The sequence below is a fragment of the Gossypium hirsutum genome, chromosome D11 (genome assembly GCF_007990345.1).
Source record: "Gossypium hirsutum isolate 1008001.06 chromosome D11, Gossypium_hirsutum_v2.1, whole genome shotgun sequence".
In the NCBI taxonomy this organism is placed as follows: Eukaryota; Viridiplantae; Streptophyta; class Magnoliopsida; order Malvales; family Malvaceae; genus Gossypium; species Gossypium hirsutum.
The window spans coordinates 33,567,385-33,639,473 of record NC_053447.1 but is presented as its reverse complement, the minus strand read 5'-3'; the positions used below and the strand labels follow the sequence as shown (position 1 = coordinate 33,639,473).

Sequence of the window (72,089 nt, the reverse complement as noted above, 5' to 3'; positions counted from 1 at the left end):
ATGTTTCGGATTCGTGGTTGATATCAATTTAATCTTAAATATGTATGATGCGTTCAGGATTTTTCCTTGCGGCGTTGGTGTCTTGTTTTGGTAGTATGAGTGTGTGAAACTAACCCTAAACCTCGACTAAAACTCAAAAAAAATTGTAAAATTAGGGTTATTTTCGAAACTACCCAACGTCACACAGCTGTGTGGTAGGTTGTGTGACAAACCGTGTGCACCACATGGCTGTATGGTTAGCCGTGTGGAGCACACAACCGTGTACAATTATATGACCTGGATAGGTAGGCCATGTGGATGACACGAGCTGCCTTATTTGACGGTATAGGCCCTTTTTGGCCAATTTGAATTCCTGATTAGGGGCCGATTATGAGACTCAAAAATTGGGTTCATGGACATTTTATAGGCACAGGAAAACGTAAGATTTAGTATATTTCACTTGGAAAAGCTTAAGAAGCATGATAAATTATTTTTGTTTTGTATAAGTATGTGATACGTTATGATCTAAAAAATGTGTATGCTTAGGTATGCATACCATACAATTTATAATATATATATGTATGTTATTATGATATTGCATATGCATTAGGGTAGGTTTTGGTATGATTGGAGGAAGTGTATATGGCAGTTTTACTGTAATTCCGGTGGTTAAACCGTAAATTCTGTCTGGCAGCTCAGCTGCACATTTATGAATGGCATATCGCCACATATTGGTGTGATTGGATGGATGGACTCTTGTAGTCCTATATGGTGTGATTGGTGGGACAGAGATGGTGTGTAGTGGATAGGGGTAGGATATGCTCTGATATGTTATATGATCTGAAATTGTGAATAATAATATATATTTAGGAAATATGAAAATTTCGATCTGATTATTTGTATACGGGAACTCTGTAAGTGAATTCTGTTTGTGGGTCAATTCACACATTAGCCTTTTATCTCACTCGTTTGTTTTATTTTGTTTCAAGTGATCCTCAAGCTTAGGATTGGATGGCGATTCTAAGGCTCAGTTTGCATAACTTGATTTAAGTATGTTTTGGACTGATTTATGGACTCTATGGATTTTGGGACTGTTAATTTTTGTTTGGGACTTTAACATTGATTTTGGTATTTATTTTGCAAAATTTTTATTTATAATTGGTAGTCTAATCGAGACGATGTAATTAACAATATACTATGATTTTATAAAACCAAATCGTTGAATGTTTTTCTGTTGCAAAGTTTTGAAATCTGATACTATGTTTTTACTACGCAAGTGATTAAGTGAGTTGAGTTTGTGTTAATAAAGTTAATATTTCGCGATTTTCATCAAAGTACTCACATGATTTTCAAAAATTCTAAGTGTTTTTCCTCTAATTTAAAATTGAGTTTTGTTTAGAAACTAAGCAATAGTGTTTTCACGTGTGATATAACCTTTAAAATTCGATAGTAACATCTAAGCTGGGTTTAGGGTGTTACATTTAGTGGAATCAATGCTAGGTTTCAAAACTCAAGTTCTTTATTTTGGGTCCAAAATATTTTAGAAAAATAAAATTTTGCATTAATTGAGAATTTCATTAAAATTGACTTTTTGATTTTCGAAAAGTGAAATCAAGACTCCAACGCCGATCCAAGTAAGAAATCTAAACTTTAGTTCTACTTTAGATATTTTTACATGTGATACTTTAGTACAAGTATTTGTCTTTAGAGACTGTAGTGCAAAAACACATTCTCTAAACTCTGATACGAACTTTTGAAAAAATTTAGATTTAGGGTTTTAAAAACCTAAACTAATGCATAAAAATTTGAAATTGTAGATAATATAATGAGTATACATGGATCCCGTGGACCTGGTACTTGTGGGAGTAGTGGGCGCCGTCAGGGGGCTCGAGTTAAGTCATATTCGATGGGCAGTATGCCCTAATTAGATACAAGTGAAACTATTGTCACGTGTGAATAAGGTATAGGAAATGTGAAAGTATGCACGTTGAATCAAGTAATATATTGATAAGTAAGATCGTCTCCATAGGGATCAGATAGGTTTAACTTGGTTAAATTGTTGTTATGAAATACGTGAATTATGTTAAGGCAAAACAATGACAGAAATGCAATGGTAATCAAAATAATGATAATGTATGCAATATACAAACAAACAAATATTTAAAAATATGTTATGGCAAAGATACCAAGACAAAAGTGAGAAGGTCTACGTTGTTGAATGGGAAGGCTGAGATTACTAAGAATCTACCCTTATAAACCAATAATGCCTTGGTAAATTCTTAATCAACTTATTGCTCAGAATGGATTTGAAATGGTCTGTTTCTTTTGAGAGCAAGACCTTAGGATACCTCACCTAAGGAAATATATGCCTATAAACCTCAAATGTGATTCCCAGTACTGATTACTATTCACTCTGTACAAATGTTGCTCTATGTCTAGAGACTATTATGGACATTCTATCGAACTTCCACTCATATCAATCAATTGTGGTCCAACTAACCTAACCTTTTCAAAATTAGATTATATTTATAAGCATATTGTGCATTCATCCATGTCTAAAGATTGCATGCATGCAATTCAAAAGAAAAAATTGAATGAAACAGTAAAATAGATCAGATCTAAGCTTCAACATTAATGGAAAATTCAAGTATCATCCAGTAGTCGCAACCCAATGAGATTTAACTCATGGGTTGGTTAATCAAATCAGAATTCAAAATATCATTCAACATCTTCAACAATTAATTTCGCAAAGAATCAATCTAAGAAAATAAAGGAAGAAGTTTAGGAAGCTTTCATCGATCCAACCCTCAACTCAGGTGGTGCAATGTCTTGCAAAGACCAGGTTGATTGCCTTCTTCTTCTCCTTCGTGTCCTGTTCTGCTGCTCTGTCACTACTGCTACCTTCTAATTCCGCCTCCAAATCTTCCTTTTTGGGAAAAGCTTCTCCTCCCTTTTTATATGGTAGATCCCCCTCTCAGCATACAATTTTTCCTCTCTCTTTTTCAGGTAGATTTTTCTAGTACAAGTACAGCTCACTGAGAGTGGCACAAATTGAGTGTTGACTCAGTGTCTTCCTAGAATTTCCATGGCATTAATGTTGGCAATCCATCCAACATTTTGCCATGACAAAACTTCACTCCTTCATTTCTTTTCCTCAATCTACACCTGTCATTCAAACACAAACAAATCCTTTCCACACATAAGTAAAAGTAAAATAATAATATTTAAGCATAATCCAAGCTTCATGATGCAATGTTCTCAAAATACTAATATAATATCCTAAAATGCAAATACATCTACTTAAGTAAAAATAATTAACCAAGTCTAGAGGCCTGAAATATAACTCAATTTGAGTGTTTTGGTCCAAATTGGCCTCATTGTCCGTGGCCTCGACAAAGTATCCCATAGGAGTTATCATATGGTCTTTAACCGGAGTGTTGAGTTTTTGCTAGGCATTTATTAAGCTAGTTATGACATATTATTGAGCCAAGGCAGCTTGGCCTCAGAACATGTCTTCTAGCTTATCCAGAATCACTTTGGTAGTCTTATAACTCTCCAGTTGCTTATATAGAGTGTTGGTCATGCTTTCCAGCACATAGCAACAACCTATGTCATCATACTCCTCCCAACGTTTTCTAGCCTTAGCTTGAGTGGTCGAAAGGCACTTATTATCAAGATATACATGATAAGTACATGTGGAATTCTTCCCTAATATATATGGCATGCTAATCTCATATATGCATGAACATACATTCGCAGTCATATAAATATCATCATGTTCATCTCATGAATATAAAAGCATAAAAATTTAAATGACTCTGACCAGTCAAAGTTTTCATGATTCCATCCTAGAAAATTAGAATTGTAAAATTACAAAAATTCACCCCAAAGCATACTTTGGGTCTTCAATTTTGCTAGCACGGACTTTTGTTGTGGTACTGATTCACATTTCTGTCGTCGTTTCTTTCCACCGATATTTTCGTGTCGTTACTGTCGCCAAACCGCCATCAGCCATCGTCAAGCACTGTTGGTCACTTGCCAATTTGGCTGGGTCGGGTTTGCATCATCTCGATCGATCTAGATGCATCTCAGTTCTCTTGATTCCATTAGAAAAAAATATTACAAAATTCTTATGTTTGTTTTCAGGTCACATATTTTATTTTAAAAAATAATAAAATTAATCCTGCGTGGAGATGATAGTCCACGATCTAAAATATACATGCCCAAAATAATAAATTGTATTTATTTTTTAGGAATCACAATTTTGGTAAAATTATTTTACCATCCATAACAATAAAATAATTACATACATTCATTTGATCACATTCCCCTAAACATACATATAATTACAAGAATATCATATATTATCAAATATAATCATACATGAAGAAGAGAGAGAATTTTAATCTTAGTTTACACTATAAACATAGCACAACCTAGTGTCATGGGTTGCGCATGGGAGCATGCAACCATGATAAACTTGTGTGATCCATCGTATTTGAGGGAGGTCATTTGGCCCAACCAAACTGGCCCGGTGCCTGGAGAGATTAAAAGCCCATCTCAAGAGCCTGGTAAATATGGAAAGTGATCCAAGAAGGTATGATTATGTAATCTTAGAGTTCTAATTGTATACAGCTTCTAATTGTGTCTTAGAGTTCTAATTGTATACAACTTTTAATTGTAGCCCTTGATGTACTTTGAGGCTCAACTATAATTAGAGACCTCTTTGCTCATTGTAATTTATTCAGTTGTAAATAAGAATTTTGAGAGTATTCACTCAAACTTTTCTCTCAAGCTTTCTTGCTTTTGTTCATCTTTCAAGGTTCGTTCTTCTGCTGTTCTTCGTGGAAGCAGTGAGGGAATTACGTTGAATCCTTTATCGTTGCAAGTTAGGCTGACTTAGGCGTTTTTCAGCAAAGAAGCTGCCTAAGGCCGCACAGATCGCGTGGGAAAAAAATAGCACAACCTAGCACTTTGATACCAATTGTTGGAAAAATATTCAATTTGAAAACGATTTTCTTGCAAGCGAAAAATTAAAATTTTGAAAATCGACCCAATTTATGATATTTATAGAAATAAACCCTAGACCGAATTCGTACATGTGTTTTTGAATAGACGGATCCTTATCGTCCTGGCTTTCAGCTAAACGTTCTTCTCCGTTATTCTCATACCACGAACGGATTTGAGTGTCAACCCGAACAAATTGAATCAAAAACAAAACCAGAAATATTTTCTTTACTTACTGGGAAAGTGAATCTCTCTTAAATAGAAACCGGTAGAATTGTAATTCTCAAAAAATAGAATTTATTCTTAAAATAATTTTCCACTACTTTCTACCAGAATAACAATATTGAAAACTTTAGAGAAACTTGTGTTTTGTTTTCTCTTTTTGTTATTGTGATTTGAAGTTTATCAGTGCTATCTATTTATAGGGAGAGTTTGTAGAATCCTATTTGAAGTGGTGGAATACAAATAATATTATTTTGATAGAAAAAACCTCCAACTCCCTATTATTTAGGGAGAGGGGCGGCAAGCCAAGATAGGAATACTAGAGTTTTCCATCCCATGTATTTCATATAAGGGGAGTTCGGCCTCTCCTGTACTAGGTTCAACTATATGTGCTTTCCAGACTTTAACCCAGCACTTTATAATTTGTTCCAACCTAGTAAATGTTTTTTTCTATTTCTCAAATTAAATATTATTTGCTGAATTAATTTAAATAAATTAATGTCTCAATCAAATAATTTTATCAACCCAATTCTAATTATGTTAAAATCATGACGACTTTACCGTAAAAGAATTTATGAGAAAATATATTTAATTTTTCTACATTCAATTGGATTCACAATAACCAATTAATTTCAATCTATTTTTGAACTTCAATTAATTAATTAATTAATTAACTAATAATTCAAAAAACCATAAATTAATTCTCAAGTCATTTTCATACTGAGAAAACAACATTCATTTCTGAATGTAACCCATTTCTTTACCTTTATCATTTTTAACCATTTATGTTCATTTGATTCACCCTACAATTCATTTCTAGTTTCAACGAGTTAGCGGAGGGACCGATTGCTCATATGCAATAAAGGCTCAAATGATTTATAATTAAGTTTCAGCTTTTCACCTATTAATTATAAACTCATTTAGTCACGAAATCATTCCACTATAGTATCATGACTGAGCTCTCCCCAACAACATACCATTACGAAAGCAACTTGATATGTGCTCGTCCAATGACCTTGTCATAAATGTTTTACCCTCATAGGATATCCTTAATCTCTTTGGAATAATATTTGTTCTCCCAATATGATCCTATTTGATGCAATTTCTCGAGACTCAAAAAGTTCAGAAAATAGCTTGTAGGAAGGGTCGCCTTGAATAGGTTCAAAGGATGGTGGAAACCATGACTTGAAGCACTTGAATGTTTTATGGAACCAGAGTTATAATCAAAATAAACCCTCGTAAATTTGCAAAACACTCAAACATTGGTATAACAAAGACGCCACACTTTAGGGTGGTAAACGAAGTGATATGTCAAGGGTGAACACCATAGACTTGAAGGAAGTTTGATAAGTTCAAATAAGTTCGGTTAAGAACCTTGGAGAGAAATTAATCTCACAAATATAAAATTGATTCATAAAAGTCTTCAACCTCAATACGTGTTACAAACTATTTATAGAGCCTAAAATGCCTATTTAAATTCGGCATCTAGATGTGTTCACACTAACAATTAAATTGTTCACACTTAACATTAAATTTGGTTCATGTTTCTTGGTGGATGCATGCATAGCCAAATAGAAACTTTCTTCCCCCTTGGTGCGTGCATGCATGCTTAACCATGAAGTAATCTTTAAGTCCATGAATGAAAAACCTTTGATTCACCTTCAATCCCCCTTGACCGAATTGATAATGCATGGCTCATGCACATATTAATTTGACGCATTAAATGAACTTTGAGCAAATAAATGGGCAACATGCATCTTAAAGGTACATCTCCCAATTCGGTTCATGTATGTGCTAATACATTGGCCAAATTAATTGTGATTTTTTCTCTCTTGAATGTCATTCATGAATTCTCCCATGCATGAATAAAATGAACAGCCAAATTCTTTCCACCTTTGCCACCGTCCATGCATATTCATCAATTGTTAGGAATACTACCTCCTTAAGCAAAGCTTGTGACATGAATTTAGGCACCATACGAATTGTCACAATGAACCAACATTTAATAGCTTGAATCTTGAACATTCTAGATGGTTCTTTGATGCATGTATTCGACAATGAATGGTCTTCCTAAGCCCATACGAATAGACACCTGCACCACATATAAATAATTATCAAATGCTTGCATCTCTCACAAGCATATTTGACAGAGACAAATAACTAAAGGTTAGACAGTTGACTCATACGCATATAGTATATGAACACAAAACACACACACGCACATCACCAGACATATGCTAAGAATGACAAAAATGTGACTAATAACCCAATGAACATGTGGACACGACATAAACACTTACACACAACCAAAACATTTCATTTGAAACAAAATGAACATCACGAGGTAATGAACATACACACACATGCTAAAGATAATTTATCAACTTGACAACTTAAATACAAAAACATATAATAATATACATGATAAAATCTGTGGAATAAAATAAAAATGAAACTTATTAAAATAAGAAAATTCCTTGACATAGTTGGCCCAAAGATCAATCACTCCCGTGAGGTGTTTCATTTTGCACTTGGGCCCCTAGTGTTTGGGTCAATCTTGATATCTTCGAATGCTTTCATAACATGATGTGACTGGAATCACATCACTATTTTATCTCATGGTAACCATTACATCTTCCTTCATGAAAAGTCAATTACTATCAAATGGTAATCAAGTTATTCATCATAAAGACAAACAACCCATGGTCACGTTTAAATTTTATCAACCAGGTAATGGCGAAAAGAGGATATCATGGCCATGAATTCCACTGTTGTGAATGATGCTACACATTGTAGAAGTCGTACACCCAACGCACCAATTTTCATTTCCTTATCTATTTAAACTGAGGCTTTTACTTATAGCAAAGTGTACGAGTCACGCATACATAGTCCGTCATCTACTTAGGATTTAGGTATGTCACACTATGAATGTTCAAGTAAATAAACCCATAAATGAATTCATGATCTATTTTTCTTGGGTTCAATCTAATGTATTGTTAGTCCAGTCAGTCATGTTTATGTCTCTATCTTCTGGGAGTCATCTACTCCAATGCCTAAGACAACATTTCCCCAGTTAGATTTGATAGACGAAATATTAGTCTTTCAATCGGTTTGCTCATTTCTGATTAGACTAAGGACATAATTAGGTTTATCTACTAATATAAGTTGTCTTTTCATATTATGATCTGACCACGTATACCACTTAATATCAGTTAAACATTAGACAACCAATGAGCAATATTTGCTTCCATTTTACTTTGCGTGCAAAACCTATATGAGGACAATTATATAAAGTATATCAATGAATTTGTTTTATTAACCAATCTATTTGAAAAAATTATAAGCTTACAAACGAATATACTACACTCAGGGCACCAAATCCAACAATCTTGTCAACAACATACCTCTACAAGTTTGTCAAGAAAAATTGCCATGATTCCATGTTCTCAAACTCCACAATAGGAAAGATTATCAGTAGTATGTTTCAATTATCATCTTGTGCAACCGTAATAAGGAGAATCTACGTATATTTCTCATATAGCCAAGCCCCATCAACCTGCATAAAAAGCTTGCAGTGGTGAAAAGCCCTAATGCATGGATCGAATGTCTAGAACAACCGGTAGAAAATCTTTTCCCGGTTTGTAATTGGTCATCTGGGCCATAAAAAGGCAACATCTGTAACTCAACCACAATCCCTAGCATGTAGTCCTGCATCACGACTAACCACCCCTAAAGTTCATTCTACGACGCATCCTAATATTTGTACAACTGCTCTATCACTATTTATTTAAGCCACCATGCTTTCCTATATGACACTTTGTACTGAAACTGAGATTGCATGTCGGTAATTAAGACTGATATAGGAATGGTGGGCATGCCTTTCACCAATGGCATAATGCAGTTTCAGATTATTTTCGCATCAAGTTTTTTACGGTCTTGCATCATCCGTGTAATAGTGCATTTATGAGGCCCAAAAAATTTTCGAATCTTCTACAGTTACAACCTTCTACAGACCTCCAACACTCCCCAATATATAATGTAAGTTTAAATACAATGACTTTGTATTCCCCCGAAGCTTTCATGCTATACTGCTTGATGGCAAATACACATTCCTCTTTGTTTGCAAATTGTTGACCTACAAACAACTCTTCTTATTTGGAATATGCCACCAACCTATGAGAAGGTGTTATATTTGGGTATTCAGTGAACTTAGATACATGAGTATACGCTCAAAATATGGGCCCCAGGGTTATTGTATATGACAATTCCACGAGTCGAGTTCCCGAGCGAAGGGACATATACATTATCATCATTGTCTACGCCTTCGTCATCGATATCATCCAAGACCTGATTGAGGACGGGGTCACTAAAATATTCACCCTAGTGATTAGAACCACCTTAATTGTCAGGTCTTTCTTCACCATCTGCATCAATATCAACCACCAATAGAACCTGCCCGGATTAGGGTTTTTGTACACAACCACAGTATTGTGTGGATTCCCGACCCATGTCGATGTCACTCCATAATCGCACGATTCTACACAGCCAACATTCATATCAAAGTCAAACCTATGTATAGAAGATTTCCTATCGATAGACACTCTCGAAAGCTCCTTATATGGGTCTTGAACTCTATATTGTTGATTTAATGGAGTGATATTTTGAACGGGCTCAACATTTGCTAACTCAAAGAACAATTTATCTGGTTCAACATTCCTAAGCAAACAATACAGTGCGATCATAGTCTCTGCAACATCAGTCTCTACAAGTTCCAGCTCCTTATATTTGCACGGATTTGATGAAACTAGAAATTCGTAGAACAATCTGGACATCCTCCTCCCACAACATTGAGCAATTTTCACACTAATCTTTTTTTTCATTTCATCGACTTGTACATTCTTGTTAAATCTCATTCCTATTTGATGGTCGATTCAAATAGACAACTAATTGTTATTTGTAAAATTACCCTATCGAAATGAACGTATACGAAAAATTAGTTATTCATCTTCGATACTAAATCTGTAAAATAAATTAAAAATAAAAAAAACATTAGTTCCTATTTAAACAATTCATATAATTTTAAAGCATAAAAAAATACTTTTATCAAATAATATAACTTGCATATCATATTACTAATGATCAAAATAAAATAAAACAAAACAAAGTTATATAAAAATAATTACAAACAAACTTTATAAACTCAAACTTGATTTTTGAAATATATTCAATTTTAATTTCTAAGAGCTCTTTTTCTCTTTCCCATTTTGTTAAACCATTTTTTTCTCTACCGTATTGCTAAACAATTTTTTTCTCTCACTATTTTTCAAGTATCTCCTATTTTGCTGAACACAATCTTTTTTCTCTTCAACAGATGGAAACAATATTTTGGTCGGGGGATGGGGCATTATATAAGGGTTGGTGTAGCATAACAGCGTAACGGGATCCAAATTTTCAAACCAGTGTTGCCTGACACATTGGCGACACCATCTGATTTAACCGCATTTTTCAATTTTTTTATTAATAGACCATTTAAAAAAATAAAGTGATGCCGCCTGACACACTCGCGACACCAATAAAAAAATATTTTTTAAAAAACATCATATGATTACAGCATGATTGGGGGAAAAGTTGGGTGGTGTCGCTAATGTGTCAAGCAGCACCAAGAAACACTATAGCAAATACCCTATTTCCGTAATTAATTTGTTCCCTATCCCATTTTTGTATTTAATTATTTTTTAGTATTATTTTTATAAAAAAGCCTATAATATTGTAACACCCTAAACCCGACCTAAACGTCCAGACCAAGTCTAGAGAGTTACATTGTCGTTATTAAGAAAATCACATTTATAAATGCAGTCAAAATGAAACCATTCAATACATTATAACTATCATAGCAATTAACTATCTATTTAATCTTCCCAAACAACACAATATTGTAGAAAGCTAAAATTACTAATAGTAAAATTAAAAGGAAAGATAAATGGATTAATCGAGCTCCCGCAATGCCGACCCGTTCAAGTCTGAAAGCTACCTGAGATCCAAACAACAACGAAATGAGTTGTGAACCCGGTGCATAAAAGACATCCATTCAATTAAAGAACATTTATAAGATAATTCTCAAATCCCAAGATTCAAATAGATGACAGAAGTCATTCCAGTTTCAGATACAAAATAGATCAGAGACATATGCAGTTGTTCCTACCCCCATCTGCTATACATCATCTCCGTCCACCCCAACACATCGTTAAGGGCATTTAATACCCAACCATCCCTACACACCATATAGTTTCTGTTCGACACGTTTACTGAAACGTAGACTAGCTGCTAGATCGAATTGCAACAAAGCGCCAGATTCACCTATATATATATACCATGGCTTAGCGACTAATTCAAAGTATATTACTTCCTCCTTTACAAATATCTCAACCCATGCAAATGCATATTACAGCTACATTTATATAATTCATATCTCCATTTCAAAGCATCAGATAGTCCTCATACAATCAATTGTCCCACTTTAGTACTTAAATTATCCTCCTTTACCCACCTCATCCCAATTTTTTTGTAACAAAGTTAAAAAAATCAATTAACATGTGACACAAATTAGAATATGCCACACGGCAGATTTAGCCAATTAGAATGTGCCACGTGGCAATAGATTTATTAAAATTTAAAAAGTTAAATTTAAATTTAAAAATAGAAAAAAAATTTAAAAATACATTGACTTTGATCGGTACTAATCACTGTTGATCGACGTTGACGAATGTTGACCATTGTTGATTAGCGTTGACCAACAATTAAAATTATATTATTAAATTCAAGTTCATTATATCATTTTTGTACTTACATGGATACCAAATGAGTGTTTTGTCATTTTCAAATTTTACGTCAACAAATTTAACAAAAAGACAAAAATATTAACAATTGAATTTGAAGTTTGAAATATAAAAAGTAGATGAACTAAATTCTTGAAAATAAAAATATAAGGACTAAAATTTAAATTTAACAAAAATACAGGAACTTATGGTATATTTTAACCTAAAATATATATAATTATCAAATATTTAGTAAAAATAATTATATTTTGAAAAGTAAAAATAATAAAGAAAAAAAATAAAGGTCCAACTACATAGATAATCACTCAACTATAGAAAAATTTTCATTTTAAGTACTCAAAATAAAAGGTTTGCAATTTAAGCACACACATTACATAGTTCGGTTATTTTGGTCACTCTTGTTAAAGACACAAACGACAAGCTAACGTGTCAATTAAAAATTTGGTATAATAACAAATTTAGCCCTTAAATTTTATATATTATATCAATTTAGTTATAATATTTAAAAATAACTCAAAATTTTCAAATGGTCTCAATTTCATCCTAATCCTAAAAAAATCAAAGAAATACATAAATATATTTTTTAAAGATAACACTAAATTTAATTTTTATATTAATATTTATAATTTTTATCAATTTAAGATAAAGAAATAATTTTTTCCTATTTTCTTTTTCCCTGAAGAGATACAAACCATTGATGATGAAGCGTGTATATTCCATTCCATGTTGCTGATCAATTTAAGGGTTGATGATCGTAAGACAAACGGAAGGGGAGGGAGAGGGACGGTGCTGGGGTGGGGGAACGGGGAGTGGGACGCAGGGATTTTTATTTAATATCAATATAAAATTTAAATTTATTATTATATTTTTTAAAAATATTTATTTTTATATATTTTATAAATTTATTATTATATTTTTTGAAAACATTTATATATTTTGTATATATTTTTAAAAATTTTTAAAATTAGAATCAAAATAAGATCATTTATAAATTTTGATAATATAATAAGTAGAAATTGAAGGTTAAAATTACTATTATACTAAAATTTTTAATTGTCAAGTCAAATTGTGTTTTTAATAAAAGTAATCAAAATAATCGAATTATGTAACAATACTTAAATTATAATTTTTTTTATTTTGAGTGTCTAAAATAAATATTTTTATATAAAATGACTATATGTATAATTTTCCCAAAAATTAATTAACCTAAACAAGTTTAAATATGCATACATAAAATTTCTATTTGGAGTGCAATTTTGTTTAAATAGATAATGCTACTATTTTATATTTCAGTTTTGCAAAAGAGGAAAAAAAGGTCCAACTTGATAAAAAATGAAAAAGTACCACACGTATTGAAACGACTCCTCAATTGCCAATCATATATTCGTTTTACCTACTATCTCTTCATGAACCTTTTTTTTCCAAGAATACATGTAAATCAAACCGATCAAAAAGGGGAGAACAAGAAGAAAGAATTAATCCCACTAGCCTACCTCGCTTTTTCTTTTTACAAAAGAAAAGATCCCATCAAGCACCCATCACAACAATTACCTCATACATACATCACCAGAGTCCTAAAGGCTTTACCCAACTATCTTCATACGCACCGTGCAAGTTATCAAGCACCCATCTCAACTTAGTAGCAAACCAGGTTATAGTTTCAGCAGACAGATCGATAGACAAGTGATGTTGTGCGTAGGCAATTAGAAGCTAAAGCAAGCATGGTCGATCAAATAGCCTTGACAATGCCTGTCTTAAGCCTCACTCAGCAATCATATACCTTTGACTACCCAGAAAGTCCAACTTGTGTTGAAACTCCAGGAGCTACACTACCAAAAGATCTGATTCAATGCAACAATGTTATTTTACAGATTTCATCAAATTATATGGTCCACCTTATGAATCCCCAAAGTGAAAGTAGTTGGAAACTTTCAGGTGATCTGCAAGCTGGCTGACACAAGACTGCACGACATCAGACTTCGGAGAGAGAGAATTAGGAAGTTGTGGTAGGCAAAGAGGCAGATATTGATCGCTCCCTTCTGGAGGCCAGATGGCAGAGAGCACGGCCCGACAGAAAATGAATCTGGAGAAAAGTCCCAAGATACATTCATTTTATTTGTTCTTATCCAAATTGTAAAGACCAAGTTCAAAATGATGACACCAATATATTCATTCTAACACCTATGCCTAGCAGCATCTCCCCATCACCTTCATTTGACAACGATGAGTAACAATGACCCAAACCAGGGCCAACAAGTGCAATAGGTTGTAATAACAAAAGGCGAAAAGCCTTTACTCTGTCCTATGATATCACACAGTACACTTTTGTCTCGGCATGTTTCCATTAAACCAAGAAAAAATTATTTAATTATATTTACACAAACATAAGCTATTGAGTATAAAGATTAAAGATAAAATACCTAACAATAAGCCGCCTTAAAAATGGATCAGATAAAACCTGCGCCCAAACCAGATCAAGGCTAGGTGATTTGCAAAGAATTACTTCCCACTTGGAGAAAGCGGTAGATAGTATGCTTTCAGCACTATTAAGGACCTCCTAAGAGCAGAAAAGTCAAAGCAAGCGAAAGTAAGACCCACAGGAGCAGAGAGCATGTAGTGTTAACAAACTCAAAAACCTTTGGCAGTTTACCGTATCACTATCAGTCAAGGAGAACCCAACCATTTGGCAAAATGCTAGCAGAGGAGCAGTCAAGAAAAGGGTAAACTGACTTCCATTCTGAGTCATATCAGCACTAGATGGGCCCTTAAAAGTTGGTCTCAATGGTGAAAGCAGAAGAGCAGCTTTCTCTCCCCTTTCTGCACCATGTAAGACCTGCAATTCGGAGTAATTTATAGTGTAACCAACCACTTAGACAAGAATTCAGATGAAAGCAAGACGAGATACTGCAAAGTCTCCTATCACAAACACAGTTAACAACACGTTTAAAGAAGTTATTAGCAATTTAGCAGACCCCACACCTCTTCCAAAAATAGTAAAAGAACCTAACACCAGCAGTACACAAAATTGTTCCAAGCAGTTAACTTCTCAGACAAGACTCTCATAATTACTTTTCATCTCAGTTTAATATTGAAAGAACATTTTAGATGGGAGGTTCACCTCTGGGGAAAGATACATGAAACCTTGGAAGTGGAAAACAAAGCCTAGACATTTCATGCAAAGGTTATGTTTATCCCTTCTGTTTAGTTATGTCCATTAATTTCATCTCGAAAAGGCATTGCAATAGGAAGTACTTTACTTGCACATTGCAGCAAGAACAATCTAGGTCATGGCCACAGACCACTCCATAAGACTTTCAAACCTTCAAATTGTTTTTTTTTTTCCTCTTTTCATCTTAACCAGAGTAAAATTCATTTTCCCTTTTTTAAGTTGATTATCCATCGCCAAAAAGCATTGTGATAAATTTAACTTGATCTGCAAGTTGCAACAAGAGCAATCTACTTCATTACTATCACAAACCAGTCTGGAGGTTTTGGATATCTTCTCAAAATATTCACATTTCTGTTTTCATCTTCTCATCCAACTCTTTATTGTGAATGCCATCATAATCACATAGAAGATATAAGAAAAATAAGAGGAATATAAGTTATTTTAACTTATAAACTTCCTAAATTTTAAAAAAAAAACAAAGACATTTCTTTCAAATACACCACGGCAGGTATAACATGTCATCTTTTGAATACTGCAGAAAAATCAGGCACAAACTACAATTATAAACAGCAAACTAGATCTATCCTGACAAGCATACACAAGTTATGACAAACCTGCCTTGAATGCATGGCTGCTGTCACTATCAATGATCAAGAAAAGAGGTCTTCGGGTGAAAGGAATTATATCACCAGGATAGAGGTTACTTGAACCTGCAAATCCCAGAGAATCATACCTAAGATAAATTGGAACAAACTAAATAAAATTCATATTGCACAAATTTAGGAGTCTTGGTCCACGAACACTCAGAATAAAAGCTAAAGGTAGCATATGGTATTAGATATGGCTGCAGCTACCTACCACCATTTCCTTTAGGACCTAACCACAAGTAATCATTATAGTAGTCACTAGGCCCTTTCACACCATTGATGTGGGATTCAGTTGCAGAGCAATTCTGTTCAAGAGAACTGTGAGAAGTGAGCATGCTTTTTCTTGTTCGCCTAGATCCTCCTGAAGTTTCTACATGAGAAGTATTAATTTGACCAGGCTTCCCTGCATATTTATCTCTGTGTCAACAATTGATGAGGAAGAAACACATTCAAATTATTCAGAAATATATATATATATTTTCCTCAGATAGCAATGGCATGGAAGCAAAATTTACCTGATGCTGATAAATAAACAAGCATAATACTCTCTGGAGGGAGCTCCTCACAAATTGTTGCCATAACCTGCCCATCATTATTCATTAAACATCCTCTCTGATTACTCTATCCATACAAAAGTTAATGAAAAGTAAATAGAAAGCACAGGAGAGCAGATATAATATTTTTTAGCAGGCTAGTAGCCAACTAATAATGACCAGATTAATCTAAATTTGTATGAAGCTTTTATAGAATTATATATTATTAGTTATTGGTTTATTAGATAATATGCGGAATGCCCTACAATATAACAGTCTTTATCCAGCATTTTAAATTGGTTACTTAAAAAGAACTGGTTACTTAAAGACAAACTCACTCAGAAAGGAATTGAACTTTTTAGATAAGCCATGAGAACCAAGGCGCATAGGAGTAAATTAACATTAGGTATCAAATTGTTAAAGAAAACACATGCTTTCTTTTTTTCTTTTCGTTTCTGGTTATAAACAATATTATATCCATGATAAGAGTATGTTGTTGCTAGACTAAACATGTAATCAAACAAGCCATAAGAAGAGTATGCCATTGATAGACAAAAAAACGCAGTGTCTCCCATCACAAATAGAACACACAGTTAACAAGTTTAATGAAGCCATTTGCAGCATATCAGACTTCAACCTCTTCCAAAAATAGTTAAAGAACCTAACACCTAGCTGTGAACAACAACCATGTTCCGAGGGGTTCAATTCTCAGAGGAGACAATCAAAATTTTTTATTTTTTATTTTCTTTTTCAACTCAGTTTGATTACTGAAAGAGTATATTAGATGTCGGTTCACCTTCCTTGGGAAGATACAAGAAACCTTGGAACAGAGTTGTGTAAGAAAATGTCTAAAAGCCACCTAAAACAATCTTAAAAGAAGCGCAATAGCCTAATTATCTCCTGCTAACAGAAAAAATTTTACAGTCACAAGTTCAGTTAACAGGATTTATAACTCACTGCTATCAAATGTGTCAGAGATGGTCGATACAGGATAGCCTTCCTGGGATTTGGAGGTAGAGCGGGGTCAGTCATGTCTGCAGCCAAATTCATATCAATTAGTCCAGAAGCTCCAGAATAATCAACTGCAACACCATTCTCCTTTGGTTCAGCAGGATGCTTCTGGTAAAATGATCCACTAGGCTCCCATTCTAAACACTGCAGCATTCTGTATACATCCAGAGTAAGTTCTGCGAACTTTACCTGAAAATGACAAGAATAAAAGATTTAGAAAATCTCAATTTGAAGGTTTCAGTACAACTTAAAAATCAAAATGATCAGACCAAAAATAAGTCTTTCACCTCATTCCGGTGATAACTCATCAGGATAGCACCCCGAAACTTTAGAACCTTCTTTGCATGGAATCGAGCTACATATGGAACAGAATTTGGATGACAGTTGAGCATAGCACAGTACCGAAATGGCCTCGAACTTGGAATGGTAAAAGTAGTATCAATGTTTATAAAGCGGAGAATTTCTTGCTCTACTAGCTTCCACTCTTTAAAGTTTGTTTCCTGGAAAATAATAAATAAGTAATCATATGCACTGATCAGTATCTACCACATGCTGTCTGAAGTTAATAAGCTTCCCTCTAAAACTATAACTTCCTTATAAATTACTCAAGCATCCTCTAATATACTGCACAGCACTCAATAATGTGTTCACATTCACCAATTTAAACAAATATACTGAAAATCTTCCATTTCAAATACTATGGTTACCTACTCGGTGGGAAAGAATAACTTTTTTTTTCTTGGAACAGTGAAAGTGCAAAGAAAGAATCTAAGTCGGCCTAAGAAATGCAAAAATCTTTCAATTCTTGCACAATTCTTTTTTCTAAAAAAAAATGTAACAGAATAAACTTAGACATAAGCATAAACAACATCGGAATTAGCTCAGTCATCACTGCCAAACAACTGTATTTCCTTTTTATTTTTATTGCAACACAGTGAAGAAGATATTACAAAAATAAGGAAAAAAAATGAGGCAGAGGAAATAAAGCTGAGTAATGCATTAATTTTCCCAGATTTAGATTATTTATGAAAATGTAGATTATACTTCTTAACGAAAGTTTCCTGAACCCGATTCTTACTATTCATTTGGGAAAAAGGAAAAGATTGAGTTCTATTTTGAAATTAATTTATTGGTAATTAAATGGTAATCGATAACACTCAATGAACTCCCTTTCATGTTCTTAAAATTATTTTAAAAAAAAACAATTTATGTCTTCTTAGGTAAACCTAAATTCTATTCTTACTATTTATTCATAATTTCCGTTAGCAGCCAAAAAGCGCAGAAGAGAACTGAAAAAAGCACCATAGCCAACAATAGCAAATAAAAATTCAGCTTGAAATTCTAGAAATTAAAAAAAAAATCGTTTTTACCCGGAAATTAGCCTTGCAATCATAAATAAGAGCTCTAAGCTTTTCGACGACAACTTTCACCATCTCGGTCCGGTTCAAAATCAACGAAACCAGCAAAAACCGGGCATAAAATCTCAACTCCTTAAACCGAACTCGAAGATCCTTCACTCCACACCCTTCGAAATACCTTCTCTTCAAAATCGCTTCATAGAAAATGTAGGCTTCGACCAGAAACCTAGCCTCGCTCGTCCTCATGTACTGGCCGAAATACAGCTGGCCGATCCGACCGGCGATTTCGCCAATCTCCCAACGGTTCAAACCGGCTTTGACAAGCTCGGGTCGGTGCTCTTGCTGGTACTTCCATAACCGCATATAGGCTTTGAAGACTTTCTGGAAATAGTGTTGGCCTTGTGCTCGTCCGTACGACGGTAAGTCCCGGACTCGTGCGAATTTACGGTCCGCGCTCTCGACGAGAGCTCGGAAGGTTTTGGGAACGACGTCTTCCTCCGCCATGTACGGAACAAAAATCTAACACTGATTTCAATAAAAAAAAACAGTCAAGAGACTCAGCGGCTCGTTAGGGGGATCTGACGACTGTTACGGTGGACATCGGGAAATGTTTTAGAGAAGTCTAGAGAGAGAAAGAGAGATACTGTGTAGACTTTGTTGAGCTGAGCTGTAGTTTTTATGGGTGTCAGCGTAATATTCCCTTTCTCTTTTCTTTTTCTTTTTTTTCTTTTTTTTTCCTATAACTGATTTTTGGATTTGTAAGGTTTTATAAATTCAGTAATTTACAGTGATAGCGTTGGTAATTAAAGCACTGATTTCAGTGATTTGGCGATGTGTCATCATTACTTCCTGTGGGGACAAGTGTTTTGTATGAGTAAAATAGTCTAAAACAAATAGACTGTCCGATTATAATTGGGAAAAGAAATGAGAAATCAACGGCTCCTATTAATTATGCCACCAATATTCTTTAATATTATTAACTGGTACACCTACCATTTGTATAAAAACAATAATATTTAAGTCATATTTTTTAAAATAATAATTATTTATAAAGTAATAAAAATTAAATAATTTTATTAATTAGAATTTGATTTGTATTAAACACTTAAAAATAAAATAAATCATTTATATAATTCCTCTTTGTTTTAAAAGTTTGGTGTTGTAATATTTTTTTCAATCATTTAATTAGAATAATTGAATTAAGGATGGGTTGAATTATTGTTTTGAAAAAAAAATCAAATTGATTACATTACCTTTTGTTTTTCAATATATTTAATTTTTAATGATTTTGTTAATTAAAGAAAATTTATATAAAAAGTGGAAATGAGTTAATAATCTGTGTGGCAGATGATTTATTAAATTCTTAATTATGATACAGTATTAAATAAATTAAGAGTTCTTTTTTTTTGGTTAAATCCGCGTCATGGGAATTGTTCTTTCGTTGGCATTCTTACCAGTTTGATTATAAGATACAGCGTACGATTACATTAAAAATACGATTCCAGCATTATACGAAATTTTTTATGTACATATACATGAATATACGAATTCTGAGCACATGAATGCCTGTCTGGCATTTCTAGATGGAAACAAGGACAGCATATTTTGGCAGAAAAAAACAGTTAATTTCTTTTTCATATTAGAAGTCTCTTTATACATGTGCAATTTGATATCAAAATTTAAACCCACAAGTTTCAAACTAGAATTCTTAACTCCAAACATCAATTAGATAATGTGAGTGAAAAATATAAAGTTTGACAAAGGATATGTTTTGGATTTTCTGTTTTCGAGGTCTCTAAACTTCGGTTAATGGTAAATATTCCATATAATTTTGTATAATTTTTATTCTTTTTAGACTTATAAATTAACGTCTTTTATTATTGTAGCAACAATGGATCAATTGGTTGGCGTAAGCCATAATGGTAACTTAGGAAGCACATTAGAAAGCTTGATCAAATTTATTTGAGATGTTCATAAATTACATCAGATCTCAATTTATAATTTTATTTTAATTTTTATTTATTTTAAAATTAAAAATATTTTATGTTAATATTTATATATTTGTAAATAAATTTGGTTTTGATGGGTGATGATTGATACTAAAATTCTAGTTAGGAGTGTAAATAAAATATTAGTGCTCACAAGTTACTCGAGTTCAATTCCAAAAATATTGAACTCGGTTCGGTCATTATCGAGCCAAGCTTGAACTCAAGTAGCTTAAGTTATCGATCGAGCCAAATTCGAACTTAGTAATACTTGACTCAAAAAGCTCGAGAGTCTTATCAAGCTTTTCATATTTTTATATTATTAAATTACATCATTGCCCTTAATATATATTATTAATCCTAAGGCTAATTATTGAACCAAGTTAGAGTTTGAGTACAAAAACTGATAAACGAACTTAATTGAACTAGACTTAAGTAGCTTGATTATATCTCAAACGAGTTCAAACTTAAAAACAGATGTTTTTATCGAGTTCGAGCTTGACATTATTCGAGCTCGGCTCGACTTGATTATACCCCTATAAAAAAATTTCTTAATTTTTACTTTTTCACAAAACATGAAAAAAAAACACAAAAAATGATCTTATTGTGGTCCAAAAATATATCTATTATATTGTTGTTAATTGTGTGCAGGTTATTTGCAGGGAATAGAGAGACAAAGAGCTGTTGTTTTCCCAATTCTACATATTCCCTTGATCAAAGAAAGAAAAAACAAAACCAAAATACCTTAAAACAAATTTTATGACAGTGGATTGATGCTTGTGGCTATGCAATTTTTGGTTTTCAATAATTAAAAAGAAAAAAAAAAGAGAGAGAATATTTTATGAGTTAGGACAAATTCTGCATTTTTCTTAGAATGTCAAAAATGTATCACAATCATGGATTAATCATACATGCTCTTCAACTGCAAATGCATCATATTCATTTCTATCATTTGTAGCTCCTTCTGTGTCATGTAGGATCATGATTAACACCTTTTGATTAATTTAATTGTTTTGTAATTTCCATGTAAATAAATCATTGCATCTACTAAAATTTTTAGTTTTCTTTATATTTGACCTGACCACCTTCAAAACATGGAAAATTTAATTTATCTAATTGATTATTTTACTTTTTTTAAGCCACGTGTTGGGCAGTTTTTCCCAGTAACTAATTTTATTTTTAAGTTAGGTTACCAAAGGGAACAATGTGATGATAGTAATAATTTCAAAACCAGATTGATTTCCTTATGTTTGAGAAGAGGAATACCAATTTGCAACATAAATTAGCTACCATCACAATGTTTTAACGCTTCGCAATACTGAAATAAGTAACAACTTCTTTAAAATTTTATAAATATTATGGATGGATTGTTAGTTTAAGTTTGAGTATATATATAGTTCCTGTTTAAACTTTAAACTCATTTTGATCTAGGGTCTAAATATATGCCAATAATATATTTGTAATGATTGATGTATTAATTACAATTATAATTTTATTTACTAAATTGATTTGTTTGTACATTGTAATAATTAATTATGATCGTAATTATATATTAATTTTAATTGTAATTTCATTTGGATAGCGTTGTATTGATTCTTCATGTATCATCTCCTAGCATAAGCTCCTATTCACATATAAATGAAAATTAATTTTATTTCATAAACAAATTTGTATTCTTTAATTTTTAACAGGGTTATGATCATGTGCTATAATCACTATCGTAATATCTTATACTCAAAATTTCATCTCCCAAATTATAGTACAAATATAAATAAAAAAATTGTATAATAAATATATTTATATAAAAAAAAATTATACTAAACATTAAAATTTTGGTAGAATTGGTAAAATTAATGCTATGAACATTGTGGGTACAATGTTTAAGTTCAAATCCCACCATATTTTAAATTTTTTTTATAATAATAGACAAAAACATTATAAAAGTTCATGCTTTTGACATTTGACCATTGGTTAATGCTTAAGACGTGATTCCTAAAGGCGTAAATGGTTGGTCATTAAATGTGGTACTCCATTCCCATGAGCGGGGATTGAACCCTTGACCTTATGGGGAAAGTAGGGATGATATAAGCAACCAACACACCACACCTCATTATTAATAATTATTTCAATTATATCTATAATTCTATAAAAAGCATGAGTTTGTAAAAACTTTTACACGACAAGAATATTTTTTTTTTGTTTTTCATCATATTACTAAATTCACATTTAAAATAATTATAGTATGTAGTTTAGAATTATTAGTTAAAAATTAATTAAAATAGAAGTTGTAATAATTATACATTTAAAAATAACTAGCTTCTAATGTCACGTGCATTGTATGTGATTTTACATATTTAATATCTAATTAATTTTTTAAATATTATATTTTTAATTGTAGTAGTTAACATAAAATAATATTTCTTATTTGAATTATTGAATATAATTAAAATATATTAACTTATCAATTTAAATATTATAATATAAAACTTTCAAATAATAATTAAAGCATTTTTAACATATTCAACATATAATATAGTTTTATAGTTTTACTTTATGTAATTGAGGCAAAGTAACATTATTCAAAATAATAACTAATTAACATAATTAGCTTTAATATTAATATTAATTAAGTGATAATTAATATGTTTTGAATTTTATTCAAGTAATAACTATATTTTACATCAGTGAAATTAGCACAATTTTTGTTTAAATTTAAATGTAAATTATAATTACAATTATCACAATTTTTGTTTTAATTTAAATGTAAATTATAGTTCTATTCAAGTAATAATTCTAATTTAAAATTAGCAAATTAACTCTTTTTAACTAATAATTGTAATTTAAATTCTAATTATTTTTAAATGTGTAATTATCACAACTGATATTAAATTATAATTATTTTTAAATGTATAGTTATCGCAACTTTTATTTTATTTCAAATTTTCAAACTAATAATTCTAAATTAAATATTATAATTATTTTTAAATATGAATTTAATAATATAATAGAAAATAAAGGGTATTCTAATCAATTTAAAAGTTTTTTCAAACTCGTACTTTTATATATATGATATACTATTATTTAATAAAAGCTGTGATAATTAGACATTTAAGAACAATTAGAATTTAAGTTACAATTTTAAAAAATTGTGCTAATTTTAAAATAGAGTTATTACTTCAATAGAACTCCAAGCATAAAATATAAGAAAAAAGTAGTGATAATTATAATCATAATCTACAATTATTAGTTAAAAATTTTGATGTAAACAAAAGTTGTACAACTTTATTTATTTATTTTTTAAATTGTGCAAATTTTATTAATGTAAAATAGAATTATTATTACTTGAATAGAATTCTAAACATCTTAATTTACACATAATTAATATTAGAGTTAATTACATTAATTAGTTATCTTTTTATATAATGTTACTTCGCATTAATCTCATAAAGTAAAACTATGTTGTATGGTAAATATGTTAAAATACTTTAATTGTTATTTGTAAATTTTCTATTAAAATATTCAAATAAAAAATGTTATTTTATGTTAATTATTATAATTAAAATATAATAATTAGAAAATCAATTAATATTAAATGCGTAAAAGCATATGAAATACATATGAAATTAGAAATTAGTTCATTAATAAAACTTTTATTATATATCAGTATTTTAATGCTACAATAATTAGGAAAAATTATATGGAAAAAAAACCAAATTTGCTAATCTTTTGCAATGTATACAAAATCATACAAACTTTTAGGTTAAAAGTTTCATTGATTAAGTGACCCATTATTAGAATCATGGAAGTAAGAGCTTGGAAAATTGTGCAATATTATAATTTAAGTGAATCCAATGTGATAAAAGTCTTTCTAAAACATGAACCACTCTCGTGCCATTATTGGATGTGCATAGCTGTTTTTCTAAGGGTTGACTTGATAATAAAATGCAAAAGGAGACAAAGACAATGATATGTGTCCCTTAAGCTAGGTCACTCTTGCAAAATAAAATTTTCTACTTTACTTTTCTTTGTCACAATTGATGGGAAATTGGGAATGATGGTTTTCAAACATTCAAAGATTTAACATTTTTTTTCCCAATTTTTGGAAGCTTATTGATGTTAAGATATTGACAAAAATCTTGGGTGATTTGATTTATGTTTTTTTGATTAATGAGAAAGGGCCCTTTTTTTGTCACTATTTATTCAACTCCTTTCAGAACTGTCTGATTTGATGTATTAATATTTTCTCAAAAAATAATTGGATGTGTATAGTTGCAATAAACTTCCTTAATTTATTTTGAAGTTGGTGAAAATTTTGGTTTCTAACTTGTTTTTTTACTCAACATTTTTCCCTCATTAAAAAACCGCACCCAAATTAATTATTCAACAACTTTAATGGTAACTTAATTAAAGATTTGTCAAAGTTGAAAAAGCCAATTATGTAAGTTGATATAATGTTCAACTGGTAAATGGAATATAGAATATAGATATTAAGGTTGCATTTGTATACTGAAAATATAATTACATTTTTATAAAAAGATATAATTTTTTAGATATGTTTGATTGATAAGATGTATTTACATTATAATTATATGCATCATGTTTGGTAGTATAAAATTGTAATTACATAATTTATTAATTACTATAAAAACTATTAATTTACATAATTTTAAAAATATAAATTATTATAAAAAAATTATCAGTACAATTAATTTTTTTTCTAAACAAGTAATAAATATTAAAATTAAATCATCATATGCAATATATTAATCTAATAAAATAATCAATAATACGGCAACTAATAAAAATAATAAGAAAAATAAAATTTAGGGTTTTTATTAAAATATATTATTTCATGCAAAAGAAAATCATAATATATAACTAGTATAAGAGGAGTTTTATAAAGTCTACAATAATTTTTATAAAAATTATAATATAATCATAACTTATAAGATATACATATTTATTTTTTGGCCATATAGTTACGACTCTTGATACTCATTAATAGAGTCGGCAAAGCATATATTTTTTTCTATTAGAATCCACTAAACATAGTAAGGCACTAAAATTTCTTGCAACAGTAATTTGGATAGTTTGCATATGTGTTTAGTTTCTACTACTATCAGATTATAAGAGGCGAGGATAGAAATTTTTTTTTGACCGAAATTAAATTATCATTTTTTATGATAGTAACTTTTATAATTTTTAAGATATTAAATCAAATTTTTATCATTTTTAAGGAGAGTTAACATGTAATTTTACTTTTATTAATTTTTTTTTTTGAAATAAAGACTGGGATTTTATTAAATTGAAAAAATAGAATAAAAATAAACAAAAATCAGACCCAATAAAGCCCAATCCAAATGAAATCGCAAAGACAAGACCTGAAAAAACAAAACAAAAAAATAGAGAAACAACCTAAAGGCCAATCCAGCAACAAAACTCTCCAGAAAATGGAAAGACTTAAACAAACAATAAAATAAGATAAATAAAATAAGATAAATAAAAACCATCCCAGTCAAATCAAGAAACGTCTGGAAGCCATAAATTTGATGACTAGTCATTTCCAATGCTCCAGAACATCTTGTCGATAGCTATCCCCAAAATCTTTTAACTTTCATTTTGCTATCTACTTTCATTACTCATCTGCACATTTCTCCTTCAATCTGGTTCTTTAAGCCAAGTTTCTGCCGAGGCAAAGGCGTGACCTTCCAGATCTTCTCCCATCAGATAAGTATCTTCTTCTTTCTCGAGCGCGGTCTTTGCTAATCTATGGGCATATGTGTTCTCCGATTTGTGAATAAACTAAAAAATAACTTCTTGAAAATCTGCTTTCTTCTTCTGAATATCGCTGATAATGGCACCGATAACTGACTCGTCTGTAGAAGTTGCTTGACATTTTTTTATAACTGATTTTGAATCCCCCATGAGTCTGACTGATTTGATTCTAATTGAACTCCCTAATTTTGCACCTTCCAGGCACGCATAAGCCTCTGCTGCAAAAGGTGAGGGGACATCTCTGTGGATAACCGTCTTTAACGCCATTAAGTTTCCCCTCAAATCCCACCCTACCAAACCTGTCGCTGAACTGAAAGTTCTACTGTCGAACGCTGCATCAAAATAGATTCTCGTACTTGGTATGCCTTCTTGTGTTTTATGACTTCTGTTTATACTTTCACTATTTTTCAAGTTTTTTAAACCTTCAAATTCTGCCAGATGTCTTTGAATATTATGTGCTAAATCTCTACCTGTTGTATTTCTTCTCTGGTGTACTAATTGATTTCTGGAGTACCATAACATCCATAGAGCATGGCAGAAAAGTAGACACTGACCGTTGTCGCTTCCCTTGAAGACCCAGGTAAGCCATTCCCATATTTTGATTCGCATAATTCATAACCCGTGAAAGATTTAACTGTTGCCAAACTTCAATTGTCAGAGGGCATTCGCGAAAAACATGGACACTTTCTTCAACCGCCGAACAACATCGAGGACATCTATCATTGACAGTAACCCTCCTGTATCTAAGATTAGCAAAATTAGGAATAAAATCCCATGAAATTCGCCAGATTGTAAATGTAATTTTTGAGGGCAACTGTAAGCTCCAAAGTTTCTTGTAAAATTCTTTTAATTCGGTCTGTAATAAATAATCATTGGGGATCTGATTAGCATCTTGTAATAGTTTATAGGCACTGCGGACCGAAAACTCGCCAGAAAGTTCCCCTTTCCACACCTGAAAGTCCTCATGTTCAAACTCTGCTAGGGGAGTCTGAAGAATTTTCCTAGCAATTTCCTCTTGAAACGTACTATTAATCACATCCCTTCTCCATTTCCTGCTAGTTAAATTGATAAGATCTGAAACTAACTTTAATTCACCTCTGTCTGTTCTATTTTGTGCACCAATTTTGTCGACCCCCTGAATCCAGCAATCTTCCCAAATGGAGAATTCTATCCCCTCTGCCCACCCTCCAGCTCAACCCTTTTTAGGGGAGACCTTTCGCTACCCATATACTCTTCCAGGTATAAGAAGGTAAAGTTCCCAATTCTGCAGATAAGAAACTAGAAAACGGAAAATATTTTGCTTTAAGAACTCTGGCTAATAATGAATTTGGAAAATTAATGAGACGCCATCATTGTTTAGCTAGTAACGCAATATTGAATTGGCTAAAATCTCGATAACCTAAACCTCCACATTCCTTTAAAGAACATAGATTATTCCACGCACACCAATGAATCCCTCTATTGCCTTTTCCTTTTTGCCACCAAAATTTAGCGACAATACTCTCCAATTCTTTACATAAAGCTCTAGGTAATAAAAAACATGCCATTGAATAGGTAGGAGTAGCCTGAAGTATGGCCTTAATGAAAACTTCTTTGCCTCCTTGAGATAAAAACTTGATACTCCATATATCAATACTTTTCTTGAAACGATCATTCAGATTCTGAAAAGCTTCTTTCTTTTTTCGTCCCACCATATTTGGCAACCCCAAGTATCTTTTTGGATCATTCGACCTACGAACCCTCAATAAATTGACAACTTGACTTCTGTCCTCTTTCAGTGTGTTTTTGTTAAAAAATACTGATGATTTTTCAAAATTTACGCTTTGCCCCGAGCAGGATTTATATTCTTCTAGAATTTCCTTAAAAATGATAGCACCTTTCCTTGTTGCCTCCCCAAATAATATGCAATCATTAGCAGATAGTATATGGGAGACCTGTGGTCTTCCTGCTAATCTTGATACCTTTTGAAATACCTCTCTTCATTGCCAATCTTAATAGACTCGACAAGCCCTCTCCACACAAAAGAAATAAAAACGGACTTAGCGGGTCTCCTTGTCTAAGACCTCTGGTTGGTGAAAAATTCACTCCTCTAAACCCATTAATGATTACTGAGTAGGAAACTGAGGATACGCATTTCATAATGGCCTTTACCTAGTTAAGGTCAAACCCCATCTTGACCATGATTTCTTCAATAAAACACCATTCAACCCTATCATAAGCTTTACTCATATCAAGTTTCACAGCCATAAAATCTTTTTTCCCCAGTTTTTTCTGTTTTAACTTGTGCAGTACCTCATAGGCTAACAATACATTGTCTGATATCAATCTCCTTGGCACAAAAGCGCTTTGGGCTTCATCAATACATTTCTCAATAACTAACCGGAGCCTATTAGCAATTACTTTTGCTAAAATTTTGTAAAGAACATTGCACAAACTGATAGGCCTAAACTGCGACATATTTAATGGGCTCTCAACTTTGGGGATAAGCACTATATTTGTATAATTAATTTGACTAATCTCTATTTCACCGTTCAGCATCCGAAGACAATAAGAAATTAAATCCTCTCCCACTATCTGCCAACATTTCTAGTAAAAAGCTGCTGGAAAGCCATCCTCCCCTGGTGCCTTTGTTGGGCCCATGTCAAAGACTACTTCTGTAACTTCTTCCCTGGAATATGGAGCTGTAAGTCTTTGATTCTCCTCCTCATGAATACACTGCTCAATCCCTGATAATATATGATCAAAATTCCCCCTTCTATCTGCTGAAAATAGATTTTGAAAGTAAGCCCGTGCCGTAACCTCAATATCCTGCAAAGACACCATCTCGTCCCCTTCTTCATTCTTTAATTTGCGAATAAAATTCCTCTTCTTCCGTTGTGAAGCTTGACTGTGGAAGAATTTTTTATTTTTATCTCCAAACTTCAGCCAATTTGTTCTAGCCCTCTGTTCCCAATAACATTCGTCTTTTTCAATCTCAAAATTTAAACTAATTTTTGTATCAATCAGTTCAGCTAGAGTCTTATCATCCCTTTCCGCCACAAACAACTCTTCAAGCTTTTCTGTCAGAACTCTTTTAGATCTTTTCCTGTAGAATTGAATTCTCCTAGCCCATTCCTTCAGACCTTCTTTAAGTCTCTCCAGTCTCTGTGGCAATTCCCCTGAAGAATTCTCCCACAAAAACTTAACCTCACAAATAAAAGACTCTTCCAATAGCCACCAGGCTTCAAATCTGAAATTACTATTCCAAACTCGATCTTCATCTTTCCTTGTGTCTAAAAGAAGTGGGCAGTGATATGAAAATGTATGAGTAAGATGTTGGACTACCACCTCGGGAAAAAACCTGAACCACTCTGTGTTAGCAACTCCTCTATCAAGTCGTTCTTGGATATTTGTCTCCGGTAAATTACCTCTCTCCCAAGTGAACCAGTTACCTTCATATCCCACGTCGAATAAATGACAATCTTCAAGCGTTTTCTGAAATAACTCCATCCTTCTTTCATCTCCAGGTAGCCCTCCTTTCTTCTCGAATCCATACATGATTTCGTTAAAGTCACCACACACCAGCCATGGCAATACGTCACCCCCTACCAATCTCTTCAAAACATCCCATGAATCGTATCTTTCTTGTACATAAGGGGAACCGTAAAATCCTGTAAATCTCCAATTAACTCCTTTCTCTTTATCATCTATTAACACATTAATATGTCTTTTCGAATAACTACGTAGCATTATGTCCATGTCGGTTCTCCATGTTAAACACAATCCTCCTCTTGTACCTTCAGCTTCAACTTCAATTCCATATAGGAAACCACATCTTCTACGAACAATTTCCATCTGTATTTTTACAAAGTTTTGTCTCCATGAAGAAGATGATTTGGGGATTATTTTTCTTTAGAAAATATTGAAGTCTTCTAACCGTCCGTTGTCTCCCCAAACCACGGACGTTCCAACTTAAAATTTTTATTGCTCCCGGTCGGCTAGCCTCTTAGCAGCCGCCGATGTTAAAAAGGTAGTATCTTCCATCTCAACCCTATTACGCTTTTTCCCTTCCTCCCCTACTAAAGTTACGTCTTCCACATCATACTCCATAGCCACTTTTCCTTAAAGGAATTCAAGTTTTTCCTTCCCTTGGTCAAAAGATAGGCTTCCCTTTTCTAGACTAAACCCCAATATTGAATCAATAGAGTTCGTCTTACTCCTATTCAAATTCTCATCCCTTGAACTCATCCCCAACGATTTGTGCCCCATCCAATTACCTTCACTTTTACCTTCTCCCTCTTCTCGTAACCAAATACTACTCGTTGCAAGAGCTCTACGAGATGGGGCTCTCAAAGATAAATCCCAACCCATCTCAATGATTTCTGCTCCCATCATCATTCTTGCCTCACAATAGGAATCATTATGCCCCAAACGACCACAGAAGAAACAAAACAATGACAAACGTTCATATTTAAATTTAACATACGAACACAACCCATCACTCATAACTTGCTTTTTCCTTCTCAATGCCTTCCTAACATCAATCTGCACTCTAATCCTCATGTAATTGCTATTTTCCTTACCCAGAATTGAAGCATCATACTCTAGGAGAACTCCAATAAAATTACCCAATTGTATCGCTAAATTCTCAGAAAATAAACCAGCTGGAACATCATGAACTTGTACCCAAAAGGGAACAAAAACAAGGGGTATATTCAATGGATCTTCAGCCCTCTTCAATTTGCATAGAATTAATAAGTGGTTATTAAAAGTCCACGGTAGACCTTTTAAAACTCTCTCCATATCCATATGATGAAAAAACTTGAAAAGATACCTTTTCTCCCCTAGATCTCTAATTTGCACCCCACAGACAGGATGCCATAAGTTAGCCAGAATGCTCTTCATGGCCAGAAAATTAATTATACTCGCTGTTAAAAAGCAACCTACAAGTTGATAATCTGTTACTTCTGTTTGCGTAGATGGATCTACCTGGACTATCAAGACTTCTTCTTCTTCTTCATTGATCGAAATGTTTGCTAATTCAGTCTCCATACTTGCACCGCCTCCAAGATTAAACAGGAAGAGTATCTGGAAGCCGACAAACACCAAGACTTGAGAATAAATTATAAAGTGTTGGGTTAAAAGTCCAAGAAGCACATATAATTAAACTCAATACAAGAGAGACCCAATTTCCCTTATATTACATGTGAGGGGCGACAACCCTAATATATTTAACTAGTGTGCCGCCCCCTCTTCTAGTTAGACTAGAATATTATTTTTCTATTAGATAAAAATAGATTGCATGTTTTTCTATCCATAGTAAATTCATTTTCTCGAAAGAAACAAAAGATGTTTTAAAATTTAATTTAATTTTTAATTATCATTTAATTGATTGTAATTGAATAATTGAGTTCAAAATAAAAATTAAATTAATTAGTCATCACAATTTTAATGAACAAAAAAATTAAATTTATTTATTCATGGATTCTAGCGCGATAAAATTATCATGATTTTGAAGGAATTAAAATTGGATTGTGAAAATAATTTATTTGAATTAATTAGATAAATAATATTTTAGAAATAGAAAATTGTTTATTGAATTGGATAATTATATAAGTTTGCTTTAAAATTGAACTGAACATATAATTGTACCTAATATATGAAAGACTCAATAAGGCCAATAACACTAGGGGTGGGCAACAATCTGTGCCCGGGAAATATGGTATGTGTTGTCTAGTGCATTAAGTCCTAGTAGGACTCTTGTTATTTATTTATTTATTAAAACATTATTTTTTCTCTCTTGTTCAAGTAAAAATCTTGTGATTTTTCTCTACATGAAGGAAATATGAGATAGCTGAATACACACATTTGAGGCAATGTTATTCCACTGAAAATTAGGAAAATTTATTTAGTTACAAAATAAAATCTATTTTTCATGAATACTTGAGATATTACTTTCAATTTTGATTTCCCATAGAGAAAGTGAGCTTTCCCCATTAGAATGATTTAGTTTTCATTCTACGTTTGGTTTGCAATAAAAGCCCACTCTATTAATAACCGATGGTTCGAGGATCGCTTGGTTGAAATTCAAGAATTAACAAGTCTTGTTAGTCTAGAAACACATGTATTATATTTGATAAATTTTATAACCATATACATCATAACAAAGATTCAAGCTTTATGAAATTTTTTGAAATGCAACAAAACCATTTTCATAAATAAATTTTCTTTAAGGAAATAGATAAAGATGCAAATGATGATGATGATAATAACCAACTTCAACCCTCTCACGTGTAACTGATACTCATCGGGTTGCCCAAAGCAATTGATGATTGTTTAGGTTTTTACATTTTGAATTTTAAGAAAAACTTTATGTAATTACTTTCAATTAGTTTTCGTATTGACCTATTGGTTGTTTAATTCAAGAATATTTGTAATTTAATTAGCTATGTCATGTTATGTTTAATTCACTGGACATTGTTTAATTTATTATTTCATGTTATATATATTCATTTCATTCACCATAGTGTAATTGATTATATTATGTTATGTTGGATTTGTTAACATTATGATTAATGGCAGACAATTTTAATGGAAAACAATCCAAGTGGTGTAAGTTTAGCACCCTAAAGTTCACTTTGAAAAAGTGGCATGGGATAATTTTCTTTTGGTTCTTGAGATAATGGGCTATTTATTGTTTGGTCCTTAAACCTCAACTATAAATAGGCCTTCTCATTTCTCATTTCTCATTTCAATTCATCCCAACCAATCTTTCTCTCTTAGTTTTCTCTCTTCTCTCATTTGAGAATTCTTAAGGAATTCTATTTGTTTGTAATATCTTGGAGATAGTAAAGTTATCATCTGGTGTTAGTGCTCGAGGACGTAGGTATAATTTACCGAACCTCGTTAAAACTCTTGTGTTCTTTCTTGTCCTATTTTTCTTTCAATATTTGAGGGTATAATAGTAGTATTTAATTGTGCTATTAAATTACTATAAAATGGATATTCTGACTAAGGAAAGACTTGGTATTTAAGAGATCCTTGTGATCCACCTCTCTTCCCTGGAAATTGAACTTTGTGTGATTTTTTAGTACAATAATTTACACGCTTCCGACCCTATTGGAACAATAGGATTCATTATAGATACGATAGAAATCACTTTTTATTGTAAACTTCAAAATACTAGTTGTAGGGCGTATTACAAGCTCTTGACAAAAAATTATAAGCTATTTGAAAATTTACATGTTAAAAACAATCAACCCACTAAGATCTTGTGAAGTTTTTAAACTGTTGGTTGCTCTTGCTAAATCGTCGTGAAATGCACGACACATAATCTCAGGTGGTTTACAAAGAAATGGAAAACACCCGAGTGGCTTTTGCTGCTCCAACTAGCAAATATAAAGCACCAACGTCTTTTTTACATCGTCCATGCCATCGCTATATTGGCTTATGTAAAACTAAGTAGTTTTCGGTGATCCCCGTAGCAAACAAAACCACCAAAAGTCTTACATGTGTCATTCAAAAACCTATCTCATTTCCCTAAACACTGATATTAAATAATCGGGAAATTCTGTCATAGTGTTGAGAAACTTTTTCATGTCGTCCATAAACCTTAATCCATTTTTCTAAACCCCTAAAGAGTAAGATTAAATCCAAAATCATAATTTGTAACCCTTAATCTTAAATTCTAAATTAAAATATTTGATAAACATCTTACAAATTGAAGTTTAACTTAAACTAAAAGTGACCTGACTCTTTTGACTAAAATGCTTCTCATGAGAATGAGCTTATCCTAAATATGATAATCTATGGTTGGTTTTGGTGATGTTTTCGTAGTTAGACAATGCTTTAACGCTAGTGGAAGAACATTGTGGTGAAAAAACATTGGAATCAGGTGAACAAAGTTTCCTTTAGTTGAGGTTATAGTCTACCGTTTATTAAATGTTTAGGGTTGATGGGTTTATGTTTAAGGTTAGTGGATTGTAGAAAAGGGTTGGCTAACTTTTTTTTTGTTTTTTACACTGCATTAAATCTGGGAAATATGAAAATAATACAAAATTAATACGATAAAATTCTGCTATAAAACTAATAGAATCTTAACATCAAATCTGCTAAAACAACTAGGAGTGAGCAAAATTCGATTCGACTGGAAAAAATCGAAAAAAATTCGAATTTTGAGTTAAACGAATCGAGTTATTCGAGTTAATCGAGTTATTCGAATCAACTCGAATATTTTTTTCGAATTTCGAGTTCAAATCGAGTTGAGTTTTCGAATTCGAATATCAAACTATAATATTTTACATTTTTATCCTAAACTCCCAAACCTTTTTACTTTTCCTTCAAAACTTTTACTCCTTCCCACTTCCCCCCCAAAACTTTTACTCCCCTCCCCTCCCAACCCCCCAATCTACCCAAAATCTATTTCCCACCAAAATTTTACTCTCCCATTTATTTTTTCTCAAAATTTTACTCCCCAAAACCTTCAAAACCTTTTATTTTCCCCCAAAATTTTTACTCCCTCCCACTTTTCCCCTAAAACTTTTATTCCCTTCCCATCCCACCTCCCATCTATCCCAAACCCTCCCCCCTCCAATTTTTTTAATATTTTCCCTCCAAAATTTTACTCCCCCCTATTTACTTTCCCTCAAACTTTTATTCCCCAAAACTTTTTATTTTTCCCCTAAAATTTTACTTCTCACCCTTTACTCTCAAATAAAAAATCAAAATTATCCAAAAAAAATCACTAAACATAAATAGTAATAATTTTATTTATATATACTATTTATATTATTAAATTAAATTTCACATTTTATATTATTTATATTATTGAATTGTTTAGTCATATTGAATATTTATATTAAAATTGAATTATTAATTATGCCATAAAATATTCGTGTTAAAATTTTATATTGGTATCAATTTCACATTTTATTTTTAAAATAACTTTTATTAAAAAATCATATTTTTACATTTAATATATTTTTTAATTCTAAAATACATAGTGACAAGAATCTGAAGATAATTGAAACAACTAAGCAAGCAAAGAAGCTAACCAATATATAAAAAATTAATAAATAAATTATGAAGTGATGAAAGTTAATAAAAAATTTGATTAAGGTGGACAAATTTTATTACGATGGGTGACAATGGTTACAAGGACCCAAAATTATTTTTTAAAATTTAACTCGAACAAATATATTCGATTCGATTCGATTCGAATTCCATCTCACTCGACTCGATTCGAGAAAACTTCAAATAAAGTTAGGATGATAAAATGAGATTTGAAAACTCGATTAACTCGAAAATTTTCGATTCGATTCGATTCGATTCGATCGAATACTCACCCCTAAAAACAACACACATCAATTACAAAACAACCAAGCAAATACGAAAATAGTATAATGTACCTACACCACTAATTATATAAAAACTAAATAGTATAATGGACAATAAAATAATATATTATCAGATATATTATTCCAAGATAATATTAGAATTAATATCAAATTTTTAGGCGAAATAATATGATCAAACTAATAATAACAACCAACTAATTAATTAATTCAATCTATTAATTTTCGAACTCAGCTATGCAATTTACGCTCCAACATATGACAATTTCAGACTGCAAAAAGAGAAAAAAAAAAAAAACTCGAAAGCTTTTTCACTCCCAAATGCGTATGAGATGGAGCGTTGAGAGTTTGTTTCATATTGGGCCTACACGATTTTTGGGAATTTTGACAAGCGTTCCTATGTAGAGACATTTTTCATTCAAGAGTTCCGATTCCTTGCAGTAGACGGAATATATATATATATATTTATAAAAAAATACATAAATACGTCTAACAAGATGTGTTTTTAACTAATGTTTAGGGTTAGTACAATTTGATTTAAAAAAATAAAAAAAAATTATCAAATTTTAAATTAATTGAATCAAGTTATTCGAAATTAGTTTTATAAGTTAATTAAGCAATTCGATTTTTTGAGTTCAAGTCGAGTTTTATTTTACAATTCAAATAATTCGAATAATAGATTAGTTGTAAATTTCGAAAAAGAAAAAAGTTGATATTTTTCAACAAAAATATAAATAATTTTAAAAAATTCAAAATATATATAAAAAATTCCAAATTTTCATATTTTTTAAAATATAAAAATTAAAAAAATCTAAAAAGTATATAAAAATGTTTAAAAATTAAAAGAAATTCAAAATAATAATTTTGAAAACCTAAATACATAAATGACCTTATACTGAAATTTCTTGTCACTACTCGTTTTTATAATCAACAACTTCAATCTTTTAGAGAGTCAAATAATTTGATGAGAAGTGAGAAATTTTGGCCAATAGGTGAAGAAATTGATAAGTGAAAAGGAAAAGGAAATTTCCTAATGACAAGTGTTTTATAGCAAAATGCTCAAGATTATTTTAATGTGCTTAGATAAAGAAGGAAGGACATTATAAAGTTTGTAGTTTTCACACTTGTGACCAACTTTTATCTTGCATATAAAGTTCAATAAAGTTAATCTAGAAAAAAAAAAGTTGTTCTACTTATTTAAAATATAAAAAATATATAAACTACAGATTTATTTTTCAAAACTAATAATTTTTTATTTTTAAATGTAATTTTGTAAAAACTCATTTTACTTTAGCATGGGATAGAAAAGTGCTATGTTTGGAATTGAATTTCAAATTTGCTGAATTCAAATATTGGACAATTCTTTTTTGCTACTACTCAAAAGCTGGTCAAATTAAAAAAAAAAAAGAGAGTATAAATAGGATTAAATTCCAAATTTCTAGATAGATTTGAGAAAGTCAATAGAATCTGATAATTTTGTATAAATTCTTAATTTCCAATCATGATACTGCTTGATTATGTTGAAAATGATACAAGAAAAAGAAAAGAAGAAGAAAACATCGGTACAACACAGTAGAATTAAGGTTCAATTTTCAAACAAAGTAAAAGCCACCTGTGGTGTGACCAATGGAGCCAGGGAAGTCTAAAGGTGAAACTTAAGAGGCAAAAGCAAATAAAAGAGGGAAAAAACTGAAAGCTCAATAGGGCACCAAAGGATGTGCAGTGCAAAGGGTTTTAGAAATTTCTAGTAGTGAGATCAAAAGCTATTGGCATAAAGAAATATTAGGTAACGAGGGGATGATGGTGTGGGCAAGTGGAGATTTGTTCTGTTGTTATAATCCAGTGTTATTATTTTATACTTTCTTATCAAAAGCTTTTATGATTGTAAGAATATTAGGAGGGACTTAGGTGATTATGATTTCAACTATCTTCGATATTGATATTGACTGTAACTTACCATAATAACATTTATTTTGTTCGCTTCCATAATGAACAAAACAGCACGTCAGCCAGCACAAGTTATATATTTAAATACTACTTGAAATCACGGTTGATCCCATGCCGCTAAGCCTACAAAATCCGCTTATTATTTGATGATGCGGCTAAGTACTGCCTGATTAAACCATGCTTATTCACGTCTATTTAATTATTCAGTTTGTAATATGGCCCAGATATTTTAAAATATTAGGATCGAAAAATAAGTTTAGACAAAAAATTAGATCTGTTTAAAATATGAACTAGATTCAAATTCTAACATACAAGTTCAAGTTTGGTATTACCCATTTCTAAGTTTATAATATATTAGTATATTATGTTAATGTTAGATATTTTTTAATTTGTAATTCATGAAAATTAATTCCATCATAAAATATAATACTATAATATAACCATTAAAAAATGTTAAGATACTTATATATAAAATTTTGATAAATGAAAAATATATAAAAATATTAAATATTAAATTAAAATAATAGAAATATTTTTTTAAAAATTAAAAATAATATGGGTGGTTTTAAAATGATCTTGAATTAATTATTTATAAATAGAGGTGACTTTGAGCAAAATTTTTAACTCATATTTTAAATCGTATCAAACTTATATAAACATAAAACTTGCGAATATCATCCTTAAACCCAATCAATGATGATATCTAAATTGAACTACCGTTAGAAGGAAGCAGAATTAAGTTAAACTGATAAACTTATTCACGAATCATGAGCGTCTCATTAAGCTCAGTATAGTTCCAAAATGAGATATATTGATAGAATATCAAGCTTTTTATTTTTTATTTTTAAAAACCATTAACCTTTATTGCATATTATGAATGAATACTTTTGAAGGTGCCTTCCGACTTACATTGTTCATCACTTGGGCAAAGTTTGGTTGTGGAAATTAATTGTCGAAACTATTGTACTCTCAAGGTAGTGGCTGGAAGTTGGTATATTAGCTACATTACATATGCAAAATATGTCTTCACTCATAATAACAGAATCATAGCTTGATTAAAAAGGTAAATGGTATCCTATCAACACCATTATATGGATTATGAAAGGAAACATGACCATGAGTCTAGACAAATGATTTTTATCATTACTAGCATGTGTGGGGTGTGCCTCGCTTTATTGGAAAGCTTGCAGGCACTTAAGATAACAATCAAGGATCAACTTAAGAAAGGCCAAAACATGCCTGACGTTGTGATGAGCAAGTAGGTCTCATCGGGACGACACAATGTAAACTCAAGACAAATGTGACATCGACATTGTGATGAGGAGAGCCGACACATCACAACATGTTCTCCTATTTGCTAGTTGCATTTTAGACTTTAATTAGGACTACTTCTCCCAGTTGGACTATGATTATTCTAGGGAAATTTCAGTATGATTAGAACTCTAATCTAAGCCTATTTAAAGGGTTCATTGTATCCCTATTTTGACATGCCAATCAGTAAAGACTTTTCTTGAAGGCGATAAGATGTAGTCATATATGAGTTTTGGTGAGAGTTTTATGGTAACTATGGAGAGAATTTTGTTCCCGAGTGATAGCTTTGTGTTTAAGTTTTGGGTTTGTATGTTTAATACATTTAAGTTTATTTTCTCGATATTATACTCTCCTTTGTTTACTCATTTAGAGAAAAGCTGAAACCTCATTTGCCCATGGTTTTTTATCCTCTTTAGAAGAGTTTTCCACGTATATATTTGTGTTTGATCTTCTCTATTTTACTTGTTTGTTGCTTATATGGTTTGATCACCAACAAATTGGTATTAAAGCCAAGGTTTAGCTTTCGCAAATCAACTCGTTCAGTGACATAACAACGATTTTGGATATTGAGAAATTCGACAGGATCACAAATTTTTGTTTCTGGTAGTTTCGAATAATTACGGAGGTAGCTGATGTGGCTGAGGATAAAAGTGATGATTCATTTTTCTCCACATATAATCTAGTTAAAGGTGGAGACATGTCAAATATTGAGTATTTTCCTGATTTAGAAAATAATCTCATCCCCTTTTGGAATTTAGGACTCGAATGGTTCATAGAATGTTTAGGGCAATGTTGGTCATAGAGGGTTACAGTTAGGTGGAGTAGGAGTGTAACACTCCAAACTCGGCCCAAACGTTATGGCCGAATCTGGCGTGTCACATCAAAGCATCGATCAAAAACTGAGTTTGTCGTTAAAGGTTCATTTCTATGTTTAAATCCTTTTGCTCGAGTTTAGCAAATCATCTCATCAAAAACGTTTACTTAATGTCTGTCATTGGTACTTTAGGTTATTCCAATCTCGAAAACTACTAAAGTTTGAAATGTAAAAGCATCTGTTTTTAAATGTTTTTGGAAAATAGTTGTTAATTTTGAAAATTCGTGTTTAGTAGTTTTAAATAAGGAAAACTAAAGCCCTTTTAAAAATTTAATCACTCGAAGGCCTTATAACAGAATTAAAACCCAAAATATAAAATTTAAATAAAAAGGCTACAGTAGGGCGTCAATGGTCGTGTGGCCACTTTCGAGTCTCTCGCAGGTTCAAATCGCCTAAGGATGGGGAGTACTTGCACAATTAGACAGAAGGGTGAGTTTGTGAAAACTCAGTGTGTAATCCCTTATAATACAAACAGTCAGATATATGGTATGCAGAAACAGACTGGGCCTGAGCCCATTAACAGAACCAGGTGGACCTAAGCCCATTACAGAATCAGTATCAAATGCAGATTTTCAGATAGAAATCCAGCCCAATCCAACCAATACAACACTCGTACCAACCAACACGCCATGTGGGGATAAAATCGACCCAATCAGCCAGCACACCAAGCTTAGCTCCAGTTGCAGCACTAAGTCAACGGAACGGCTTAACACCGTAGACAAAATGACTAAAAGCCATAAGTATCGCAACAACGCTGCCAGTTAACAGAACGACTAAAAGCCATAAGCAAGAAGGCAGTAAGCCTTGAACAGAACGGCTACAAGCCATACACTTCCTCCGTCAATATTAACCCAACCCCATGCAGTATGTCATGTCATAGATCATACGTGTATGCAATATGTCATACTCAGCAACAGTCATATAAATATCATAAAGCAAAACGATCAGACATAGCATAAGGCCATATTAGTCATTTTATCTTCTAGAGGTATAACGGTCATTTTACCCTATAGGGGTATTTCGATAATTTTACCCATCGGAGGTATTTTAGTAATTTTACCCATTGAGGGTATTTTGATAATTTTACCCTTCGAGGGTATTTTGGTAATTTTACCCATCGAGGGTATTTTGGTAATTTTACCCATCGAGGGTATTTCAATAAATTTACCCTTTGAGGGTATTTCGGTAATTTTACCCTTCAAAGGTATTTTGGTAATTTAACAACCTTTTCGAAGGCATACAGTCGCCTCGAGCGACACAAATAACCTAAATGGTCATAACGGTGTAAATGGGCCCAAGGCCCATATTCGACCCAAGTGGGCCCACACACTCGTGTGGCCCATTTAGCTCAAATTCAGTCACGACTATGCACTACATAGCCTAGTCCAGTATTTGTCACTTAACGTGGATTTTATCCGTGTGGTGTAACAACTCGATTTTGACCCTAATCGGACATAGTAGTTTTGGGACCACAAATCCGAGTTAGAAAAATATTTTAATATTATTTTGTGTGTTTATTATGTGTGAATTTGATTGTGTGAAATTTTCGTGTTTAAATTTTATCATTTGAATGACAGATTAAAGAAAATGACTAAATCACGCAAAATAAAAATTTAGGGGTCAAATTTAAAAGCACCTTATTGTTGTTGTCTTTTAAAAATGGGGGTTGTAAATGGAAATTAGGCCATTTAGATGATAGTGGGCGGCAATGGACAACTTTGTCCTTATTTTATATGAAATATAATTTAATTAATAAAGGTTAAATTAGTAAAACAACAAATACTTAATATATGTTAAAATAAAACAAAATTTTATGCAAAAAGCTATCATCTCCTTCCATGGCCGCATATTAACAAAATTTTACGTTTTTGAGATCGTTGCTAAGTTATCTTCAAAGCCCATGTCTTAATTTTTGAATTTGATGATGATTTTGTGTTTTTCCATTGATGGGAGCTTGTGATTTTTGTTATTTGATGATGAAATATTAAAGATATGTGAAATATTAACATGTTTTGTCTTTGAATTTTTGGTGAATTTGAGAAATTAGGGCTAAATTGTGAAAATAAATTTTTGAGGGACTAAAATGTGAAATAAATGAAATGTGTGGACTTGTATGAAGGCAAGGAATATTCGGCCCTAGCATGATATGTGTAAATTTTGTGTATTTTGTGTTTTATACAATAGGGACTAAATTGTAAAAAGTGTGAAATATTATAGGCAAAATGGTAATTTTCCCATTTATGTGTTTTTAGATAAAATTGAATAAATTGATGAATAAAAAGATTTAATTTGAATATGTTTAGATCGAGAACCAAAGAAAACGGATTTAGATCGAGGAAAGTTGAAGGTAGCCGATTAGTCGATTTTGTCCGTCGATATCCGAGGTAAGTGATAAGCATTTGAATTTTGTTTAATTAATGAATATATAATAGATAAATGATAAATTGTGTTATTGAAAATATTAATATCCTTAGCCGAATTTGAATATTGAAATAGGGAGGTATTTGAGTTCGATTCAATTTATAAATTATGTCTGTAAGCCCGTACGAACCTTGGGAATTTTATAGGATTTTTTGATAAGTGTTTTCGTGTAAGACCACGTCTAGGATGTTGGCATCGATTTGTATTTTTGTGTAAGACCCTGTTTGGGATAGTGGCATCGATTAGTGATTACATGTAAGACCACGTCTAGGACGTTGGCGTTGTACGAGATTTCCGATTATATGCGTATCCTATTTAATTTCGAACAGTTCGATAGATAATGTTAAACGTAGATGGATTTGGAAATGAGTTTTATCTACAAGTATGTATTTGTTAAATGAATATATGGAAATAAGGTAAGTTGGTTATTTGAGATTATATATTATAAGTGATTATAAGTTTGAAAATTTTCATGTTTATTATTAGATTTAATTCGGCTTTAGTAGATAACTAAGTTGCCAAGGTGAAGGTTTTATACACATATATGTTAAGATATGTTCGGGTTAATAAAAGATATATGTGTTCAAAGTGTAATCATGTAATGTCTATTACATTTATAAAATAAGTTAATTGCCTTTTATTTTATTAGTTAAATTATTTCTATGCTGTTGACTTACTAAGCTTCGAATAGCTTACTGTGTGTTATTATTTGTTTACTTTGTTTTATAGATTCTTGAAGTTGTTACGAGCTCGGGGATTTGTCAGTAAAGCTCATCACACTATCAAAAAACTACGGTATTTTATAAGCTGAAATTTATTTTGGGATTATGGCATGTATAGACTAGCTTTGAAGCTTACTTAATTTGAAATTATATATGTATTTAAGCCATGCGAATATGACTTATTTAACTTGTTTTGTTCAGTTTTGGTTTGAATCATAGGTTATGCATATTTTGATTATGGTTTAGCATTTTATGAATAATATTATATAAATGAATGTTAGGTGTGGCTTGTTTGAATTAGTTATAAGGTGAATATATAACATACTTTATAAATGGAAGTGTACTTACAGATGTTGGAGATGATTTACTTTTGTATTATAGATAGAATAAATGAATGTTTAAATGTTTAAGTGTGCATTGTTTTGGATTTGTGTTTGGACATGAATATGCATATGGTATATTTAATTAGTGGGGTTTGATTTTAAATGATAGTATATATATAAAATTGGAAATAAAATGCTTAGTTTATATAGTAATGAAATAAAGCCCTTTGGAAGTGATTTAAGTATGAGCAATTATATGTATGCAAATTCGGATTTAGTATAGATTTAAGATAGGTAAGTACATGTGATAATTAAAACTTACATACATATAGTTGGACATATGAAATTCGGTTGAATGATTAGTATGTATATATTTTTTTATGCATTTGGGTGATGGATTGATTTGGTTACAAGATGGACTAATTACCGAAAACTTATTTATATATTTTTGGTTGATGCTAAATGAAATATATGTGTGAATCGGCATTAGTAATTATAATGTACTCATATTGTGTAATTTGGTGTTGGTAAATTATAGATTCGGTTATGGTATAAAAGTATTAAGTTATGTTAGTCTTTTAAATCGTTGTTCAGGTTGTATGTGTTTGGTTAATTTGTGCATAAATGTTATTCAAGGTTTTGATACGAGGTAATTTGGTATTTGGAAATATAGTATTTATTAATGGAGTAAATTTGAGCATATTTGTTTCGAAGATGTATGTGATTTTGAGTTTTAGATTGATGTTTATATTTTATTAGAGAGCATGTGTTTTGTTATAAAAAAAAAGAAAAAAAAAAGAATGGTCTATAATAATAGACATGATTTCTATGTACTAGCATAATGCAATTATATCATAGAATGAATGGGGTATATATATTTATTTATAACCGAAAATGCCAAGTCCAATTAGTTATGGTATTGAAATGTGGTCATTTAAAAATGGATGATATGCAAGTTTAAATGTATATTATTTATAATATTAATTGTTAGGTCCCATAGTAGATTTCGTTTAAGTTGAAATAAATGATAAATTTATTTAGGTATAATATTAAGCATAAGGATTCATGAAAAATATATTTATTCTTTGATTATCTTAGTAGTTTATTATATTACTATGATAACATATGTGATTTAATATGGTATAAATTGTATTCAGATTTTATATATTATTGTTAATGCCGTATATATATATAAGAAGAAATAAAATTTAGTTAATGTAATATGGTTAATGTGTGTGATGTTGTGCATATTTAGAAATTTTATAAAAAAAAACTTGAAAATAGACGTTATGTCTGGTAATGCCTCGTAACCCTAATCTGGCGACGGACACGGGTTAAGGGTGTTACATTTGATTTGTATCAGAGCTACAGTTTAGTCTATTTTAGGACTAACGTAGCGTGTGTGAGTCTAGCTATACATGCCATATTTTATACTGCGATAGTGTGATGACTTCTGACATTTGAAAATGTGTTTTTGTATAGTAATAGATCCCAATCGAGCCGTAGCCGATGATGTTGAGAGTATAGCGCCTGCTCCTGCGCAAGGGACAGAGCTGGTAGATTTTAGACCGACCTCGAGTAACAAGGAGGGAGAGGCTAAACAATCCTTTTACCAAATGATGAACGACTGATTTACTCAATATATCCGGACTAATCTGGCTACACAACAACCTCAACCCCCGACTAATCCATCTTCAATACATGTTATACCTCAAGTGAGTGATCCGTTGACATTGCTTAAGCCTCCTATTGATAAAATCAGAAAACACGAGCTGAAGAGTTCAGAGCTATTGATGATGATGATGTTGAGCGAGCTGAATTCTGGCTCGATAATACTATTCGAGTGTTTGATGAATTATCCTGCACCCCTGATGAGTGCTTAAAGTGTGCCATATCTTTGCTTCGGGACACCGCATATCATTGGTGGAATACATTGGTATCGGTGGTTCCGAAAGAGCAAGTGACCTGGGAATTCTTTCAGAGTGAGTTCCGTACGAAATACATCAGCCAGAGATTTATCGATCAGAAATGCAAAGAATTTCTTAAATTGAAACAGGGAAGGATTACAGTGACAGAGTATGAGCGGAAATTTGTGAGACTCAGTCGGTATGCCTGAGAGTGTGTTTCGACTGAAGCTATTATGTGTAAAAGATTTGAAGATGGGCTGAATGAAGATATTAAACTGTTAGTTGGCATACTTAAGATAAAAGAGTTTGTGGTACTTGTTGAGCGAGCTTGCAAAGCCGAAGAGCTCGGGAAAGAGAAGAGAAAAGCTAACTTTGAAGCTAGAGATTTTTGTAAAAGATCATTCAGTATGTCATTCCAGTCGACCTCAAACAAGTTTAGAGATGATACTAGCCGTTCAAAGGCTACTGCGGTGTATTCACGATGGGATAGAGATAGACCACCTATGAGTTCGAGAGCTACTTCAGTAGCGAGTGTGGGTAATGTCAGATCAAACCAACTTGAGTGTGAACATTGTGGTAAACGACATCCTGACAGTTGTAGATTGCTTGATAGAGCCTGCTTTAAATGCAGATCGAAGGATCGTTATATTCGTGAGTGCCCAGAGTTGGCGAATCAAAATCTGGTACAAAATACGAGATCAGGTAACACTGCAACTAGAGGTAAACCCCTTAGAAACACGAGTAACATGAGTGGAAGTCAGAGCGGTACTAAAGATACAGCTGTTAGATCCGAGGCTCGCGCACTTGCCAGAGCCTATGCCATACGCGCACGAGAGGAGGCCTCATCCCCAAATTTTATTACTGGTACTTTCACTCTCTATGATACTAATGTTATTGCATTGATTGATCCTGGTTCGACTCATTCATATGTGTGTAAGACTTTAGTATCCAGAAAGACTTTGCCTATTGAGTCCACTGAGTTTGTGATTAGAGTATCAAACCCCCTGGTCTGGTGTGTTTTGGTTGACAATGTGTATAAGAATTGTCCGTTGATGATTCGAGATTCGTGTTTTTTGGCTGATTTGATGTTGTTTTCATTTGACGAGTTCAATATAATTCTGGGTATAGACTGGTTGACTTTACACGATGTTGTGGTTAACTGCAAAAGAAAGACTATTGATTTGTGGTGTCAGAGTGATGAGATTATTTAGATTGAATCTGATGACCTGAATGGGTTACCGACAGTGATATCCTCGATGTTAGCTCAGAAATATTTGAGAAAGGGTTGTGAAGCTTACCTTGCTTATGTACTCGACTCTAAAATAATTGAAAGAAAGATTCAATCAGTACCAGTTGTGTGTGCATATCCGGATGTGTTTCCTGAAGAATTACCGGGTTTGCCGTTGATACGAGAGGTAGAGTTTGGTATTGAGTTAGTACCAGGGACGACTCCGATTTCGATAGCCCTGTACTGTATGGCACCGACTAAATTAAAAGAGTTGAAAGCACAGTTGCAAGAGTTGATAGATAGAGGTTTTACACGACTGAGTTTCCTCCCTAAGGTGTGCCAGTTCTATTTGTGAAAAAGAAAGACGGAACGATGAGAATGTGTATTGATTACTGGCAGCTTAATAAGGTGACTATAAAGAATAAATATCCGTTGCCACTTATTGACGACTTGTTCAATCAGCTAAAAGGGGCTTTAGTATTTTCGAAGATAGATTTGAGATCGGGTTACTATCAATTGCGAGTTAAAGACTCTGATGTGCCAAAGACAGCTTTTCGAACGAGGTACGGATATTACGAGTTCTTGGTTATGCCTTTCGGACTTACTAATGCACTTGCTGTTTTCATGGATTTGGTGAATCGGATCTTTAGACAGTATCTGGATCGGTTTGTGGTAGTATTCATAGATGACATTTTGATCTACTCTCGTGATGAAACTGAGCATGCCGAACATCTGAGACTTGTGTTACAAACTTTGCGAGATAAACAGTTGCATGCAAAGTTCAGTAAATGTGAGTTCTGGTTACGGGAAGTTAGTTTTCTGGGCCATGTTGTATCAGCATCGGGTATTCGGGTTGATCCGAGTAAAATTTCAGCTATACTTGATTGGAAATCTCCGAGAAATGTCTCTGAAGTTCGGAGTTGTCTGGGACTCGCTGGTTACTATAGACGGTCCGTGAAATGTTTTTCTATGATTGTGACCCCGATGACAAAGTGTCAGAAAAACTTTGATCAGTTGAAAACCCTTTTGACCAAAGCTCTAGTACTAGTTCAGCCAGAGACGGGTAAAGAATTTGTTATTTTTAGTGATGCATCTTTAAATGGTTTGGGCTGTGTTTTGATGCAGGAAGGCAAAGTTGTAGCTTATGCCTCGAGACAGTTAAAGCCACATGAAAATAACTATCCGACGCATGATCTCGAATTGGCCGCTATTGTATTTGCTTTAAAAATATGGCGCCACTATTTATTCGGTGAAAAATGTCATGTTTATTCTGATCACAAAAGCCTGAAATATTTGATGACTCAGAAGGATCTGAATTTGAGACAGTGACAGTGGTTAGAGCTGCTAAAAGATTACGAGCTTGTGATTGATTATCATTCAGGAAAGGCTAATGTTGTTGCTGATGCCCTAAGTCAAAAATTACTGTTTGCTTTGCGTGCAATAAATGCGCATATAGCTATGTTTTATGATGGTGCGATAGTAGTTGAGTTAAAAGCAAAACCGTTATTTGTTCAACAGATTTGTGAAGCTCAGAAAGCCGATGATGATTTAATTGCAAAACGGGCTCAGTGTGACTTGAATGTTGATTCAGAGTTTCTAGTTGATGCTGAAGATTGTTTAAGATTCAGAAACCGATTATGTGTTCCAAAAAATTCAGAGTTAATTCATATGATATTGAATAAAGCTCATAATAGTCGATTATCTATTCATCCGGGTAGCATGAAAATGTATAACGATCTGAAACAACAGTATTGGTGGCATGGTATGAAACGAGACATTTCTGACTTTGTTTCGAAATGTTTAATATGTTAGCAAGTAAAAGCTAAGCATCAGGTACCTTCTGGATTACTTCAGCCGATCATGATACCTGAATGGAAATGGGACCGAGTCATGATGGATTTTGTATCCGGTTTACCGTTGACACCGAGCAAGAAAGATGCAATCTGGGTTATTGTTGATAGAATGACAAAATTGGCTCACTTTGTTCCGGTTCGTACTGATTATTAACTTGATAAACTTGTTGAATTATATATTTCTCAGATTGTGAGATTGCACGAGGTACCTATTTCTATTGTTTCGGATAGAGATCCGAGGTTTGCATCGCGATTTTGGAAGAAACTGCAAGATGCACTAGGTACTAAACTGCATTTTAGCACTGTTTTTCATCCCCAAAAAGATAGTCAGTCCGAACGAATTATTCAGATACTTGAGGATATGCTGAGATGTTGCATTCTCAAGTTTGAAGGTACGTGGGAACGATACTTGCCTTTAATTGAATTTGCGTATAATAATAGCTTTCAATCTAATATCAAAATGGCACTTTACGAGGCTTTGTGTGGTCGTAAATGTCGTACACCATTATATTGGACTAAACTCAGTGAAAATAAGATACACTGGGTCGATTTGATTGAAGATATTGAACAGAAAGTGAAAGTGATACGTGATAGTCTGAGAACAACATCGGATCGTCAGAAATCATATGCAGACTTGAAAAGAAAAGATATAGAGTTTTAGATCAGAGATAAAGTCTTTTTGAAAGTCTCGCCGTGGAAGAAAATACTCAGATTCGGTCGTAAAGGCAAATTGAGTCCGAGATTTATTGGACCGTATGAGGTTATAGAACGTATCGGACCGGTTGCTTATAGATTATTTTTGTCACCTGAGCTAGAAAAGATTCACAATGTATTTCATGTTTCGATGCTCCATAGATATCAATCAAATCCTTCACATGTGATTAGTACAACAGAGATTGAAATTAAGTTTGATATGTCATACAAAGAAAAACCGATTCGCATTTTGGCTCGTGAGTTTAAAGAGTTACGAAATAAGAAAATTTCGTTAGTTAAAGTACTGTGGCATAAAAACGGAGTTGAATAAGCAACTTGGGAACCAGAGGATGCAATGAAAGAATGTTATCCAAACCTATTCACTGGTAAAATTTTCGGGGACGAAAATCCATAAAGGGGGGAGAGTTGTAACAGTCTGATTTTGACCCTAATCGGACATAGTAGTTTCGGGACCACAAATTTGAGTTAGAAAAATATTTTAATATTATTTTGTGTGTTTATTGTGTGTGAATTTGATTGTGTGAAATTTTTGTGTTTAAATTTTATCATTTGAATGACCGATTAAAGAAAATGACTAAATCGCATAAAATGAAAAGTTAGGGGTCAAATTTAAAAGCACCTAATTGTTGTTGTCTTTTAAAAATGGGGGTTTTGAATGGCAATTAGGCCATTTAGATGATAATGGGCGGCAATGGACAACTTTGTCCTTATATTATATGAAATATAATTTAATTAATAAAAGTTAAATTAGTAAAACAACAAATACTTAATATATGTTAGAATAAAACAAAATTTTAAGCAAAAAGCTATCATCTCCTTCCATGGCCAAATATTGAAAAAAGAAAAGAAAGAAAAACAAAGCTAGGTTTCGACACAAAACAAGCTTGATTAAGGTATGAATTTGCTTTGATTTTTGATAATTTTTACGTTTTTGAGATCGTTGCTAAGTTATCTTCAAAGCCTGTGTCTTAATTTTTGAATTTGATGATGATTTTGTGTTTTGCCATTGATGGGAGCTTGTGGCTTTTGTTATTTGATGACGAAATATTAAAGATATGTGAAATATTAACATGTTTTGTCTTTGAATTTTTGGCGAATTTGAGAAATTAGGGCTAAATTGTGAAAAGAAATTTTTGAGGGACTAAAATATGAAATAAATGATATGTCATTATTTATAATATTGATTGTTAGGTCCCATGGTAGATTTCATTTAAGTTGAAATAAAGGATAAATTTATTTAGGTCTAATATTAAGCATAAGGATTCACGGAACATATATTTATTCTTTGATTATCTTAGTAGTTTATTATATTACTATTATAACATATGTGATTTAATATGGTATAAATTGTATTCGGATTTTATATATTATTGTTAATGCCGTATATATATATAAGAAGAAATAAAATTTAGTTAATGTAATATGGTTAATGTGTGTGATGTTGTGCATATTTAGAAATTTTATAAAAAAAAAACTTGAAAGTAGACATTATGCTTGGCTATGCCTCGTAATCCCAATCTGACGATGGACACGGGTTAAGGGTGTTACATGTGGGGCCCACGAGCCCATTGGACCCACACGACCCATTTCAGCCCAGCGAGGCCCATAACGGCCGAAGAGCATGAGAACGCTCGTGGTGGCCTCTACAGTCTTACTCCATAATTGTGGGCTCGATTTACCACATGAGCGTTTGCACACCCATGTGGCCTCAATCACTGTATGTCTGGCTTTTCGACTTTTGTCAATTCACAGAAGAGACTGTGTGATTTATGGTGTACAGATACACACTTGACTGCAAAATCGAGTGAACAGTTCGCCGCCAAGGTCTTGAACGAATGTGAATTGATTAATGCCCTTGGATCGCCAAATAAGAATCAATCACATGACCTCGCCGATTATTTTCCTAAACAATGAAACCTATAAGACTGGGTTGTTTAGAAAAATAAGACTTAAGACCCCAATATTAAAACGCAGCACCAACGATGAACAAGCCAACTTACCTCCTTCAAATATACAAGTGAAAAACGAAAGAAGAATATTGAATGCCTCAGCACTCTCGAGGAACCCTCTTAAAACGCAATGAGTGCAGTACGTGAGAAATGAAATAACAATCGGTCAGTAAGGTTTTTCAGTTTTGAGAAAGAATAAGCGAACACAGGTGCATTTGGGTTTAAAATAAAATTAGAGAATAGCTTTTGATCACTTACCGATAGTCAGAACCTTAGTAGTAGATCGACGCAGAGAAGGATTAACAACAGTGATATTCAGCTATCCCAGAATAGAAGGTGAACAGAAGTTAAAGAAGAGAAAGGGAAGGTTCAACTAGGCTATGAAAGAATCCGATTGCAGAAGAAATAAGGAAAAATAGATGTTAGGTTCGGCCAAAAAGAGAAAAAGAGCATAGCAAAGATGCAGAGAAGGAATAACACGAATGGTCAATTTCGTAGCACAAAAAGAACTAGAGGGAACCCGACAAAAAGATGCACAAGTGGTCAGTTTTAGTTTCGGCTCTAGAGAAAAATAAAGAGAAGTCCAAAACCCCAAATGTTAGAGAGGAAATTTGGCACCTATACACTCATCAATTGCTGAAATGCATCAAATGAGTTCCCCTAGCCGAATTTGCACATAGAAGTAAATATCCTTTTTGCTTGCAATGGGATTCAAACCCAAGCCCCCATCAATAGCTCAACACGCCACTTGCTTCCTTGCCACAAGCTCTTTTATATCACATTTTATCTTCAATTAAATAAAAGGTTTAAAGGCCAAATTCCAGGTTCCTTTAAAAGAAAAACCAAAATAAAATGCAAGAGCCAAGACTTGAACCCAAGCGCCCTAATAACCTTAATGATGCCACAACCACTAGACCACATGCTTCCTTATGACATTTTTTTAACACAAAAATTTAAAAGGCCTACATCCAAGCATCCAGGGTTTTATCCACTTAAAACCAAATTTTTGCTAAAGCTCAGGTTTGAACCCAGGACTTTCCCAACTCCTCCCAGGACCCTTAACCACTAAAGAAGACATACTTTTGTGCACAGTTTCCTAACCGTTCCCTTGTTCAAGGCCCAATACTTATAGGCCCAAATTCTGGGGTGTTATAAGGGGTGTGCAAAATTTGGGTAAAACAAAAAAAAAATTAGTTAACCGACCGAATTCAGTTAATCGGTCGATTAATCAAATTTTTTTGGTCGGGGTTGGTTAATTATTTTTTGATTTTTCAGTTAACGGTTAATTCAGTTCGAAACAGATCGGTTAACCAAATTTTTTCGGTTTAACCGAAAAAATTAATAAATAAAATTATAATATATAAATAGGCCCACTATTCACCTAAACCCAATCCAACCCAAGTATCCTACCCAACCAACCCAATAATAAAAATTACAAATAATTTAATAAAAAAATTCTAAAACTAAAACTAAAACTAAAGTGTAAAAGTCTAAACTCAACAGTGAACAAATGATAGAAAAAAAACTAACCTTCAACTTCAAATCCCTAATTGAAAACTCCCAAAATCTATGCCAGGCCAACCACCTTTTGTCCGGCACTCCGGCGTCTACCAGGTCACCATCCATCACCGACGAGTTGAGGTAGGTTTTTACTAGCTCAAGAGTACTTTCACCAACTAAAGCCTCCATTTCTGCAAATTCTGTTTTAAGAATGAAACTAGCTCGATATTCATAATCCCAATAGATATCAGCTAGTATTTGTATTTATGAACTGCTTCATTTTCATCTCCGCACCCAAACCCGAACCTATTTCATCTTCATGTAATAACCCTTTGATTGCTTTATGTAAATGTAATAGCAGCATTCTTTTCTTGCATAGTTGAGATTTGCAAACTATCCAAAAAACATAATTAATAAACCAAAAAAATAAAAATAAATGATTTTTATTAAATATTTTGATTGAAAAAATAAACGATTCTCATAGTTATGGCTGGAGGCCGTTGTCCAAATGTTGAAAATTCAACATATAAATTCCTTGATTTAAAAGCCATAAACTACTCTTTTAAATGAAGGGAAGTTTGGTTGACATTTTTTTTTACAATTTGACATATAAAATTTATATGTTGACCAAATGCTGGAAAATTAGCATACATACTCCCTTGTTTAAAAAGCCTTGAGCTGCTGTTTATTGATTTTAATGCTATGTATTGTTACTGTTTGCATGCTGTCATAAATTGAATTAAAGTTGTTGTTTGAGTGTCTCAAATTGAGCATTTTCATATTATCTTAAATTGAATTAAGCTGCTGTTTTAGTGTTTCAAATTAAGCATTTTCATGCTGTCATAAATTGAATTAAAGTTGCTATTTTAGTGTATTAAATTGAGCATTTTCATGCTGTCTTAAATTAAATTAAGCTGCTGTTTAATGTTTCAAATTGAGTATTATTATGTTGTACTAAATTAAATTAAAGTGTTGCTTCAGTGTCTCAAAGTAAGCATTATTATGCTATTGAAAAATTGTTAAGGATGCTACTTGAAAAAGATATTTCATGTCATTCCAAAATTTAAGTATATTTACTGCCTTAATTAATGTCATATATTGCTCATGTTATGTTGTTTAAAATGTGTAAATATTTTGTTTAACTGTGTTTTAAAGTGTGCAAATTGTGGCAGTTCAAAAGATTATATTAATCTCTCACATTTTTAACATAATCCAACTCAACTATGTTTTTTATAAAACTCAACATCAAAATATGTTTAATATTATAAATGTATTTTAATTTATTACATACTTTTTTTCTTGCAGAATGTCAACTGAACCAACATCTATTGAGGGTAGTGTTACACCTCCTACTTCGATAAATTCTAAAAGTTTGGGAGTTGGAGCTTCAAGCCAAACAAAGGGGACTACCGGGAAAAGAAAAGCCACTCCTCAAAGGTCAGAAGTTTAGTCTCACTTCACTAAGATTATTTATAGTGAGGGTGCAAGTAAGACTAAATGTAATTATTGTCAAAAGGAATTTTGTTGTGATATGAAAAAAAATGGTACAGGGTTATTGAAATATCATATTGATTCATGTAAGAAAAATCCTAGTAATGTTGTTGACACTAGTCAAGGACAACTATTTTTACCTAGAAAGGGAGTTGAAGGGTGGGAAGGGAATCTTTCAACTTGGAGATTTGATCAAGAAGCATGTAGGAAAGGATTAGCACAAATGATTGTGATTGATGAATTACCTTTCAAGTTTGTTGAAAGTGAAGGTTTTAAGAACTTTATGTTTGTGGCATGTCCTAGGTTTCATATTCCTTCACGAACTGCTATGACTAGGGATGTTTATCAATTGTATTTAGATGAAAGGGTCAAGATAAAACAACTTTTGAGAAGTTCTTGTTCTAGAGTTTGCTTAACTACTAACACATGGACTTCTTTGCAAAGAGTTAATTATTTGTGTATCACTGCTCATTTTATTGATAACGATTAGAAATTAAATAAAAAGATTTTAAACTTTTTGTCTAATTTCTAGTCATAAGGGTGGTCCATTGGGATGGTGATTGAGAAATGCTTGTTGAATTGAGGGATTGATAAGTTGTTTACTGTTACTGTTGAGAATGCAAGTTTAAATGATGTTGCTATTGGTTATTTGAGAAAGAAATTTAACCCTCGTGGGGGTTTAGTTCAAAATGATAAATATCTTCATATGAGATGCATGGCACACATTGTGAATTTGATTGTTGTTGAAGGCTTAAAGGAAATGAATAAATCTATTGAACTTGTTAGGGGGGCTGTTAGATATGTGAGACAATCTCCAGTTAGATTACAAAAGTTTAAGGAGTGTGTTTGGTGGAAAAGATAGAGTGCAAGAAGATGTTGTGTCTTGATGTTTGTACTAGGTGGAACTTGACCTACTTAATGTTAGACACTGCGTAGAACTTTGAGAGAGCTTTTGAGAGATTTGAGGAGCAAGATACAAACTTTAGGGCTAAACTTGAAAGGGGAGAGGGTTGGCCTAGTATGGATAATTGGCATAATGTTAGAAACTTGAGGGATTTCTTGGAACACTTTTATGAAGTCACTTTGTTTATATCTAGCACTTCATATGTCATGTCCAATAATTTTTTTGGTGAGCTTTCTAAAATTGATATTCTTTTACGAGATGCTCAGTTAAATAGCAATATTGATTTCAATGTTATGACCATCAACATGAAAGAGAAGTATGATAGGTATTGGGGTGATATTGATAAGATGAATTTGCTTATATTTGTTGCTTGTGTTTTAGATCCTAGACAAAAACTAAAGTATCTTGAATTTGCACTTAGTGAAATGTCTAGTTCTGAAAAAGCTTGTGAAATGATGCAAAAATTGAAGGAATCTTTGTATGAATTGTTTGATGAGTATAAGCCTCCACTTCATAGTACTTGTAGCCAATCAAGTGTGCCAACACATGTTTCTCTCGATGAACCACAACAAAAAATGAAAAGGCGAATGCAAGCTTTGTATAAAAAGCATGAGTTGAAAATTTGTGTTGAGGATAAAACATCTGAGTTGGATAAATATCTAGCTGAGGCTAATGAGGAATTTGTTGAAGATTTTGATATTCTATTGTGGTGGAAAGTGAATAGCCCTAGATTTCCCACTCTTTCAAAAATAGCCAGAGATGTGTTAGCTATACCGGTTTCTACGACTGCTTCAGAATCTACATTTAGCACCGGGAGACATGTGCTTGATCAATATAGGAGTTCTTTAACTCCTAAAACTGTACAAGATCTTGTGTGTACTCAAGATTGGATTCGAAAATCATCATCACAAAAAGACATAAAAAAGATTGAAGAACAAATCCAAGAGCTTGACAAGATTGAAAATGGTATATTTATTGTTTTATTTTAATAGTTTCAATTTTTTTTATCATATCACTCCTAGTTATTTAATTGATTCAATGTTTAGACTTTTCTTGGAATGCATCAGAGCCTACCTTAAAATCATGAGCTTTCGTGAGTTGAAGGGTATGCTTACTATCTTATTCTTGTTAACTTATAATCTATTCTTTTGTTTATATTATTTGATTTTTTTAAATGCATTTATTTCTATTATATGCTAAATTTTTGCACATGTTTTTTTTGTAGGTTTAATGCAAATGGAGATTTTTTGGAGAGAAGAAATAGATACAAATGGAGAATATTAAAGACTTACATTTCAATTATGTGTTAATTTTAATACTAAGGTAATGTTAGTGATTCAAAGACTTATGTAATGTTTTTAATTATGTAGTGATTCAATTCGGTTAATTCGGGTAATTCGATTAATTCGGTTAATTCAGGTAATTCGGTTAATTTGGGTAATTCGGTTAATTTTTATCCAAAAATAAAAAACATATAATTTTCGGTTAATTCGGTTAACTGACCGAATTAACCGAAAAAATTTTGGTTCAAATAATTTTTTTGAAAAAAATTTCGGTTCGGTTAACGGTTAAAAATTTTGAAAGGTTGGTTAATTCGGTTAATGTTATTTTAGGTCGGTTAACTGATTGAACACCCCTAAAGTGGAGAGAGTTGATGTTTTCTCTCCCATTCGGGTATTACTGGCCCTTGTTGAATTATAAAACTTCTATTTGAAGACTAGAAGTCTTTCAGCTTCCAAGTTTGAGCACAATTTAGACTTGGTTGACATTTTGTAAAATTCAAGTTAGACCCATGACAGAGCATAGAAAATGAGGTGTGATAAATACGAGTCAAGGTAGAGATTTGTGGGTGTATCTCGCATTTATCGGAAAGTTGACTTGCCACCAGATATGGTGGTAGTTTTGGTATATTTCGACACTTTAAGGGCTTGTTTTGTAGGCATTTTAAGATTAATTATGTTATTTTCAGCACTACCTTAAGTACAAAAATAAACATTTTTATGCATAAATTGACGTTTATTGACCTATTAGGCCAATTTGGGCCTTAGGTAGTTCTGATGTGTTCAATTGAGTGTGCATGATAATTATTTAGCAGCTTAAGAGCCTCATGGATGATACCTGGGTGCAGCACAAGTTCCCAAGACGCAACATCTAAAGCCGGAAGACCAAATGCAACATGTCGATGTCGTGTCGCGATATAGGGCTAAATATGGAGAGCAAGTATCGGGAACGCTAAATTAGTCTGTACCATTGATATATTCTGAGATTAGGGCTTTCGATTGACCTAGTTAGGGTTTCAAAACATCTCTATAAATAGGGAGGCTAATCCTAAGTTAAAGAAAACCGATTAGGAGCTATAATTAGTAGATTTAGGCTTTTATTACGTTTCCAAAAGCTCTTTGTTCTTTTTAACTAGGTTCGATTTGAACCTAAGTCTTTTCTATTGAAGTATTGACCACCGCCAAATATGCAAACCTTTGACTAGAAAATACTACACCAAAAACATAAGAAATTATAGCAACGGTGTTTGCAAGTATACGAGTCAAACAGTAATATAGCATTTGTGTTACAACAGAACACAGGGAAGTATTCCGAGGATTGTACCTAAGAGTGAATGGACTAAATCTATAAAAAATCTCTTTACAATAACAAGTCTAAATAGTAGTGATTAAATTCTATATTACGATGTATCATAAAAGAGATTAATTTCAGAAATTAAATAACTAAAATAACTAAATAATAAAATAAACAAACAACCAATTCAATCAAACCAATTAAATAACTAAAATAACTAAACAATAAAATCTTTTTACAATAACTCATTTTAAGGGTTGTAATTAACTTTGGATTAGAGTTTTAGGGTGGATTAGCTATTAACTAACCAATTATTACCTCTCAATCTCTAACTGATTAATTAATTGGTTGATACTTGCTTATCTCTCGACCTCACTTTTTAAACCATGATAAATTATGATTTACTAGACCAAACTTATCTCCCGAGCTCATTTAACCTATGATTGCTTCCTAGAGTTGTTAAGCTTAAGGTTTAAGAATGCATAATTTAAAATAAATAATCCTATCAAGAAACCCTAAATCTCTATTAATCACGTCTCTATCCAGTCGTTAATCTCCCCTAAAGGATTTAGCCACTCATGATATTCAAAATATCAAACTCAATTGAATTAAACGTGTAGATAACACGAATAATTTGGAAGAGAAAAGAGATTAGAATAATCCTGATTTGATGTTGAGTGGAGCGCGGAAAAGAAAATCTCTCGATTGGAATAACAAATCTTGTTGCTTGTGAAGGAAAATAAACTGAAATACTTCGATATTATAAAAGAAATCTTGGATTGAAACTAATTCCAAGAGGAAAGAACAAAGCGTTTATGAAAAACAAAGGAAAACTTAATCTAATCCTACTCATAGACTAGGAGGGTTTTTTTTATGTGTCTAAGATAACTTAGTTAAATCAAACCCTTAAGGTTTTATTTATAGGAGTGTTGGGAGCTTGAATTAGGTCTTTGACACATACTAGGTCTTTGTATAAAGTTAATTATGCAGACAAAAATATCCCTAGAATACTTGGCCACCACGTCGGGTCTATGTCATGCCATGCAAGGCCTATGGTGCGACACGATGACCGCCTATAAATTTGTTATCATTTAGAGTAGAAATATCACATTAAAAAATTAAAAGAAATTAAATTAATGGTGTCTGCAAGTATACAGGTTAAATTGTAATATAGTTAATGTGTACAACAAAGCACAAAAAGTATTCTGAGGATCGTACCCAAGGGAGGATGGAATAAATCTAATGAAAATCTCTTTACAATAATAACTCTAAATAGTAATAGTTAAATCCTATATTACGGTAAACCATAAAATAGACGAATATGAGAAATTAAATAAATAAAATAAACAAGCAACTAAATTGTTAAAACCGAATAGGAAGATTAAATCGCTTCAAGGGTTTTAACTAACTTTGAATTAGGGTTTTATGGTGGATTAGATATCAGTTAACCAATTATTACCTTCTTGCCTCTAACTAATTAAGTAACTGGTTGATACTCACTTATTTCCCGACCTCACTTTCTCAACTAGGATAAACTACGATTTACTTGGCAAAACTTATCTCCCGACCTCGTTTAGCCTACGATTACTTCCTAGGGTTGTCAAGCCTAGGGTTTATGAATGCGTAATTTAAACCAACTAACCCTATTGAAAAACCCTAAATCCTCCGTTAATCATGTCCCCATCCGCTTGTTAATCTCCCTTAAGGGATTTAGCCACTCATGTTATTCATAATCTCTAGCTCAATTGAAATAAATATGTAATCAACACGAATAAGTCGGAAGAGAAAAGAGATTAGAATAATCCTGGATTTGATGTGAAATAGAGAACGGAGTAGATAATATTTCAATTAAAATAAGAAATATGATCGCTTGTGAAGGAAATTAAACTGAAATAATTCGATTAAATAGAAGCACTTTTGGATCGAATTCGATTTCAAGAGGAAAGAATAAAGAGTTTATGAAAAATGAATGAAAGCTAAATATAATCCTACTCCTAAACTACTAGGGTTTTTGGATGCGTTTAAGAAGACTTAATTACATCAAACCCCTAAGATCTTATTTATAAGAGTGTTGGGAACTCGAATTAGGTTTTCGGCACGTCTTAGGTCTTCATATAAAGTTGATTGTGGAGACGAAAATAACCTTGAATTGTAACAATCCGTTTTTAGTGAAATCATAACAGTGGTTTTAGAACTACAAATCTGATGAGTAAATTTTTGTTTTATTATTATTTTAATGTCTATAGGATGTTAGTAAGGTCGTATTAAAATTTTATTAAGAGATTTTGATGTTTGCATGATTAATTAAGTGAAAAGGACTAAATTGTAAAAAAAGTGTAAAAGAAGAGTTCTATTAGTTAAAAGGGATAAAATGCTATGGAAAGTAAACCAAATGGACTTAAGGTATTAGTGGATGTTAAGGTATTAGTGAATGTTATTGGGAAGGTTTTGTGGTAGTTTTAATGAAATAAAAAGGTTAAATTACGAATTAGTTAAATTAAGTAAAAAGTGTTAAAATAAGATGAATTAATAAATCATCATCTTTTTTATTCCTAACCCTAAAAGAACCAAATTTTCATTGTTAAAAAAGGGAGCTTTTGGCTGTGGAAATTCTTCATGCATGGTAGGTTTTTCAATCCCCTTTTTAATGATTTTTATGTTTTCGGGATCGTTTTAGTTTAATCTAGCTAGCTCGAGGATCAATTTGTAAAACTGTTAAAGATTTAGGGTTATTCCATGAATACTATTTTTTATTCTTGATGTTTAATGAAAGATTATAAGCCCTTATTGATAAATAAACAAGTTTTGTAAAGTGTTTTTTGATGGAAATGACATTTAGGGACTTGTTTGTAGAAATGGTCTCATGGTAAATTTATGAAATGATAGTTTGTATGGATTGATTTAAGTCCCTAGAGAATTTGGTTAGCTTGAGAAGAGGATTAAAAATTTTTAAAATTCAATTTATGAACTTAAGGACTAAATTGTGAAAAGTTAAAATGTTAGGAGTAAAATAGTAATTTTGAAAAAATGAAATGTGGACTAAATTGAATGCTAGGGATATTAAATGAATTAAATTTATCTATTCAGGTCAAGGTAGACCACGTATGGATCTAGTCAGGGAAAAGCTAAAGCATTGGATTAGTCGATTTTGTTACTACGCCCTAGTTGTCTAAGTAAGTTCATATGTACAGATTACTATATTCATGTTATTCTATTGTGTGTTATTATGTATTTAGAATGCTATTAATCAATGTATATCCAAAGAAATGCTATGAAATTTATCGAGTCCTGGTTGAATCTTAGGAATTCGTAGGGTACAAATGACATGTCATTAGGGATTTCATGTTTCGGGTGCTGGTCTTGAATGTCCTACTGATGATTGAGGTCTTACATTTGTTGTGGATACTCCACAACTCGTGTGAGCAGCATCGTGTAGCCTACATTCTGACCCACAGCTCGTGTGAGTAGGCTCATTTTACAGCTTATGTGAGCAATGATGTAAAGGAAATGTTACGATTATATGTTTAAGCACACTTCGTGTGAGCTTTCCCGAGTATCCGATGATATTCTAGTTGGTTAACGGGTAAAAAAAGAGATTGAAATGGTAAGTTTCAAAAAGGAACTATGCAATTAACGATTGATTTGGAAGCTCATTGGGGACCTATCATACTATCTAGCAATAATATTGGTAGTTTTTGATGTTTTGGCCAAGGTTATAATGGCATGTATAGGTGGACTTATAATGATATTTAGTTGAATGCTTAGATGAAGATTTGGTATGGTACATGATGCCTTGCTAGTTTATGTCATTGTGGCTATGTTGTTGCATATTTGAATGGCTCAAATGGTATGTGTTTAGCTGGTTTGATTATGGATAAGATATGGCATGTTTTGGGAATCTATTGAGCTAGATGCTGGTGATTGGAATGTGGTAACATATACATGTTTAGGTAAGTTATGGATGAATGTATTTGAGGTGCCTTGTATGGCATATTGGTTGATTGATTTTGGACTATTCAATTGGTAATTACATGTAAGTTTTCGTCATGTTTTGATGTCTTGATTATGTGTACAAAAGGCCTTTAGGTGTGTGCATGGTTTGGTGATGGAAATGGCTTTATTTTGGGCAAATTTATGTCTACACGGCCTGAGACACGAGCATGTGACTCAGCCGTGTGTGACACACAGCATGGCGTCATGGCCATGTGTCCCCTACAGGTTCCTTTGCTTGCAAGTCAGTTAGTTACATGGTCTAGCACATGGCCTAGCACATGGGCGTGTGGGGTTGTTTCGAGTGTTAGATGGCCTGACACACAGGCGTGTGATATGGCCATGTGAATTTTTCATAAACTTCCCAAATGATTTCAAATTAGCCCCTAATCATTTCTAAAGTATTTTTAGGTCCCTGAGGTCTCGATTTAGGTACGATATGTATGTGAATGATTACTTTATATTGTGTTTATGATAATGTATGAAATGTATGTGTAAATGTCACATTTGTTTGGTAATGCTTCGTAACTCTAATCTGGCGACAGATATGGGTTAGGGGTGTTACATGAATAACCTTAATAACCTTGAAATACAAGGTCTATGGTGCCACACTACATGCAAATTATGCCTCATTGGTTCCATTTCATGCTTTGATGGCTCATGAAGCTTGTGCGTCACTCGTCCCTTGATCTACATCAATTGGGGCTATAAATCATCATCATACACACTTAATTACAGAAATTAGCACTACCGAAGGCCCGTGTTGGCCTAATAGGTCACAACACTCACAAAATGTGTTAAAAATGCTTATTTTTATTAAATTTTACTACCAACTACTAAATACCGAAAATGTAATATAAAATACTAAATTGGCTAGAAAAAAAGCTCTTTAAGTGCGAAAATAGATCAAAATTACTACTACATTTGACATCAGGTCACACGACAAGTGATTTGTGCCTTGTTTAGATTCGTGTCGTGCTTTCACGGCTCAGGACGCTCGTGTATCACTCATCCCAAGTTCTTACGTCCATTAGGCCTATATAAGTCATCATCCTACACACTCAGTTACACAAATTAGAACTACCTAAGGCCTGTGTCAGCTTAATAGGTTACAAACACTTACAAATTGTGTAAAAACACTTATTTTATTAACTTTTAATACTAAACTACTCAATATTGAAAATGGAATATTAAATAATAAAATGGATAGAAAACAAGTTCCTCAAGTGCAAAAATATACCAAAATTACTACTACATTTGATGTCAAGTCAAATACCCCCCACTTAAGTCTTTGCTTGCCTTCAAGCAAACTAAAAAAAAACAAAAGAAAAACCAAAAACAAACTAAACTGAAAACGTGAAAGAAACATGCAAGAAAATAAAATGTACTTGAGCTAGCTTGATATAAGAAATTGGAAAGAAATATATTAACAAGATAATGTAAATAAAAATATAGCTCTAGCATGATACAAAATTGACTCACAATTTTTAAAATTAGACGGATTAGTTCACTAAATTACAAAGCAAACAAATAAAGAATATCAAGTATAGGTTTCCATAAAAAAAATATAAATATAAAATTATGTTCAAGTGAATATAAGTGTTAAAAATATCAAAACTTGGCACAATGCCATCCGTATTAGATACTACCTAAGTCACATCGGACTTTTCGTCTTGTAACGTTCTACGACTTAGGTTGGTTTGAATTTCAAAGAATAGACTTGAAAAAATAGTTAAGCATGAAAGTAGTTTGACACATTATATTGTCGTCGAAACTCTCCCAAGTATACATGTAGCACACCACCTTATATCCACTTCCCTCACCTTTCTTATTTCTCCATTTACTAAGGCCTACTATAGTATTCATGAGTACAATCATTCAAGCTCGTATTTTTTTCGAACAAATGTGAGCGTACTTTGTTTTCAACTCCCTTTGCTTTAATTTTTTTTCAAGACTTTCTCGATTGGCATTTTGCCTTATTTTTTTACAAGATCAAGAAATCTTATACTCACTATACCATATGATTCCTTAGTTCACTCATGTTTTTAAGACATTGGACATAATTTTAGTAAAATTTGTAATTTTACGTAATTAGGTGTTATTTTTACATAATTTCACTTTATTATGCTACATGTTAATTTTTATTTCTACAATTTGCTGTAGTTGGACCACTGAAATGATAAATGTGGAAGCCAATAAAAACACACACATGAACATGAGTTAATATCCACTTCATGTGGATGGAAAGACAACAAATTTGACCCAAAAAAAGTTGATTAAACCCACTTGAAAGTTGTTTGCTGAGAAGGGCAAGTCTGCTAACTAGTTGGGTTGTCAAAACCGTCAAATAGGGTGGAGAAGAGCCCAATTCAACTAAGTCATGAAGAGTAGCCAAAATTAGCTTTGGAATAATTTAATTTAAGATCCCTACATGTGTAAAAAAAATCACAAATCAACCCCCAACTAATACCTTGATTGTCGTCCAACCCCATAGCATGAATCAAGGAAGAATTGATCACAAAATCAAGTAACCATCAACCCCTAATCCAATAATTCATGGCTGGCCATCCAAGGGATATTATTAAGGGATTTGCATGCTAATTTTAGTAAACTCCTAAGCAACCCCTCAAGTATATATAGGCCCTTCTATTTACCTTTCATTTCATCCTTAAATCCTTCAACACTCAACTTTCTTTCCTCTCTTCCACACATAAATCCATCTATCATTCCATTTATTTTAGCTAGCATCTCCTTGAGAAAACCTCTCTTGGCCAGCCACCTTGAGGAGCAATTTGCGAAGGAGCAATTGCAAGAATTAGAGAAAGCCACCATAATCAGTCTTCAGGGAATCGCCGAACTCATCAAAGAGTTTCTTCTTCCTTTATCTTTTCAATTGTTCTTAGTTTTTCAAACATGATTGCAAACTGTTTAAATGTTTTTTCATTAATGATGATGACTTAAATTTGTTTTAGCTAGAATAATTGTAAGGATTTGATTTAATTCATTCAATTCATGGTTATGTTGTTTTGTGCCTCATTTTTTCATGCTTCCAATTAAAATCATTCATGTTATTCATGCATTAAAATATGTTTGGAGGCATTAGAATTAGATTCTTAATCCTAATCAGATGGTGCTAATGGATGCGATAATTGGAAGGTGCATGCTTAATTTATATCCGACCTAGAATAAATTAAAGGTTCGTAATAACTTGAGAGAGCATTATTACCTTGCATAACTTTAGTTTTATGTGATTAAATTGTTTCAAACCTAAACCGTCCCTATTACTTCACATAAATTCTAACGAATCCTTAGTAAAAGACTTCGAAAGAACTTATATGATATTCTAAGTTAATGAATGATCGAGTTGCCATGGATTTTTTCTGGAACATAGTTAAACATGATGAAGAATGAATTGAGTCAAGCATTGTAATTGTTCTAGCTTATTCATGTTATTATTGTTAAAAATTTTGAAATCACTGCTAAAACCATCTCATTACATCTTATTTCATTGCATTATATTTAGGTTAATTCATTTGCATTAATTTAATTCTAACATTCATCACCTTAAAAATATTGTGTTTTTCTTAACCAACTTGTGAATATTAATTTTACAATTATCGATTTAAAAATAGTCCTTATGGAGACGATAACTCATTTTACTTATTTATTACTTGATAGCAACTGTGTACACTTGCATATTCTGTCACGACCAAGTTTTTGGCACCGTTTCCAGGGACTGTTAATTTAATCATTATTTGTGAAATTATTTCTTGCAATTTGGTTTATTTATTTTTATTGAATTAATTATTTTTATTTTTTTGTGATTATCTTTTAAGGTGTTTATGAGTACTGATCGTATTATCGATTTACTCCCTGTAGAAATTGAGTGGACATTTAGACAAAGGAAACGAGAAAGACTAGCCCAGAGGCAAGCCGTAGAAATGGACCCTGAAAATCAAAATGGAGTTCAAAGGAATGGGGCAGCTAATGCTTGTAAACCAATCTTTATTGCTGATGATAGGGATTGAGCTATAAGGTAGTACGCTGTGCCACTTTTTAATGAGTTAAATCTAGGAATTAGGAGACCGGAGATCGAGGCACTACAGTTTGAATTGAAGCCTGTGATGTTTTAGATGCTTCAAACAGTGGGCCAGTTTAGTGGAATGCCTACAGAAGATCCACACCTTCGCCTTCGATTAGTCATGGAGGTGAGTGATTCCTTCAGAATAATCGGTGTAACCGAAGATTCATTGAGGTTGAAGTTCTTTCCATGTTGCGAGATAGAGCATGAGCATGGCTAAATTCTTTGCCACTTAGCTCAATTTCTACAAGGTAAGAGCTAGCTGAACGCTTTCTGGTAAAGTATTTCCCACCTAGAAAAAATGCTAAGTTGAAGAATGAGATCACCACTTTTTAGCAAATGGATGATAAATCCTTATACGAGGCATGGGAAAGACTAAAAGAGTTACTACACAAATGCCCTTACCATGGGATTCTGCATTGCATCCAGTTGGAGACATTTTATAATGATCTCAACTTGCACATGCACACTGGAATAGTGGTAGATGGTTCTGCGAATGATACTCTCCTATCTAAGTTTTATAACAAGGCTTATGAAATCATCAAAAGAATAACCAGTAACAACTACCAGTGGTCGATTAATAGAGAAACCTAAGGAAGACAAGTAGTAGGAGTGCCTGAAGTATACGCCCTTACTTCACTATCAGCTCAGGTATCTTCTATCTCTTTAATGTTGAAACAGTTTACTACTAATGGTTTGAATAATATTGTAGCCTGACCACCAAGTCAATTCGACAATGTTTCTTATGTATATTGTGGGGACAGACATTGACCGCCTCTAGATGGACTAACGTCCAAAGTGTGAATATTGCGGCAAAATATATAAATGAGGTGGTGTTCGCAGTATACAGGTCCGGTTGTAATATAGTTACAACAAAGTAGGTAAGTACTTTGAGGATCATACCCAAGGGATTGCAGTTTGGGGAAACTGTTATTAAACCAATTACGGGAAATAATTACTAATCTACTTGAGTCACAAATTAGTAGTGTTAATATTGAAGCAAGATGATACTAATATTAATAAACTAAATAAATTGAATTAAAACTAATTCTAATCCTAAGTTCATGTATCGACTTCTCCTATCCCTTGTGTTGACTACGCAATCTCCTTTAGCCTAGATCCAATTGTTTTACCTAATTAATTACTGATGCAAGGTTCTAATCAATCAACTAGTCGTTACCCTAGCAAGATCTCTCAATATTTCACTAAACTAACAAGTCTGTAAGAACTACTTATCTCTCTACCTCACAGTCTAGACCGATTTGGGGCTAAGGTGATCACAAATAGGCCGTACCAATTTTGGATTAATTCCCACCTAAATGACTTTCTAGGGTTGTGAAGCATAGGGTTTAAGTTTTTCATCTTCTAAAGAGCTGATACATTAAGAAACTCTACCTTTCAATCAATTAATTAAGTTAATATAATTGAAAAATGTGAAATATGTATAAAGTATAGAAGGATTATAATCTTTACACAAATATCCAATTAACAATGTTAAAAAAAGAGATAAAAAATAGAATAAGGAAAAGAGATGCTCATGGATTTATCAAGGTAAAAGCGTGGCTTCGAAGTAATCTCCACTCGCGATTGTCTAATGTCAGAATAGTATATTTTGATTACACGAACATAAAATAAACTAAGAAAAACTAAGAACGAAGTAAAAATCTAATAAAGTAGTTTTTGTCTTTGAATCCCCCCTAAATTGTGTTTAATGAAGCCTATTTATAACATTAGGGTTGGCCGTCATCCTTACCATACACAATTTCTTTCATGCTTCAAATTAATCCGAATGAATAATAATCAATTTAAGCATTCATGTCTCTACAACTGTATATAAGACTTATATCTCATATGGGATCGTCAAACATTCTTACTTAGGTACTTCTCATCTATTATGCAATTTAACTAAGTAACCTAATCAATTTACCTTAAAAATAATCAAATTATCCCATATCAATAAAAAATTTCACGCTTGACAAAACTCATTACATGTTTCATTATTTTCAACCACTACTCACAATTTTAATGTAATCCAAGCACCATGCAACAAAACAATAATATTTTTTTTTGTAAATAAATAATAAGCTAAAGCAAAGTAAACACATAAACAAAAACACACAAACTAATCCTATACACTTCCCCTCACCCTTTAGAACATACATTGCCTTTAACGAAAAATAATTAAAGTGCAAACAAGAAAAACTTCCCTGAGTAGGCCGGATCCTTGTTGTTATGATAATCTCGAGATGTTTGTGCTCCAAGCAAACGAAAAGGTACCTAAAAATGCTACGACAAGAAATATGAAATATAATAAGAAGAAAATAAAAATAAAAATAAGAAAAAAGAAGAAGTGTCAATAATGGATGACAGAACGTCTAAAAATATTTGGATGAACTTGGGCCTTTAATGTTGCTAGGTGCATTCTGTCTAGGATGTCACGACATTAGGGTGTGATGTCCCGACATCAATCCTAGTTTTTGGCTTCCTTAATTTTTTTCTTTTGATTTTGCCATTTCATGATATCTACCTTGCTATGGAAAAAAAACACACAAAGAATATTAATCAAAATAAATAAATAAAATAAATAAAAACTAACGAAATTTAAAGCAGGAAATAGAAGTTCTTCAAAATCTGGGACGACCTGTGTTGCCACCATAGAAGAACTTTAGCTAGTTCTCGACACTTTAATTCGACGTTTATGTTGCTGCCGATATATGTGAACCACCTTTTTCGATTGATTTCAATGATGTTGCCTTATTTTTGACTGATGCGAAATCAACATTACAAGCAATTTATTACCGAATCTGAGCCAAACCCAAATTGTTTTTTGGGTTATTATTGCCTCGAGCTTCCTCCCCTTCATGTCGTGTGAAGTTTTGGTCACTCGATCTTTGTTGCCTTTGTCAGATGAGAATGAGTCGAACTCATTGATATCTTCGATTGGCACCTTCTCTGTTATGGCTAGAAAGTGTATTGGATTTTCTGCACTTTTATGCAGAACCGGTTTAAGATCCATGTTAGTGGTTACTTCTATTTTTACGTCAGTGGCTACATCTATTGTTACATTTTTTTCTACGTTAATTGGATCGAGGACACCTTTTAGTTCATCAACACAGTCCCCAATTCTAAACTCTTGCTGATTTCCATCATCTAAGTCCAGATGATTGTCGATAGTATAGTGGTCATCATGGTGAAGGTTGAGAACATCATGCACGACCTCTTCCCGTAACGGTAAGGCCTTTGATATCTCTCGGAGCATTGCCATCATTTGTGTCATCGTATGTGACATTCTTGATAGTATGTTGGATAATTCATTGTTAGCTCGATAGATTTGATCACACGCAGATAGATGTTTATTTGGCTTATGTATGGGTTCCTCCGGATACGTTTATCTTCATAGTCATAACTCCATACGCATCGTAAGGTTGCTCGGCCACATGTTCAGGATTTTTGGATTTGTTGTTATTACTCCACTGGGTTGTTAAAGCTTCGTTCAAGCAAATATGTCCTCTATTATTGTGCCAAAAGGACAACACGTCTGACTCAAACTAGCTATCATCATCATCATCATCATCAAATTTATTCAAGTGTGCGTCTATGATCTGGTTTAAAGGTTTGTCGGGGTCAATTGTTTCGCATGATAATATCTCTTGTGGATTAGAAAGAGATTCTATTTGGTATTTGGGCATAACAATCTTTTTATTATCTAATTCATACAGAGGTTCATATGAATACCTATTTTTCCTCATTCGCTATACGAACTCCATTGATCCATCGAATCTCCATCTAACCAACTTATTCCACATCTTCGTATAAATTGTCCCGCGTCTTCCTTCATACCAATTGTAACCACCATTAATTGCACTCATGATTAGATTTGCTAAATCAACAAGGAAATCAATAAAATAACAAAAAATAATGAGAGACAAAAATAAAGCCAAATTAATAAAATTAGCACACTATTTAACTCATTCGTATTTTTGCTAATATTATTTTGCAAGTAATTAATTCAATAACAGTTATCATCATCGCAATCCCTGGCAATAGCGCCAACAACTTGATTACCTCTGGACGTAGAAACGTCTAGAGTGTGAATATTGCAACAAAAGCTATAAATAAGGCTTTGTTCGCAAGTATACGGGTCAAGTTGCAATATAGTTACAATGAAGTAGGTAAGTACTTCGAAGATCGTACCTAAGGGACTTCAATTTGGGGAAAACTTCAGACCAATTATGGGAAATAATTATTAATCAACTTGACTCACGAATTACTAGTGTTAATGTTGAAGCAAGATGATAATAATATTAATAAACTAAATAAATTGAATTAAACCTAAATCTACTCCTAAGTTCATGTATCGACTTCTCCTATCCCTTGTTTTGACTACTCAAGTTTCCTTTAGTCTAGATCCAATTTTTTTACCTAATTAATTATTGGTGTAGAGTTCTAATCAATCAACTAGCCTTTACCCTAGCATGATCTCTCGATCTTCTACTAAACTAATGTGTCAGCAAGAACTACTTATCTCTCGACCTCCTGGTCCAAATCTGTTTGGGGCTAAGGTGTTCTCGGGTAGACCATACCAATTTCGATTAATTCCCACCTAAATGACTTCCTAGGGTTGTCAAGCCTAGGGTTTAAGTTTTTTCTTTCCCAAACAGCTGATCCGTTAAGAAACTCTACCTTTCAATCAATTGATTAAGTTGATACAATTGAAACATGCGAAATATGTATAAACCATAGAAGGATTCTAATCTTTACACAGACATTCATTTAACAATGTTAAAGAAAGAGATATAAAGAATAGAATAAGGAAAAGAGATGCTTATGGATTTATCAAGGTAAAAGCGTGACTTCGAATAAATCTCCACTCACGATCGTTTAATGTTGAAATAAGATATTCTAATTACACGGACATAAAATAAACTAAGAAAAACTAAGAACAAAGTAAAAATCTAAGAAAATAGTTTGTGTCTGAATCCCCCCTAAATTGTGTTCAATAGAGCCTATTTACAACATTAGGGTTTGTCGTCGTCCTTAACCTTGGTCAACTGATGTTCTGATGTTAAAATTAATTACGTAAACCAAAACACCCTCAACTTATTAATACTTTCACATAGAAGGCCTGTGTCACAACATCCACTAGTATGTCGTGACATCGAAGACAATTTGCTTGGCTTAGAGTCAGTTTCAAAGGTGTGTCGCGACATCCACTAGCTATGTCGCAACAATGAATGCAGTATGTTCATTCTGGTCTTCTGCTCATTATGTTTTGACATTGGAATTTTTTGTTGCAAGATGGTGACCAGCTTTGAGCTTTCATGCCTGCAAATGGTGTCATGCACACTTACGAAATACGTTAGTCTTCCCTTAGGCCTCTTTCATCCCTTAAGGTAAAAAAAAAACAACTCAAATCACACTTTTTATTAAATGGAAACTAAAATAGAAAAACTAAATAAAACACAATAATATTGCTTATATTCAAACTTTTAAAGTATGAAAACTAGTTTAATCTATTCTAGAGAATTACGATAGATCAGACATTCGTCTGAGAATTGTCCATCAAATCCCGAGTCTGCTTATTATGTAGGGAATCAAAATGAGAATAGAAGTGGACAAGGACCACACTTCAACTTCTATAACCCTTCATGGGGAAACCATCCAAACTTTTCATGGAGAAACATAGGAGGTGGACCGAACAACTGTAACACCCATAACTTGTATCCATCGTCAGAACAATGTTATGGAGCATTACCAGAGTTTCAAATCAAACGAACAAAAAATTTCAAACATTTCAAATTATATGACAATCATATTAAAACTAATCCAAAACATACATATTGTCCTTTACACGAGCCCTCGAGACCCTAAAAACATGTTAGAAACAAGTCAGGACTAAATCAGGAACTTAGAGAAATTTTCAAAAAACATTGAAAATTTTCAACACTGTAGGGATCACAAGGCCGTGTGGCTAGGCCAAATGACTCACACGGCCAAGAGACATACAGGCTATGTGGGCATTCGAAGTAGGGACACACAACCGTGTCCAAGCGCATGTCCGTGCCCATGTAACTTACTGACTTGGGTCACACGGCCAAGCCACACGCCCGTGTGCAAGGCCGTTCCTGATTTACAACCCTTTGAAAGCTACAGGGGACTCAAGGCCGTTTCACCTGGCTGTGTGTCACACACAGCTGAGAGAATCGTCCGTGTGGACAAAAAGAGGCCATTTTACTAGCCATTTTCTCACCCATGTCTTGCAGTACCTACAACCAACTTTTTACTAATATTCAAGCCATCAAAAAGGCATCCAAACCTTGCATAATCAAGCTATAAACATATGGTATAATAACATACAACCAATATGCCCAATGAAACCTCAAATGATAACATTTAAACATGTATAATCATGTATTCAATTTGGCCAAAATGATTAGTTAACTTAT

General features: G+C 32.6%; 2 protein-coding genes and 1 non-coding gene across 4 annotated transcripts; all 3 read right to left on the bottom strand.

The window, feature by feature from the left end:
• Window positions 1-13,394: 13,394 nt before the first annotated feature.
• On the bottom strand, window positions 13,395-19,498 carry LOC107913411 (protein SCAI). 2 transcript variants are annotated; one of them, XM_016841984.2, is made up of 9 exons: window positions 18,775-19,498; window positions 17,692-17,904; window positions 17,351-17,593; window positions 16,376-16,442; window positions 16,072-16,263; window positions 15,832-15,923; window positions 14,695-14,877; window positions 14,465-14,601; window positions 13,395-14,127 (listed from the first exon to the last, which is right to left on the bottom strand). In XM_016841984.2, exons 1-9 carry the CDS (start codon window positions 19,264-19,266, stop codon window positions 13,941-13,943), a joined length of 1,806 nt encoding a protein of 601 aa, XP_016697473.2. In that variant the 5' UTR covers window positions 19,267-19,498; the 3' UTR covers window positions 13,395-13,940. The 2 variants fall into 2 exon arrangements, with proteins under 2 accessions (XP_016697473.2, XP_040959984.1); XM_041104050.1 differs by lacking the exons at window positions 13,395-14,127; window positions 14,465-14,601 and having other exon boundaries at window positions 15,828-15,923; window positions 18,775-19,492.
• Window positions 19,499-26,549: 7,051 nt separating this feature from the next.
• On the bottom strand, window positions 26,550-28,979 carry LOC121223179 (uncharacterized). Its single transcript, XM_041104292.1, has 3 exons — window positions 28,815-28,979; window positions 27,077-27,657; window positions 26,550-27,027 (listed from the first exon to the last, which is right to left on the bottom strand). Exons 1-3 carry the CDS (start codon window positions 28,977-28,979, stop codon window positions 26,550-26,552), a joined length of 1,224 nt encoding a protein of 407 aa, XP_040960226.1.
• Window positions 28,980-65,949: 36,970 nt separating this feature from the next.
• Window positions 65,950-66,056, bottom strand: LOC121223855 (small nucleolar RNA R71). Its single transcript, XR_005921321.1, has one exon. It is a non-coding gene; the product is annotated as a small nucleolar RNA R71 (small nucleolar RNA).
• Window positions 66,057-72,089: the final 6,033 nt, after the last annotated feature.

Coding starts and splice junctions, on each gene's coding strand:
- LOC107913411 (XM_016841984.2), bottom strand. CDS start 19,266: ATGGCGGAGGAAGACGTCGTTCCCAAAACCTTCCGAGCTCTCGTCGAG. Junction 17,905..18,774: donor ATTGCAAGGCTAATTTCCGG/GTAAAAACGATT, acceptor ATTATTTTCCAG/GAAACAAACTTTAAAGAGTG. Junction 16,443..17,350: donor CTCTGACACATTTGATAGCA/GTGAGTTATAAA, acceptor AATGATGGGCAG/GTTATGGCAACAATTTGTGA.
- LOC121223179 (XM_041104292.1), bottom strand. CDS start 28,979: ATGTCGCAGTTTAGGCCTATCAGTTTGTGCAATGTTCTTTACAAAATT. Junction 27,658..28,814: donor ATGTATTGTTAGCCTATGAG/GTACTGCACAAG, acceptor TGCTGGATTCAG/GGGGTCGACAAAATTGGTGC. Junction 27,028..27,076: donor CTTCAAGGGAAGCGACAACG/GTCAGTGTCTAC, acceptor ATGGTACTCCAG/AAATCAATTAGTACACCAGA.